General features: G+C 33.4%; 1 protein-coding gene and 1 long non-coding RNA gene across 9 annotated transcripts; one reads left to right on the top strand and one right to left on the bottom strand.

Annotated features, from left to right (window-relative positions):
• Positions 1-21984: 21984 nt before the first annotated feature.
• Positions 21985-31992, top strand: LOC147386463 (uncharacterized). Of its 2 annotated transcripts, none has more exons than XM_086422995.1 (3): positions 21985-22206; positions 23452-25218; positions 31723-31992. In XM_086422995.1, the coding sequence occupies exon 2, from the start codon at positions 23522-23524 to the stop codon at positions 25214-25216; it is 1695 nt and encodes a 564-aa protein (XP_086279121.1). In that variant the 5' UTR covers positions 21985-22206; positions 23452-23521; the 3' UTR covers positions 25217-25218; positions 31723-31992. The 2 variants fall into 2 exon arrangements, with proteins under 2 accessions (XP_086279121.1, XP_086279122.1); XM_086422996.1 differs by lacking the exon at positions 31723-31992 and adding an exon at positions 30797-31115.
• Positions 31993-48645: 16653 nt separating this feature from the next.
• LOC147386462 (uncharacterized) lies at positions 48646-56831 on the bottom strand. 7 transcript variants are annotated; one of them, XR_015172260.1, is made up of 11 exons: positions 56416-56831; positions 55451-55554; positions 53246-53661; positions 52995-53089; positions 52137-52899; positions 51735-51810; positions 50295-50355; positions 49955-50098; positions 49654-49700; positions 49082-49153; positions 48646-48860 (listed from the first exon to the last, which is right to left on the bottom strand). It is a non-coding gene; the product is annotated as an uncharacterized LOC147386462 (long non-coding RNA). The 7 variants fall into 7 exon arrangements; XR_015172257.1 differs by lacking the exons at positions 48646-48860; positions 49082-49153 and having other exon boundaries at positions 49194-49700; positions 56416-56504; positions 56598-56831; XR_015172254.1 differs by lacking the exons at positions 48646-48860; positions 49082-49153 and having other exon boundaries at positions 49195-49700.
• Between the last annotated feature and the right edge of the window lie 15258 nt (positions 56832-72089).

Genomic DNA, 72089 nt, shown 5'->3' with positions numbered 1-72089 from the left:
AGAACCAGTCGACGGTGGATTTTGATTGAACTCCGTAACAATCGTCTTCTCCTGTTGGCGAGCGTCAGGTACACATTTTCTTTCTCTCTTTCTCTCTCTCTTTCTTCAAAGTTCAAACCAGTCAAAGTGATTTTTTGAAAGAAATGTGGGTTTCGAGTTTTGACTGTGCGAACTCCGATACGTCTTCTCCGACCGACGAGCATCTAGGTACATATTCTCTCTCTCTCTCTCTCTTGCTCTCTCTTTCTCCGATCCAAACCAGTCGGAGGAAATTTGTGGGTTTCGACTAAGCGAACTCCGACTGTGTGATCTATAGGATTTTTTATCGGATCTGATATATTTTTCGGATTCGAATTCAAATGTTTATTGGGGATATCCAATCGGAATCGAATTTGAATTCGGATAATATTATTTTTTTCGGATTCAAATTCGGATATAGCACTATTCGATCGGATAGCTATCCATTGACAGCCTTAGGTATGTTGTATAAATGACAGAAGGCGTTGGAGCGATGACTCGATACGACTAAATAGTATGAGAGTTTGAGACAACCACTATTAGAGGCAGAGCTCATAGGAATTAGACATTTTATTAGGAGTTTATTTGTAGTATGCTATTAAGATTTGCTTGTTAAGTAGTTTTAATTATATTTGAATGTTGTACTATCCATCTTGTGTTTCAAAAACAGTTTTTTTTTGTAGTATTTTTTAGAAATCTTCTTCCTTTTTGTAGTTATTTCGTCTTGTGCTAGTTACACAGTATAGGTTGAAAATACTAGTGTGTGTTTTTCTGACATAGCTTAGGAACCAATTACCTAAACTATGAACACAGTATCTTTCATAGTGCTTCTGGCATCAAACAACTAGTATGTTGTCTCATTTCTGGGGATATTGTATTAATATCACAAGACTGTAAGATCATTTTTAGGTGCTGTCCAACTCACTTCATTTCTTTTTATTAATTTTAATTTTACATTTGCATGTGCATACTAAAATATTGAGGATAATATTATGTTTAAGTTTGGGGGTGTAGGGTCAGATTTACACCTATTTTCTTTTATTTTCAATTAAAAAATCATAAGATTTTGAAAAATATTTTGAAAAGTTTGTTGTATTTTGTACAAGATCTTAGCTTGTATCTTTAAGCACTTAGTTAAAACACTAAAACAGTTTTTGGTTGGAAGTTTTGATCTGGAGTTTCTTTGTAACTTTGCTCTTAGGTAAAAAGTAGAGCAAAGTTACCTTTTATTTATAGTTACTTCTAATAAGATTACCAAGAGTTTAAGTTCAAATGAGTAAGCTTGTTACCTTATTTCTATCTAGAGTATAAGGAAAAAAATTGGGGTTTAATGAACTTTGATTTCCTTATTCATTTGGTTGGCTTAATAGAAGAATAAGATAATTGGTTGAATATGTCTTGAACAACAACCATTGAATTAGATTGGGTACCTTGAAAAGAGTTGTCTGCTTTTCTTAGAAAAAAACGTGAAGAAGAAGTAGAAAAGAGAAAGAAAAAGAAAAAAGAAAAAGTAAAAGTAAAAGTAAAAGAGCAAGAAAAAAGAAAAAGTTCTCTCGAAGCAAAAAACAAAGGAAGATTCAAAATAATCAAAATTGAAAATTTTAGAATTTCAGTAGGATGAAAGTCATCAAGTGTAAAAATGTAAGTACGTTGGAATATCAAAGATAAAGCTCCTTAGAGGTATTAAAGTATACCTCCACACTTCTCATTACCCAAAATAAGATGCTAAGTTTAGAATTTAATCCAAAATTGATTCAATTATTCTAGATTAGTTAGAAGGTTAAAACTCACTCTAAGAAATCGAATATCTAATGTTTATAAGTTAGAATCACTATATCTTAAAAATCAATCTAAGTCTAAGTTTTATCATAAAAAAAACAAAACTTGAGACTCCATACTAAGTATTACTTCCAAATGACTCACAAATCTTAAAAGAACTTGTGCTTTTAGATATAAGTATTGATTTTGACAATTTCAAAAGTCGTTTAGAATGTTGTAAGTACATTTTCTACAAACCTTTACAAGTCAAACTAGTCTACTAAGATTAAACTAACAGTTTAAGGACTTGCTGCATTCGCTAAATACAATCAAGATGCCTGTGAAAGTGACATAGTTACTTTCTAAAGAACTAAAAAAATATAAGTTTGAGGGTGTGATCAGTGTCTCAAAGTACTATTTATCCACACTTTTCTTAGGCATTTATCTCTATTTATGTCCTTATTTCAATTGATTAGGTAAATAAGTATATCAAATCTCAATTTATCATATTTCATGTTATACTGTAAAACTCAGAATTTTCAATTCGTATCTCGATGAAAAATAAATAGTAGAATTTTGAGAAAATCTTGAAAGTGGGACTTAGGGGTAAAACTTTAGGATGTTTCTGATCATTTTTAATGGATTCTGATCTTATCATTGAATTCAAAATTATCAAAAAAATATACTTTAGCCGGTAAGCACGTTCAAGTGCTAGTCCGAATGTGAAAGTTACAAAATCTTCGATTATCGAGTTGGACCAGGCTAAAATAGTGACTTTTTGTTAGAGTAAGAATTATTAAGATTTGATTATACCATTGGGTTCATAACAAAAACTTATTGAATATGGACTATTTATTAGTCATTTTTGGAGTATAGGAAGTCAAATTATCGTCAGAAACGAAAATGACGTCAATTTTAAGGGTTACCTCAGGCCAAAAATGTAAATTTTTGTTAGAGAAAAAATTTGTAAAAATTGTTCATACCTTTAGATTCAGAATAAAAAATTAGATAAAATATAGTATTCATTTGTCAGTTTTGGAGTCCGTATGTTCAAATTATCGTCGATCGACTCATAATCGACGACTGACGTAGAAGGGAGAAAAGACGACGACGTCGAGATCTTCGAAATCACCAAGTTAGATTATCGCACGCACTTTGATCATTTGGAATAAAGATAGTAATGAACTCTCAATTTCTATTAGTAATCGTAGATTGTGAAAATTACATTTAGAATTTTATTAAAAATTTGTGATGAGTTTCCAAAAATATAAAATTCAATCAGTTATTTCAAATTCATGCAAGAACTTGCATATTTGATATTTTTAATTGTATTTTCCTACAAATTATACGTGGGTAGGACATTTCAACAGGCTATTTCTGTTAATTGGGTCTTATGCACCATTCGGACCCCGTTTTGATCTAAGTATTGTACTTTTAATATTATTGATGAAAATAAATTTTATAATTGAAAAAAAAATGATTTAATATTCAATGAACTCAAATTGAGTTGATGAATATCAGAAAATGGATATTTTGTTTGAAAGATTGAAAACTGTAAAAATTGAAAAAAGAAAAAAAATGGTATGAAACGGTAAAATGCAGAGTCACACCCGAGGGGTGATGTCTGCATTTTACATTGTTGTGTTGTGTGTAGGTTGGTGAACGGATATCTAAGAATAATATTATTGGTTGCATGTTTATTTACTTTCTGTTAGTGCGAGGCGCTGTTTACTTTTCCATTCTGTTATTTATTTTAGGCCGATTGGCCACACTTACATAGTAGGAAACTGGATATCCATTCTCAAACTTGTATTGTTAATTTCTCTTTTGTTTTCAAATGAAAATAATATATATATATATATATATATATATATATATATATATATATATATATATATATATGTAGCTATTTATTGAGCTCTTAAAGAGTCTGTGAATGCTTGAAGGGATAGTGCGTCATATCATCCGGAGTGGTGTCTTATCATGGGATGTACGGTAGAGACCACCAAGTTCATACGTAGTATGGGACGCATATGAGAGTGGAGTTACAACTGGAATCTGGGTTTATTCCTCTCTATCTTTACCAGTGAACTTGTACTGTAAAGGTGGTCGTATACGAATGGTTTGTATATTTGGGAATCAAATGCACGCCTGATAGGCATAAACGAACAGGATTAGTCAGTGATCACTAACAATCTATAGTAGTCGAACGTTCTTATACATCGAAAAAAGACTCATTGCTTAAGGTCATGTCAAACGGCCAGCCTGAGCCGGATAAATGGTCAACCAAACATGGTGAATGCAGCGACCGACCACAAAATCAAGAATTAAAAGCCAGTAAATAATTGTAACATCATGTCCCGACAGGAGCAATGTAGTCGTGAATCCCAACTCTCTAATTCCACTACTCCACTATGTGTATTATGTATATATTGCCTTATTTTAATATATAAAATGAAATGCAAGTTTAATGTTTCCATTTGATCAATTAGATTTGAATAAAAAAAAATACTATAGTGAGTACTGTTGGTTGATGTAATATCAGTTTTAAAATGTTTAGTTGCTCATCTTTGACTATATGTACCAGTTAATTGTAGTTTCTTTTGTAAAATTTTGTATATTTTAAAATGATTCAGTATGTTTATTCATTCATGCTAGGAGAGGTTATTTACAGAAATTGTTTGCTTTCCTATTGGGTAACCATTGTTACTCACCATTTCCTTCTCCATTTTTTTAGTTTCAGATCCGAAAGTTGACGAGGCAAGTGTAGAAAATGAGTGAGAATCATCTGGTAGGTCAGATAGACAGTCAAAGTCCGTCACTTGGTGAGTATTGGGGTTATAGCCCTTAGTGGTGTCGATTTGTCCAAAAGTATTATAGATTTTGTTATGAGCGTTAGGACTTTATTAGAATGAGGAATATTTGTATATTCGTGTATATAAATTTCTTCTTTCGCACTCTGATCTATCGTACGTTATTAGATGTATATAGGCTTCCACTAGCATTATATTTTGTACATATATATATATGTAGGATTGTATGTCATTTATTAGGTGTAGGTTAAACGCCTTGGAATGTTAATATAAATAGAGGAGACAATGCCGAAATTTTGAGGTGCCACCTATTACCTCAGGATCTAACGTGGGGATTTGTGTTAGCATTTGACGGGACGCCACAGATGGTATCAGAGCATAGCATTAGATCTATATGGGATACAAACCTGCTATGTTTATAAGAATTAGCTGATACCACAGATATTTTTGCGATAATCATAGAGTGTCAACAGGAATTCGATATCCGAACTCATTAGTAATTCCGTATTGGAATTACGAGTTCTTCCGTGTCTTGATGTCTATAGAGCCTAGTATGCGTAGCATAGTATTCTAGGTTCATTCAATTAGTAATGAAAATTGTGTTCATTAATAGATTTCTTATTGTACTAGTAGTTAATGCTTTCCTGAGAATGATGTTAGCGTAGTTATGAGTAGTACCTTGCTTATGATAAAATGAAGATTTCTAAACTTGCAGGTTAAGAAAGATGCGAGGAAATAGAGGTGCAGTTGGACCCGTGACAAAGAGTCAAACTAGTGGGGAAGATCTGCCTAGGTCTAGTAATCTCGCCAAGATAGAACGGTTGATAAAAGCAGTCTCTGAGTTATCCGAGAGTCAGGCTTGTATGGAAAGAAGACAATCGGAAATGTTTGAAATCCAAATGATCATGGTGGGCCAACTAACAAAAAGATTAGAGAGAATAGAAGAAAGGCTCGACCACTATTTTAAGAATAAATCCCAAATGGATCAAGGAGTAAATATCCCACCACAGGGAGGATTACAAGAAGAAATAGGGACAGTACAAGCATCGCCTCAAAGTCAAGTAAAAGAAAGGCAGTTAGGATCTAATAGGAGGCAAACAATTACGAAACTAGCAAAGTCACGAGGAAAATTATTATGCATAAGAAGTGAGACTATAGAAATATCTGCTCAAGAAATGGAAGAGTTTTACAAGAAACAACAACATATAATATTAAATTAGTCAAAAGAAAGTGTAGTGGCATATTACGAATATAGTAAGTTAGGACATAGAGGGGAGCAATATTCGGGTCTACATCAACCGATTAAAAATTTGTGGCTAAGTAAAATGTTAGATGGGCCAACTCAAGGAACAATAAAGCTACTGGATTTTAACAAGATTGATGAAAAACTTATGCCACCGTAATCAGAGAGAACTAACGGTAGAAAGCGAGAAGGAATCGAATTACAGATATCCCGAGGACATATTAGTCAATCCCAGATGTCTCTTCCTTCCAGATCAAATCCAGTTAAGAGACCGGTGTATTCAAGACCGAGTGCCTTTAGACCCGCATATCAGCAGTACCGAGCTCCTACTCCACTATCGAGTTACAGGATTTCTTCATCACCTAGTCATCGAACAATTGAGACTCCAATGATGCCAATAGAGCCAAAGGAACCAACAAGGCAGGTTCAGAGCCTACAAACCCCAGTCCACCAACTGCCCACTTCATAGAGATCTACGAAGACAGGATCGTTGACATGCTACGTATGTGGTCAGGTGGGACATATTAGGAGAGAGTGCCCTCTATCACAGTTGCGAACAGGGGTTGTGAAGCAGGAGAAAGTACCTGTCTCTGACGAAATTTTGGAAGGTACGATTTCTAATTATGATGTTAGAAAATTGGACTTCTATTCTATGCTGTTTTCTTTAGATCATATGTTTTTTATAAGATTATGCACACTTACTAAAGTTAGAAATTATCGAGAGAGGCCGAGTAATAAAACTGTCTACGCCACCAGAAGACTATGATTGACAAAAGGTTGTTGAGTACTAGGAGACAAAGAATACTGACGAGATATGCACAGTAGAGTAGGATAGAAAAGAACATTATACGGAGAAATATGTGTTGTGGGGATGAGTACATCTATAACATAGTAATAATATGGTGTTGGGTTTTTGTGCGTAAAGGCTAAAAATATTTGTTGGTAAGTGATGTTTAGGATGATACCTTGTGAAGAAAGAAGGAGATTTTTTAAAAAGATTAGGTAAGAACCTACAGAGTATAGGTGTGCAATCTAAAACTAAAATTTGGTAGGCGACCAAAATGAATGAGTATTTTGAGGTAAACTCGACATGTGAATGATGAATTTCATTAAGAGAGGTAAGGGGTAGATTTATGAATAGTGAAACATGTTGGATTTGGCAATTGGATAAGCTAAAAGTAGCGTTAAAAGGATTAAAATTATAATAGGGAAGAGTTAGATAGAAAAGGTAGTTTTGAAAGCAAGGTAGGTCAATGTAAAATGCCAAAAAGAATGATTTTGTGACAAGATTGCATTAATGATGACTTAATGGAATTGTGAGAAATAGATGAAGAAGTTAAGATAGCAATATTGCTTATGAATTGAAAGTCATGAGAGATAGTTGTGAGATTTGTAAAGGTTAATTGTGGTACTATCAATATTGGATGATAAGTGGAAATATGTAGGATTTAGACAAAATATAAAGTTACATGAATAAGGATTAATTGATATTACAATGATATTTAAACAGTAACTGGTCAATATTATAATTTTGGGAGTAGAGAACGAAAGCTTGTGACTTGCAGCTTATGGGACCGTTTGAAGTAGTTGAACAGATTTTGAGCAAGTTCACCGGATGATCCACGTGTCCATATTGAAAAAGTATTTGCCAGGCCCTTTACACGTGGTTAGTTGCGAAACAATTTATTTGTCATTGGGTTCGTGACGAAAAATTATTGAATAGTGAATTTTTGATAGAGCAAGAATTATTAAGATTTGATTATACCATTGTGTTCGTAACAAAATATTATTGAATATGGACTATTTATTTATCATTTTTGGAGCACAGAAAGTCGAATTATCGTAAGAAATGAAAATGACGTCAATTTTAGGGGTCACCTTAAGCCTAAAATGTAAATTTTTGTTAGAGAAAATTTTTGTAGAAATTGATTATACCATTAGATCCGGAACGAAAAATTAGATAAAATAGAGTATTCATTTGTCAGTTTTGGAGTCCGGATGGTCAAGTTATCGTTGATCTAAACAATAGGCAAAATACCGATTTCATCCCAAAATTTATATAAATAAAAAATTTTAATTTTTTTTCTCTCTTCTTCCCCAACTCATCTAAACAGCCACGACAAATAAAAATGAAAATTTTATTTTTTCTTCGATCTTCTATCTCAAATCCCTCGCAAACGACTCGTAGTCGACAACCAACGCAGAAGGGAGAAAAGACGATGGCGTCAAGATCTTCGAAACCATAGGGTTAGATTCGAAAATCAGCAATCTCGATTTTCGTGTTGTTCGTCTCAATTTCCACACATGCACTTCGATCATTTCGCATAGAGATAGTAAGGAATTCTCAATTTCTAATAGTAATCGTAGATTGTGAAAATTACATTTAGGATTTTATTAAAAAAATTTGGTGAGTGTCCAAAAATATAAAATTCAATCGGTTATTTCAAATTCACGTCAAAACTTGCATATTTGATATGTTTAATTGTATTTTTTTTAAATTATACGTGAGTAGGATATTTTAACGGGTTATTTCTGTTAGTTAAGTCCTGTGCACCGCTCGGACCCCGTTTTGATCTAAGTGTTGTACTTTTTAATATTATTGATGAAAATAAATTTTATAATTGAAAAAAAATGATTTAATATTCAATGAACTCAAATTGAGTTGATGAATATCAGAAAATGAATATTTTGTTTGGAAGATTGAAAACGGTAAAAATCGAAAAAAGAAAAAAAATGGTATGAAAAGGTAAAATATTAGAGTCACACCCAAGGGGTGATGTCTGGATTTTAGAATGTTGTGTTGTGTGTAGGTTGGTGAACGGATATCCAGAAATAATATTACTAGTTGCATGTTTATTTACTTTCTGTTAGCGTGAGGCGTTGTTTACTTTTCTGTTCTGTTATTTATTTTAGGCCGATTGGCCACACTTGCATAGTAGGAAACTGGATATCCATTTTCAAACTTATATTGTTAATTTCACTTTTATTTTTAAATGAAAACAATATATATATATACGTAATTATTTTTTGAGTTGTTAAAGAGTCTGTGAATGCCTGAAGGGATAGTACGTCATATCATCTGGAGTGATGTACTATTTTGGGATGTATGGTAAAGACCACCAAGCTCATACGTGGCATGGGACACGTATGAGAGTGGAGTTACAACTGGAATCCGGGTTTATTCCTCTCTATGTTTACCAGTGAACTTGTACTGTAAAGGTGGTCGTATACGAATGGTTTGTATATTTGGGAATCAAATGCACGCGTGATAGGTATAAACGAAGATTATTAGTTAGTGATCACTAACAATTTATAGTAGTCGAACGTTCTTATACATCGAAAAAAGACCCATTGCTTACGGTCATGTCAAACGGCCAGCCTGAGCCGGATAAATGATCAACCAAATGTGGTAAATGCAGCGACCGACCACAAAATCAAGAATTAAAAGCCAGTAAATAATTGTAACATCATGTCCCGACTGGGAGCAATGTAGTCGTGAATCCCAACTCTCTAATTCCACTACTCCATTATGTGTATTATGTATATGTTACCTTATTTTAATATATAAAATGAAATGCAAGTTTAATGTTTCCATTTGATCAAGTAGATTTGTATAAAAAGAAAATGCTATAGTGAGTATTGTTGGTTGATGTAATATCAGTTTTAAAATGTTTAGTTGCTTATCTTTGACTATATGTATCAGTTAATCGTATTTTTTTCTGTAAAATTTTGTATATTTTAAAATGATTCAATATGTTTATTCGTTCATGTTAGGAGAGGTTATTGACATAAATTGTTTGTTTCCCTACTAGGTAATCATTGTTACTCACCCTGTGCTTATCCATTTTTTTAATTTCAGATCTGAAGCTTGGCGAGGTAAGTGTAGAAAACGAGTGAGAATCATCTGGTAGGTCAGATAGACAGCCAGAGTCCGTCACTTGGTGAGTATTGGGGTTATAGCCCCTAATGGTGTCGATTTGTCCAAAAGTATTATAGATTTTGTTATGAGTGTTAGGACGTTTGTTAGAGTGAGGAATATTTGTATAATCCTGTATATAAATTTCTTCTTCTGCACTCTGATCTATCGTACGTTATTAGATGTATATAGGCTTCCGCTAGCATTATATTTTGTATATTATATTTTGTATATATATATGCAGGATTGTATGTCGTTTATCAGGTGCAGGTTGAATACCTTGGAATGCTAATATAAATAAAGGAGACCATGCCGAAATTTCGAAGTGTCACCTATTACCTCGGGATCTGGCATGGGGATTTCTGTTAGCATTTGGCGGGGCACCACATATACCATGCTAATTAGGCTTAATAGCACAAAATAAATGTAATTATCAAAAATTGATCATGTGTGTTCACTATACAGGTCAATTATCAACTCATCCAAATGAACACCAAATAAATTAATCAAGAGTGCACTGTAATAAGGAAGACCAATCAAGCAATCATGCAAAACTAGAGATTTAGATGTTTCCAGATCAATATGGCACAGTCTAAGAGCAATTTAAAACAATCCACCTCGAATAGATTGTCTTAAAAAGGTTCTAGTGTGCTCTGTGCATGAGATTATATGCAAGAGTGATGGCGACGACTATTTTTAGATCCTTCTAGAGCACCTCAAGTCTATAAATAGATTATTTTCTCAATTAGGAAAGAGTCATTGGGTCCTTGTCCCTTCTCTTTTCTCTCCCCAATGCCCTTGACGTTTTCTTTGTAATTTTCTATTTATTAGTTAGGTTTTATTTCAACAATTTATGTAATTTTTCAAGAAGGAGATAGTGTATATTGGTTACCACATGAATACAAATGTTTTTTCTATTACTTCTTCTTGTATCCTTGCAATGACCATAGGCTAGACCATCTATTAGTGAGAGGAGGAAGTCAAAGAGCAAGTTTTAATTTTGTATTTATTTCTTTATCTTTCCATGTTCTTTATGTTGTTTATAAGATTCTCTTCAAGATTTTATGCAACTCTAATGCATCAAAATTTTAGATGAATCTCTACACCTCATATGCTTAACTTAGATGTTTTATGCTTAGATAAGATCAAGATAGAACATGTTTTATTTAGTTATTTGGTAGTATGGACTTCACACATTAGTTAGTGAAGAAGTCTTAACTATAGTTTTATTCTAAGCTTTATACCACATCTTCCAACCCAAGTAGCTCACACGAAGCCCTTGAGGTTGAGTGCAAAGAAGGATAGACTTAAATATAATTTTATTTGCTAATCTTAGGTTACTCTTATCACTAATAACTTTGTTTATCTTGTTTTCTTAGTATAAAATTTCTTTCTATTATTTTAATTTCCAACAACATTTATTCTTTATTTTATTTCACAAAAATAGAAAAATAGATTTCAAATTTGTAACTTAGATTAACTTCATTTTTGCTAACTTGGTAACGTCTCCCATTTTTCTTGGGTTCGATCATTTACTTGTCTACAAGCTAAGGAGAATATAAAAATATTAATTTCTAAATAATAGCGATCAGACGGTGTTACCTCTAAAGGTCATGCAGCACACATCGTCTTGAAGGATGTAGATGGAGAAATAAAAGAGCCCATTTTCAAATAAAAGGGAACGAAGGAAAGGATGAAGAAAAGCTCAAGGGACACTATTAAGAATGTCTTTAGTAGCAATTCTAAGCTAAACATCCCCACTCTTTTAACAGTTTTGGAAAACTCTATTGCCTGAGGGGCATACTCCAAGAAGTGTTCCCATAACCACATTTGCAAAAAAGGAGACACTAACAAAACTCTGAATAATCCTACGCCCATCTGATTGCCTTACATCTTCAACGAACAAATCAAGATTCTTATATAAACTCCCCAAAAAAATGACCTCCACGGAGAAGGCAATTCCAAATGATATCTTGATAGCGAAAGGAAAGTTAAAGTCTTGAACCTTTTCAGAAAGATAACATTTGATCATATGACGAGATAGCCACAATGTAATTAATGCAACAACATTACATGGGTCACCCCATCTAGCTCCTCGTGTGAAGCCATCTTCAGTAGAGAATCTGTAAAAGGGACGCATCCACCCGGTAAAGTTAGCATGCCTCAAGTGGTCATTCTTGGTGTGTTTATTCAAAGGATTGATGCTTTGCTTCGACATTGCAATACCAACTACCAATCCATCGACTAGGAACTTTTCATCTATGGATAATGTGTCTAGCTCTGAATACTTGAAATAACCATGAATAAGTAGACCAAGAAGTACATGAACATCTTCTTAAAACACCCCCGCCTCTCCCTAAGCACAAATTAAAGTATGACTTCAACTACTCCAATGAGACATCAACATTAATAAATCTTCCATGTCTCACTCCACTTTCAATTTTTGCGAAGTGATTAAAGCATAGATGAGTCCAACGCGGTCAAGTAGCTCGAACTTGTGACTATTACTTAAGGTTTTGATCACCCACCCCCATTCCCCACAAATCAGAGGGGTGAGCATGAGAAACCAAAGTCGTTTGAGAGGTAGAAAACTCACTATATTCAAAGGAAAACAGACCATCAATGAAGCCGGAGGAACAACATCATGAACATCCCTATCATAAGAAAGGAACTCCCATGTTGGGTAGAAGCCGCGCACTCAAAGAAGTTTTCATTATAACTAAGAAGGTTCCTCGTGTTCTTTGAAAAGGAAGTAAAGGGGAGGTAGGTGAAAAAGGAGCTTGGCAAAAAAAATGAGATGAGTGAAGAAGGAGCTCACCTTCTATGTATAAATGGAGGTGTGAAAGAGGCTACTTATAGGAATTTTGTTAAGCACTTGGGGCGCAATAAAGGCTTAAGAGTACATAAAACCCCCCAAACTCGAGTCACCGTGTGCAACATTGGATTCCAAATGACAAGGCCACTAAAAGAATATACTTAAAACTCAAGGTGTCATGAACACTTAAGGCGCCATGTAAAATTGAGGTGCCATAAAGCTTAACAAATATCAAAGAGAAGCATGCATTTGACACGTTATGAAGCTTAGAAATATCAAAGTGAAAACTTGTGTTTGAGGCGTTATGGAGCTTGTATAATCAACGTTCAAGGAACCGTATGCAAATGAGAGATGCCTAACAAGACAAATGTGTGCGACCAAGGCTTAAGAGTACATAAACCCCCCCCCCCCAAACTCGAGACGCCATGTGCAACATTGGATTCCAAATAACGAGGCCTCTGAGTAAGTATATTTAAAACGTGAGATGTCATGTGCACTCAAGGCACTGTGTAAACATGAAGCGCCACGACGCTTAACAACTTTCAAATAAAATCATGTATTTGAGGCGCCATGAAGGGGAGCAATATCAAAGTGAAACTTGTGTTTGAGGCACCCTGGAGCTTGTATCATTAGTGCTCAAGGCACCATGTGCAAATGAGGGACGCCAAATGAGACAAAAGAGTGACAAGTAATTGTACTTAAAATAGGAGGTGCCATGTGAAATAAGAGCGTCGTGCGAACTTGAAATGCCATGGACCTCAGCAACAATGTAATAAAGCTTGAGTTTAAAACACCGACGATCTTGTATAACCTATACTCAGGGCGCCATGTGCAATGTGGGATGCCCAACATTAATGAGACCATAAAGTGAGAACCAACAACACTCGAGGCACACTGTACAATTACCTAAGGCACCATATAAAATGTGCTGTGTACACCAAGTTTAAAGAGCCATGTGTCGGGGCACACTTTTGCATAGACGTTGTGCGTCGATAAAATATCATCGAGTGATTTATTTCATTTATGACGTCAGGCATCTCCAATAATAGAACCAAAAGATGGATTTCAATGAAAGGCATCGTGTGTTGCAACATTGAAACATTGTTCCTCTTAAGAAAGTCGTTGCTTTGTGAGTCCCCTACCTAAAGCGTTGTGCACCATGTGTAGCCTTAGTTAGCGCTAAGCATCACATGCAATCTTGTTTTCGACTACTAGTTCGGTCCACTTGCGATGGTATAAGCTTGTCATCGACCTTGTTAAAATTCGATGACCTTATTGTTCCTTGAATTGGCCCATCTAACATCTTTCTAAGCCACATATCTTTAATCGGTTGACGTGGACTTGAGCATTGCACCCCTGTGTGTCCCAACTTACCACATTCATAACACGCTACCACTTTTTTTTTTGATCAATTTAGTATTATATGTTGTTGTTTCTTACAAAACTCCTCCATTTCTTGAATGGGTATTTCCATAGTCTCACTTCTTATATATGGTTGTTATCCCCGTGACTCTGTTAGTTTTGTAATTGTTTGCCTCTTATTGGTTCTTAATTGTCTTCTTCTACTAGGTCTTGAGGCGATGATCATACTATCCCTATTTTTTCTCGTGGTACTCCCTGTGTCAGGATATTTTCTCTTGGATTCTTTTGGGATTTATTCTTAAGATGGTAGTCGAGCTTTTCTTCTATCCTCTCTAATATTTTTGTCAATTGGCCCACCATAATCATTTGAGCCTCAAACATCTCTGATTGTCTCCTTTCCATACATTCTGACTCTAGGATAACCCTAAGACTACTTCTATCAATTGTTCTATCTTGGTAAGTTGACTCGACCCAGGTAGGCCTTCCCCACCAGTTTGACTCCTTGTCATGGGTCCCGTCGTAACTTTGTTTTCTTGCTTCTTTTCCTAGCCTGCAAGTCCAAACATTTTCTATTTATCAGAAACAAGACACTTCTTCGAACTATGCCAACATCATTCTTACGAAAGCATTAACTATTATTATAATAAGGAATCTAGTAATGAACACCATTTTCATCACTATAGAGTGAACCTAGAATCTTATCTTAGGCTTACTAGACTCTACAGACCTCTAGACACAAAAGAGTTCGCAATCCCAATACGAAACTGCTGATGAGCTCAGATATAGAATTGCTAGTGACGTTCTATGATTATCTCTAATGATGTGGTATAAACCTATTCTTCAAAACATAATAGATCTGTATCCCATACGGATCTCATGTTATGCTCTGATAACATCTGTGAAGCCCCGTCAAACGCTAACACTAATCCCAAAGTCACCTCGAAATTCAGACATTGCTCCCCCCTATTTATGTTAGCGTTCCACGGAACTCGAAAGCATCGTAATCTAATATACCAAAAAATTCTGACTATATAGAAAGACAACAACGAAATAACAGTAGAAAACTAAAAATATCTAACACATGAGTATATCAGAGTGCGGAAGTTTACAATATACAGGATTATAAAAAGAAACTTTCACTCTAACGTGAATCTAATTACTTAACCCCAAAACTATATACATCTCCTGGGATGAACAGACTCATAGTGGATGTCGTCTCAATGCTCACTGGATAATGGATCTTGGTCATCGGTATGACCTACTAGATGATCCTCACTCGACGACTCTACGACTATTTCTCTGACTGCAAGCTTTGAAACTAAAAAAATGGAAGTAATGGGTGAGTAATGATAGTTACCCAGTAAGTCCACAATCAATTTTTACTAATAACCTCCCCTAAACATGATCAAGTAAGCATACTGAATAGTTTAACATATGCAAAGTTTTACAAGAGAAAATACGATTAACTGGTACATATAGCCAGGGATGAGAACCTAAGCATTTTAAAAGTTTACATTACATCAATCATCAGTACTCATTATACATTTTCATTTTTTTACACAAATCTAATAACAACATTGGAACAGTAGACATGCTTTTTAGTTTATAACTCAAAATAAAGCAACAGGTACATAATATATAATGGTGGAGCAATAGAATTAGAGAGTTGGGATTCACGACTGGATCGCTTCCAGTCGGGACATGATATTCCTCAATAAAATCGTAGTTCCTAATTTTATGGCTAGTCGCTGTTTACCACGCTTGCGGGACCATTTATCCGGCTTAGGCTGGCCGTTTGACGTGACCGTAAGCAATGGGTCTCTTTTCGATGTATCAGAACGTTTGACTACTATAGATTGTTAGTGATCAATAACTAATCATCTTCGTCTATGCCTATTAGGCGTACATGTGATTCCCAAAATAAACACTTCATTCGTATACGACCACCTTTACAATACACGTTCACTGGTAAAGATAGAAAGGAATGGACCCGGATTCCAGTTGTGACGCCACTCTCATATGCGTCCCATATCACTTATGAGCTTGGTGGTCCCTACCGTACATCCCAAGATAGTACACCACTCCGGATGATATGATGCACTATCTCTTCAGGCATTCACAGACTCTTTAACAGTTCACAAAATAGCTACGTATATATATCATTTTTATTTCAAAATAAAAGAGAAATTAACAAAACAGGGTTGAGAATGAATATCCAGTTCCTACCATACAACTGTGGCCACCCGGTCTAAAATAAACAACAGTACTCGGAGGCTCTGCGCCAATATAAATTTAACTAAACATGCAATCATTTCATTAATAACCTGAATATCCTTTCACCAACCTACATACAACATACAATTTAAAATGCAGACATCACCCCTCACGTGTGACTCTGACATTTTACCGATTCATCATTTTTTCCATTCTCTCGACATTCTCACTTTTTGTCTTTTCAAATCAAACCATCAATTTTCAATCTTTAAAATTCATTTTTTGATCTTTCCATTGAAAACCATCAAGGTTTATTCAAAACGAGGTCCCAACAGGTATGCGAAGGCAAATTGCCAAATTAGAAAAATCAATGAAAATTTAGCTAAGTGTCAGAAACTCGATTTTTCAAAGTTGTCGAAATTGAAAATAGATTTTCATAAATGAAGGCCATTGAAAACATAAGAAAGGCCATGTAATCTTGTAACTTAATTCAAAGTAATGCAAAAGATATCACTCGAATACTTAAAATATTACAATCATGATAAAAATTTATTTATTTTTTCTCTTCGTTTGAAGGAGTTACGAGGGCCATAGGTAGTCGTTTTGGCATGTTAAAAGCATGAAGAATCCAAAAAAAAATATCAGAAAAAAATTTCAAGTAACTTTTGATTTTCACGATGGCATCGTCAGAACGTTGGAAATTCGTGAATTTTTCCAATTTTTTCTACGTTTTTTACTCGTTTTCTATTCCAATAACCTACCACGAATCAAATATTCAAACTACGATAAAACACATCAAACATAATGATTTCTAACATGAATTTGAAATAATTTAAGCAACATTCTATAAATTTAAAACATACACAAGTTTCTAAAGATCCCTAAATGTAATTTTTTGAAATCTACGTTTATTAATAAAAATCGAGAGTCCTTTACACTTGTGGTTGTTGGACACGATAAGCTAGCTTAGAAATAAAGGAATGGTGGTCCGGAACATTGAATTTGGTGGAACTTGAATGCTAAACGAATTGGTTTGGTTGCGAAACCCTCGATGGAGGTGTCCCTCCTCCCTCGACAATGATGGATCACTCTTCTTCAAACTAGGTGGAACTCGAAGTGGTTAAAATCAAAACCCCTATTGCTGGTTTTTAGTGGGAACCTAAGAGAAAGGAAAATAAATGGAGGTTGGATAGGGTGAGAACGTGGAGCTCGACAACGCCAACGATTTTTCCTTCTTCATCGAGGTTCTACTCGGACTCGTTTGCTATAGATCTTGAGGGGAAGGGTTGAAATCATAGGTTTGGAGAATGGACTGACCTTTTGTGAGTTGGAGAGTAGAAAGTGAATAAAAGAAATGAGATGTTTCTATTTATAACAAAAGTTGGAGGGCATGTTTGTATTTTTCTACTTATTTCTATTTTCGACGAAATCCTGACCATTCGAACTCGAAAAATAACATGTGAGTATTCCATTTCGAATAATTTTTTATTGCGGACCTAACGGTGAAGTCAATTTTTCCTGATTCTCCCTCTAGCAAAATTTCACTATTTTGGATCCTACTTAACGCAAAATTTAAGGATTTTATAACTTTTTCCCCCGAACTCGAATTCGAACTTGCTTACAGGCTAAAGTATATATTTCAACCTTTTCAAATCCAATGGTGAAGTCGATTTTCATTAAAAATGATCATAACAATATCTGAGTGTTTTACTCTAATTTCCTTTTTTGGCATTTTCCTTAAAATATCATCATTTGATTTCTTCGAGATACGAGTTAAAATTCCGGGGTATTACACACACGTAGAAAAAATTGAAGAAATTGATGATAAAAACTTATGTGCCTTTAGCGTTACAGAAACCTTCCAGCAGGTGTAGTTGATTGAATTCTAATTATCCAAGAATGTCACTCCTTGGACTTCCTCTTATTCCAAATCCCAAGGTCACACCACTTTTATCCCTTCACCAAAGATTGCTACTTTAGGGACTAACAAAAGGAGAAGAGTATTCTTTTTAGTAGGAAGTGCAACATATGTCAGGAGATTGGACAAAAGACTATAAATTTTCCAAATAAAAAGAAGATTATTGATGCCTTACTGAGTTCTAATGATGATATTGATGATCCTCCAATAGAAGACCGTGAGGAAGTATAGGAAATTGAGGTTATAGACCAAGAATATTATCATGACGAAGATGGACAACCACTTTTAGTTGTTAAAAATACATATTTCACACCCTAAGGGCCTAATGATGAGAAGTGGTTAAGACACAACATCTTTCAAACTACTACTAATATTGGAAGAAAAGTATGTCATGTCTTGATTGACTCTAGAAGCTGTGATAATGTCTTAAATCAATAAATGGTCGATAAATTGAAACTTCTTACAAAACCACATCCTTATCCATATATGCTTCATTGGCCTCAAATGGATAATGAAGCTCAAGTGGACAAGTAATGTTTAGTACATGTCAGCATTGGCACCTACAAAGACAAGGTTTGGTGTGATCCCTACGGATACATGCCACTTATTTTTGGGTAAGTCATGGTAGAATGACAAAAATGTACATCATGATGGAAAGAAAGGTACCTATTATTTCATGTGGGATGGCAAGAAGATGGTTTTCTACCTAAAGAAATAGGTTGCACCCATCCCTCCTCTAGATAGCGAGAACTTGCTTGCAAAACGGAGTTATATACACACTTCACAAGAAAACACTTTATACTCATCTGAAAAAAAAAAAGTGCTTTTGCTACCGACAAAGTACTCATTTGGGATATGTGGTCTTTAAAGATAGAATTTCAATAGATCCTCCCAAGGTTGAAGTTGTAGAGACTTGGCTTACTCCACGTTCTATCTTTGACATTCGAAGTTTTCAGGATTTTTCATCATTCTATAGGAGATTTATATAACACTTTAGCTCCATCTCCACTCCCATTACCGAGTGTTCGAAGAGTAATAAGTTCACTTGGACTGACAAAGATCACATTGCATTTTAGACCCTTAAATTGAAGTTGATTTTGGCCCAAATTTTAGTGCTCCCGAATTTTTCAAAGCCTTTTGAGCTCCATTGTGATGAATCCAAATATGGTATTGGTGTTGTCTTAAGTCAAAAATCACATCTAGTTGCCTATATTAGCGAGAAATGAGTAGTTCTCATCTCAAATACTTCACCTATGGTATTGAATTTTATACCATCATTCAGGCTTTGAAGCATTGGCATATCTACCTTTTAAATAGAGAGTTTGTGTTATTTTTTAATCATGAAGCACTCAAATATATCAATGGGCAACACAATTTCTCCCATCGCTATGCCAAATGGGTTGAATTTCTACAAGACTACACCTTTGTCATCAAGCATATTTTGGGTGCTCATAATAGAGTTACAGATGCTCTAAGTCGGTGTTCTATGATTTTTTTATACCATGCACACAAAGGTATTATGATTTGATATCTTTTAAGATTTATATGCTACTAATCCCTTTTTCTCTAATGTCTTATACGATGTTTCTATAGGACTCCATAGAGATTACATGTTGCATGATGGTTTTCTCTTCCAAAATAATTGCTTATGTGTTCTGGATTGTTCTTTACGTTTACGCATCATTTGTGAGCTTTATCAGGAGGACCATCCAGGACATAATTGTATTTATGAGTTGATTGTACACTCTTACTTTTGGCCTATTCTCAGGCATGAAGTGTAGGAATTTATACAGAGATATCATGACTGTCAAGTTGCTAAGGGCAAGGTAACCAATACCAGCCTCTATACTTATTTGCCCGTTCCATATCAACCTTGGACAGACATTATCATGAATTTTGTTCTTGGTTTATCTCATACTCGAAGGGGTACTGATTGTACCTTTATTATCATGGATCATTTCTCGAAAATGTCCCACTTTATTTTTTGTAAGAAGGCTTTCGATAATTCTCATGTTGTTGAATTATTTTTTAAATAAGTATATCATCTACATAGATTTCCATAGAGCATTGCATCTGATAGAAACACGTTTCCTTGGGCATTTCAAGAGATCTTTTATGAAAAATGATTGGAACCTAGCTAAAATTTTCTAGTACATACCACCCGCAATCCGACAACTAAACAGAAGTAGTAAATCGTACATTGGGAAACATACTTCATTGTCAGATTGGTGGTCATCCCAAGTCTTGGGATTCTTTACTTTTTAAAATCGAGTTTGCCTTCAACGGCCTCGTTAATCTTAACACAAGTTACTGTCCTTTTTATGTGGTTTATGGTTATGTTCCCAAGGGTCCCCTTGACTTAGTTCTTGTGCTAGATATTCAAGACACATGCTACAACTGAAGATTTTTAATTTCTCTCAAAAAAATTCATGCTTGCACTTAGGAAAAGCTTTTCGAAAGTACTCAGAAATACAAATCTGATCAAATACTTCAAGGCGTTTGGTCGACTTTAATGTTGATGATTTTGTTTGGGTTGTCCTAACTAAAGACAAGATGCTTTCGGGAGGAAGCTTGCTTTCAAGAAGCTTGGGTATTCATAAATGCTAAATAAGATTAATTCTAATGTCTATCAGCTTAAACTATATGGCAGTCTATGCATTTTCGATGTTTTTAATGTCAAGTACTTATCTCCATACTTTGGTGATAATATTTCCGATGATGCTATTGCAAATAAGATGGCAAATTCTCTCCAACCCGAGGAGGATGATGTAGATAGGCTCACCAAAATTTATCTTAATGCCTATGATCGAGTTAAGATGTTTTGAATAAAGAAATCAACAATATTGACTGAGTCAAATAAGTGAAAATCGAGTCAACTTGATCCAACCTTTGACTAGTCCTCAAAACCTAGTCTAACTTCTCTTAGGATTTTTTCTTTTATTGAGTTTCTATTTTTTTTAAGTTGTTTAAGTAATCCTAGTTAGTTTCTATTTCAATTTTAGATAATTTCTTTTCCTAGTTAGTTTCTAAATTATTTATATTCTTTTCTAAAATTCATTTTTATTCTTTATATTATAATTAGAAATCCTTTTAGATGTCCAAATTCAGTTCTAATAAAATTAGAAGGTTAGTAATATGTTATATATAGATTAGAAAATTACTTTTAGTATTATAGAAGGTTTCTAAATTGTTATGAAGGAGTTATCTAAATAAAGAGTTCGAATAAACAAATTCAAAAAATTAATTTTATTGAAGATTGATTAATAAAAGAAAAAAAAAATATTTTTTTCTTCCCTTTCTTAGAGCATAAGAGTTTGATATTAGTTATCAATTTTAATATTTATCAATCTCAAATTTAAATTAATGTTTTTAATCTATTTTACTCGATATTGAGAATTTTCATTATTTTTAATTCTTGATATTTAACACTATAACCAAATTTTTAACATAAATTCTTAATTTGTATATTCTACTCTGCATCATCTCCGCTTCCTAAGTCGTAGTTTTGGACATCTCAACAAACCTTCGGGGGATGAGATAGATAAAAAATTTATCTTTAATTCGTTTTGGAGTGTTTTCATCCTTTAATATCGGCCAGTGTGTCAAAGGGGTTATTTGTTGACTTCCTCATAATAGAATGGTGAGTCAAAAAAAGAGGCCTGTTATTAATTTCTTGACTTACTCTAAATAGAAAGCTGTCAGATTATCTCTAGATGCTTGCTTCTTCCCTGAGCATTATTGGCTGGAGTGGGACCCAATAACATTCTCAAATAAAGACACGTGGTGTATCTTCCTCCACTAAGGCATTTTCGTAATTATTCTAATAAAATTTCCTGTTTCAGACTTTTTACAAGTCCTGCCGTTTGCTTTGGTCTATCGAACCGTTAACTTTTCAAAGATAACTCTCTTTATTCTCTCTAAAATCAACTGTAAAATCCTTCATTTATGTTTTTAATTTTTAATTATTATTTCTCTTTGACAGATCTTCGTTAAGTCTGAGATCAAAGTCACAAAAGTCGAAAAAAAACCCCCTAGAAATCAACGTTTTTTTGCTACAGTAAACACGGCAAAAGCTCTAGTTCTTGGACATGAAGGGATTCATGTTTTCTGAGATTCTCACGTCTGCTTTGTCCCTCTGTTAAGCCAGAGGTACCATATTAGCTTGAATTCTTTTGATTTGTATTTGGGTTTTTGGATTTTTCGTTTCTAGATTGATCAGAAAGCTTCGAGTTCTGTAGTCTCTAAATTAGATTCTTGCTTTTCTTGATGGATTCCAATTAGAATTTGAGATGAAACAAGGTTTAGGTTGGTTTTTCGAATCTAATTATGGGTTTATAAGAAAATAAATTTAATGGTTTTTTTTAAGTAGATTCCTTGCTTTTGTTGGTGAGTTTTGATCAATAACTCAGTTGAAAACAAACAATTGCAATATTTGGGGTTTCTGAATTTGATTTTTTATTGGTTCTTTTGCTTCAAGATTATAGGGTTTTTGGACTAGATCTTTGCTTTTGCTGGAGTATATAAAATTGGGTTTTTTTTTTCTTTTTTTTTTTCTGAATTTCATTTTCTGGGTTTGTCATAAAACTTGAGTATACTGCTTTTGTATGAGATTCTTTGCTATATTGTTGGTTTCTTTTTCAAACTTGAATTGAAACAAGGTACAATTGTGTTTCGATCCCAATCTGCACCAAACCCCCCCCCCCCAACTTACTCATACCCCCATGTATTCACCAAAATGATATTGTACGAGCTTTTCTGGGGAAAAAATTAAATTTTTATGCAAACATGGTGACCCAAAATGAACCCTGAGTCTGGGTTTTTTTTATATTAATTTATGTGTATGGAGGGAAACCTTAATCCATTTTGTGTTTTCTATCTTAAAGACTTTGATCTGTATGTCTGCTGGTATAATTGAGATTCTTATGTCTTTTTTGTTCTTTTGTTTTTTAGTGTGTGCTTTATTTATCTAGATGTATTGATATATTATTTGTTTTTTTGGTAGGTTCAGTTCAAAGTTTCAGTTTAAATTTGTTTAACAATAGTTTCTTCCTTTTTTATTTGACTACAATTTATCTATTTATTTTTTAAATACTGGTTTCTTGCTTGTCTTTTTTGACTTTCGATAAAAATCTGCAGTTCAAATGACAAAAACGATTGATTCAAATGTGTTATGTGGTTTCGATAAGATCTGGTCCGGCAATGATCACGAAACTAGGATTTGAGAATTTATGCCAATCTTGCTAAATGGTGAAACATAGTCGAGTTTGAAATTCATCTATTTCCATTGATAGATGTTGAACTTGAAACTGTACAATAACAATGATTTGTACAATTCAGTCTTAGGTTTTTGATATTTAATACTGAAATCTTGAGTCATGTTTGCTACTTGTACAGGCGACAGACTATGATTGCCAATTCAATTACACCTTCAGACTTCTCCGAATCTTGAGAAAGCTTAAGGAGAATGGTTTCAACCAGTAATGGGGAAAGCACAAGGGAAGGTTTTGAGGAATCAGAATCAAGTGTGAACCACAGCAGTTCTAAACTCAAAGGGTTGATTCCTCTTCAGATTTCAGCATCGGAAAAGGAACTATTACCCCATGAAAACCCTCAAAAAGGTTTTCTGGATTCCATAAAAGCTCTTCCTCGAAGAATGCAGATCCTAAAATTTGATCCGTCTCGTCACAGCTTAGCTTCCCCATCAGCAAAGTTCCGGCAGATTGCTGAGGGGAAAGACGAGATTTCCCGTTCGGTTCCTTCTTCTACGAGCCAAGGTTTGCGACATTTTAATATGTCATTTCCAGATATTAATTGGGATTCTCTTTGGAAAATGTCCAAAGACTGGATTAAAAGTCCGATAAACATGGCCCTTCTTGTTTGGATTATCTGCGTTGCTGTTTCGGGTGCCATACTATTCATGGTTATGATTGGAATGTTAAACCATGCCCTACCGAAGAAATCCCAAAGAAATGCTTGGTTTGAAGTCAATAATCAAATCCTCAATGGCCTCTTTACTCTTATGTGTCTATACCAACATCCAAAGCGAATTCATCACCTCGTGCTTTTATGTCGATGGAGGCCAGAAGATGTTTCTAGACTCAGAAAGATTTACTGCAAGAATGGTACTTATAAACCCCATGAATGGGCTCACATGATGGTTGTCGTGGTTCTACTCAATTTGAACTGTTTTGGTCAGTATGCATTATGTATTCTTAATGTGGCATACAATAGATCCAATCGTCCTGCCATTGGAGTTGCTATCTGCATCTCCGTGGCAATTGGAGGGGCAGCGATTGCAGGTTTGTACACTATCATTAGTCCTCTTGGGAAGGACTATGAGCCCGAAATGGACCATGAAGCACAGAATCAGGTTTCTAGTGTCGACGTTAACAGTCCGATTAATCTAAGGTTAAAATCTCTTGAGAAGAGATTCTCGTTTGCATTACGAGATGGCCAAAGTATTCTTGAGAGTAGACCCAAATGGAAAGGAGGATTATTTGATTTTTGGGATGATATTTCCGTGGCATATCTCTCACTTTTCTGTAGTTTCTGTGTCTTTGGGTGGAATATGGAGAGACTTGGATTTGGAAACATGTATGTGCACATTGCAACTTTTATTCTATTTTGTATGGCTCCTTTCTGGATCTTCAACTTGGCTGCGATCAACATCGACAATGAGGCTGTTCGGGAAGCATTGGGAGTCACGGGAATAGTTCTCTGTGTTTTTGGTTTACTATATGGGGGCTTCTGGAGGATCCAAATGAGGAAGAGATTCAACTTACCGGCAAATACCTTTTGTTGTGGTAGCCCAGCGGTAACGGATTGTGCACAATGGTTATGCTGTTGTTGGTGTTCTCTTTCTCAAGAGGTCAGGACTGGAGATTTCTATGATATTGTGGAAAATAAGTTCTATAGAAAACAAACAAATGGGAGTGACCAAACAGTGTTGTCTCCTTTGCCTCGGGAAGATGGCCTGGTTCCGTTGAGATTCAGCGAAAGTTCTTCAGTTCCTAGAAGATTTTCGAGAGGATCCGATGGTCCAGATGGGCATTTACCCATAGTGGTGGAAGAGTCTTCTATTGGAGGACCTAATGACGGCATTATGACTCCACCCGTTCCATCATTGATACAAAGAGAAGATAGTCAGATTTCTGTATGATAGTAAGTGTATTTTGAACGAATCCTATTATTGTCATTTTATATTTCCACATTTTACTTCTTTGTTTCAGTTTTCTTTAAGCAGCTTTGTAATACTATTATTTCTCTCTATTTTATGGTTATGAGTTTGGTTCCTTACAAGTTTCCTTGAAGTATAGTTGAGAATCAAGAAATGATTATAGAATAACTTCTATGTTGAGACAATGTTTATGAGCATCAACCTTAGGTTTGTGCTGTTGATTGATCAAGGTTATTTTTAAATTAAGACCTTTATAGCGTTGATAATGTATATATGAAGAGGTTTATGCTTAGAATTGGGAAGTTTAGAGCACTGAGAATGTCTCTACTACATGCTGTTGCCTGATATTTTGATTCTGCCATGGATTTTTTTAAAGTGTGTTTTTCCATGTATTTCAGTTTATGATGTAGGACATCTACATGAGGAAGACCAGAATTTTCTGACCGAGTTGACTCAGTCAAACTTGGTCAACTCGGGTTTAACCAGCCTGGCTCGGGTTGACCCGGTTGAGTCCATACTCAATCCTATTCTGATTTTAGTCCTATGTGTTTAGTCCATTTTAGTTTTAGAAGTTGTTTAGTTAGTTTCTATTTCAATTTTAGGAAGTTTCTATTTTATCTAGTTTCTAATTTGTGTATAGGTTTCTATATTTTTTATAATTTCGTTTTTATTCTTTAGGCTATTATTAGAAGTGTTTAGAAGTGTCCAAATTGAGTTATAATAGGTTTAGAAAGTTTCTATCATATTATATATATAGGTTGTTATGATGAAGTTATCTATATAAGTAGCTTCAAAAACAAAATTCAATTAATTAGAAATATTTCAATTCAATTATCTTCTCTCTTTTAATTACTTTTTAGCTTCATGCTTTATTTTCTTTCAAGCTATTGCTTATTTACCTATTGTATCTATTGATTCACACCCTTCCGCTACGTCAAGTGGTATCAGAGATCTTGCTACGATCCACAAAAGATGGTTGGTGAATGTGATTGTTTCACAAAATCTTATTTAGAAGCTCAGTTTGAAGTCAAATTTGCCGCCCAAGAAGTCCAATTTGCAACCCAATTTGAGAGGCTTAAGGTGGCTAAGTTGGAGTCTATGTTGACATGGTTCTCAACATCATTGAGAAGGAGAAAGGTAAGAAAATCTCTAGAGATGAAGTTTCCAAGGATTCCCACCATCCCTCCCTCAATTCCCTTCAAAATTCAGCCTCTAAGGTAACAATTAGTGAGACCAAATCTACCAATTTTCAAAATTCTGCAAAGAATTTAATCAAACCAAAAACCTATCCTCTCAAATTGCATCCCATGTCCCCCTAGACCTTAATACCTATCTTCCACCAACATCCCGTCAAAATCTTTCCAATGATTCCCTTCCCCAATCTCTTCCACACTCCATCAACTTTCTAGCCTCACTGCATCACTCCTAGACCTTCAAAATCAAAACCCTCACCCTTCAACTCAAAACCCTTCTTAGACTCAACCAGCCTCTTATACTAATTCTCTTGATAAATTGGATGCCTACTGTAATCCACTATCCACCCGAATCCATCAGATCGAATACTGGTTTAATACAGACATTCCCCAATTCAATGACCTTCTCCACATCGAAGATTTTCTTGATTAGTTGTTTACTATGAAGCATTTTTTCGAGTACAAGCATAGGCGTTTCAATTTTATAAAGAAATAGATTTGGTAATGGTCTACCTTAACAATAATTGTTTTTCAACGGCCACCTACAACAAAACTACGTTTAAGAAGATACATTCACCCCACATCCTCAAGAAAATTAGCAATAATGGTCGTGTTGTGGACTTACCAGAAGACATACACATCTTTCCTTACAATTCCAGTGATGAAGTTTCTTTATCAGTGCCGAACTCGAGGATGAGTTCTTTTCAAGAACGGCGGCCTGACGTAAGACATCTACATGAGGAAGACCAGAATTTTCTGACCGAGTTGACTCAATCAAATATGGTCAACTCAGGTTTGACCAGCCTGGCTCGGGTTGACCTGGTTGAGTCCATACTCAATCCTATTATGATTTTATTCCTATGTGTTTAGTCCATTTTAGTTTTAGAAGTTGTATAGTTAGTTTCTATTTCAATTTTTAGAAGTTTCTATTTTATCTAGTTTTTAATTTGTTTTTAGGTATCTATTTTTTTTTTAATTTCATTTTTATTCTTTAGGCTATTATTAGAAGTGCTTAGAAGTGTCCAAATTGAGTTATAATAGGTTTAGAAAGTTTCTATTATATTATATATATATATATAGGAAAGTTACATTTTGATATTTTAGAATGTTTCTAAGTTGTTATGATGAAGTTATTTATATAAGTAGTTTCAAAAGCGAAATTCAATTAATTAGAAATATTTCAATTCAATTATCTTTTCTCTTTTAATTATTTTTTAGCTTTATGTTTTATTTTCTTTCAAGCTATTGCTTTGTATCTATTGATTCACACACTTCCGCTACGTCAAGTGGCATCAAAGATCTTGCTACGATCCACAAAAGATGGTTGGTGAATGTGATTTTGTCACAAAATCTTATCTAGAAGCTCAATTTGAAGTCAAATTTACAGCCCAAGAAGTCCAATTTGCAACCCAATTTGAGAAGTTTAAGGTGGTTAAGTTGGAGTCTATGTTGGAATCTCATGTTCAAGGCATGATTCTCAACATCATTGAGGAGGAGAAAGGTAAGAAAATCCTTGGAGATGAAGACTCCTAGGATTCCCACCATCACTCCCTCAATTCCCTTCAAAATTCAGCCTCTAAGGTAACAATTAGTGAGAAAAAATCTACCAATTTGCAAAATTCTGCAAAGAATTTTAATCATACCAAAAACCTATCCTCCCAAATTGCATCCCATATCGCCCTAGACCTTAATACCTATCTTCTACTAACATGCCGTCAAAATCTTTCCAATAATTCCCTTCCCCAATCTCTTCCCACACCTCATACCACACTCCATCAACTTTCTAGTCACACCACATCACTCCTAGACCTTCAAAATCAAAACCCTCACCCTTCAACTCAAAACCCTTCTCAGACTTAACCAGCCCTTTATACTAATTCTCTTGATAAATTGGATACCTACTCTAATCCACTATCCACCCAAATCCATCAAATTGAATACTGGCTTAAGGCAGACATTCCCCAATTCAATGACCTTCTCCACATCAAAGATTTTCTTGATTAGTGTTTACTATGAAGCATTTCTTCCAATACAAGCATAGGCATTTCAAATCTTATAAAGAAATAGATTTGGTAATGGTCTACCTTAACAATGATTGTTTTTAACTAGCACCTACAACAAAACTAAGTTCAAGAAGATACGTTCACTCCACATCCTCAAGAAAATTAACAATAATGGTCATGTTGTGGACTTACTAGAAGACATACACATCTTTCCTTACAATCCCAGTGATGAAGTTTTTATATCAGTGCCGAACTCAAGGATGAGTTCTTTTCAAGAACGGGGTCCTGATGTAGGATATCTGCATGAGGAAGATTGGAATTTTCTGACTGAGTAGACTCAATCAAACCTGGTCAACTCAGATTTGACCAGTTTGGTTCAGGTTGACCCGGTTGAGTCCATATTCAACCCAATTCTGATTTTAGTCCTATGCTTTTAGTCTATTTTAGTTTTAAAAGTTGTTTGGTTAGTTTCTATTTCAATTTTAAGAAGCTTCTAATTTGCTTTATAATTTCGTTTTTATTCTTTACATTATTATTAGAAGTGCTTAAAAGTGTCCAAATTGAGTTATAATAGGTTTAGAAAGTTTCTATCATATTTTATATAAGTTAGAAAAGTTAGGGCCCGTGTGGATACAAGAGCCAGAAGTACTTAGAATATAAGTATTTTCATAAGTACTTTTTGAAGTATTATCTGGAGTAGGTGGATAACTGTTGTGTGTTTGGATACAGGTTCTGAAAAGTACTGTTAGAAGTACTTTTGATAGAGTTTTATGTTTGGAAACTATTTTGGATTCTGTTAAAATGATCAAAATGCCCTTATAAGTATCAGTTACTATTTTTAACATTATAACTCAACAAATTTTTCTTCAAAAGAAATAAAAGTTATTGATTTTACTCATAAAAGCTAATATAAACACCCAACAATTATAAACAAATAGAAGATATTGTGAGCAAATATATACAACCACTAAAAATATGAAGAAGCTTTTACCACATCAATGGATAGTAAATTTGTGTGTGATTGTTCATATCAATCTTGCAATAAGAAAATTTCAACCATGGTTGGAATGCTCATGGATAAATCATTGAGTGAGCAATTGGGGGAGGTAGAAATCCAAATTCAAATGCTACACTAAAAGACTACCACCACATCAATGGATAATAATAAAATATTATTTAATTGTATTTTTGAGAATATGCTTGTAATTTTCAAAATTTATGAGGGGCATACTTATTCCAAATGCTACACCAAAAAGCTATCACCACATCAATTGATAGTAATATAGTATTACTGCAAATGCATTTTTGAGGGTAAGCTTGTAATTTTCAAAATTTATGAGGGGTATACTTGTCCCAAATGTTACACCAAAAGGCTATCACCATATCAATGGATAGTAATATAATATTATTCCAATTACCTTTTTGAGGGTAGGTTTGTAATTTTCAAAATTTATGAGGGGCATACTTGTCCCAATCCCGTCATTTTGACAATATTTTGTGGCTCCTTGCAAGAGTAGTTTAGAGAAGTAGCACCATTGGTACTCCATGAAAAAGCACTATAATGACTCCACAGTAAAGTAGTTTTTTTCAGGAGTTATTTATCCAAACATCTTTAAAGTGCTTCTGACTCCTCGCAAAAGTCAGAAGTACTTAGAAAAGTCAATCCACACGGGCCCTTACTTTTTGATATTTTAAAATGTTTCTAAGTTGTTATGATGAAGTTATCTTCATAAGAAGCTTCAAAAACGAAATTCAATTTCAATTCAATTATCTTTTCTTTCTTTATTACTTTTTAGCTTCATGCTTTATTTTCTTTCAAGCTATTCCTTGTTTACTTATTGAATCAATTGATTCACACACTTCCGCTACTTTAGTTTAATGGGAAAAAACAATGAGATATGAGACTGTTATAGGCATTGCTAGGGATTGAAAATTAATTTTCTAACAACGGTAGCTGAATAAGCATTATGAGGAAATGTCATGCTCATGTAGATTGATTCCAACTCGACGTTTGTACACTGATAAGCACTATTCATGCTCATGTAGATTGATTCCGACTAGATGTTTGTACGATATGGGGTCTCCAACTGGGCTGTTATCATCATTAGGGGATCTTATATTTAGGTATATTGATGCTTCCATAACCTTGTTATCCCTAAGATTTGCAAATTTATTCTCATGGGAAGTCCAAGAATTTAGGTCAGGATTTCAGATCTTTTGCTTATTCTGTTCCTATAATGCCTCTTTTAGTTGAAGGCATTATTTCTCCTTTCTTGCATGAATTTTAGTCTTCTACTTAAACAATGAGAATAGCAAATACACTTGAAGTTTGCGAATGAATAATGAGTAAGCCTTCTTTGCTTTAGGTAAATCTGCTTCTGCTTGGTGGAATTTGTTGAATTGAAGTGTAATGACTTGCTTCAATCTGTATAAGGCCATCTTACATTTGCTTCAAAACACTTCTCATGAGGTTATTTTGTCCATAATTGGATTTACTATTTTCTTGAAGCAAGATGTTTAAAGAATTTGAAAGCTTGTATTTTTTTTGCATTGTTTTTGCTTTGCTTGTTGTAAAGTGGCCACCTTGGCCGCTGTAAAAAATAATGTCAGACACCTGTCCCATAGGAAAATGTACTGTAGTGAATCTTCTTTCTAAGAAAATTTAGATAAGTTTCGTTCTACTAATTTTATTTAGTCTTTCTGAGAAGGGTTGGTCTGACCTTAAATTAGAGGAAAAAAAAAAAAGGAAAGAAAAAGAAACTACTTTTTATTTAGTCTTCCACGTCAAAATCATTCCAATCTAACAATTCGACCAACGGTTCATTCTGAATTTTATTTTTAAAATATAGCTATTAATAATATTTGTTTGATTCAATGTGTGTTACAAATACAACAAAAGGTTATTCAAGATAAATATTTGATAAATTATAGTCTTACAAAATGATTTGGACTTAGAACCATATCACTTTTGCGTCTAAAACATAACTAACATGTATGATACCTGCTTGGTTCAACATGTGTTACAAAAAATCACACTGGTCAAGTAGCGATCGAATTTTCAAGATTCAGCGATGAGTCTAGAGGGAGATTCTGGGAGATCGTTGGTGTGAAGTTCTTTTCTGTAGATCCAAGTTCCATCCTCTGTTTTCTTCATTGCATAAGAAAGAATCTCTTGTTAAAAACTTCATGATCGGGATCAAATTTCTTAGGATTTTTGTTTTTAAAGAAGCTAGAATGATTGGGAGGTTCAAGAGATCTCTATAGTCTTATTGATAGCATTTCTCAATTACAGATCAACCCTTTGGTGGAGGACAATCATATCTGGAAGACTGGCAAGGATAGAAAGTTCAGTCGAATCTTTTTATAAATCATTGATTCTAGATTGTTTGAATCCCTTTCCTGATACAATCTGTTGGGGTCCAAAAGTTCTAGCCAAGACATTGTTCTTCATTTATTCGGTCATCATTGCAAAAATTCTTACAACAGACAACATTATGAAATCGTGTATTTATTCGGCTAACTTCAGCTGCTTTTATAATTTGAATGGTGAATCGATCAACCACATCTTCATTCATTGTTTTTTCTTTAATGAAATGTGGGATCATTTCATATCTCTATTCAAAGTCCCTTTGATGTTTCCCTTTTTCTCTATTACGTTTATTGCATAGTTGGATTCTCAAAGCTTACCTCTTAATAGAAGGATTCTCTGACCTTTAACTTTGTTTGCCATGTGTTGGAGTATTTTGTTTGAAGAAACAACACAATCTTTGAAGGGAAAGATCACACTTTTCATTAGGTTATTTTGTCCATCTCAGGATTACTATATTCTTGAAGCAAGTTGTTTAAGGAATTTAAAGGGTTGTTCTTCGAAGATTTCATTTTCAAGTGAGATCTAGTTTGTGATGCTTGACCATCTTGTATATATATATATATATATATATTTTGTTTCCTTTCTTGGTACATTTCACTTTTAACTTTTTTAACGAGATATTTCTTACTAGAAACTGGTGAGATCGTTCCTAGTATTTTTCTTTTTTGAGTCTTACAAGGGTCCGATAAGTCCTTCCACAATCGGACTTGGTAATAATTTTGCATATTGTTCCTTTTAGTAGTTCTTACAAATGTGCATTGAAAAGACATTAACGCTCATTTATCTTCCATGACGGTTAATATCTGATCATTATTTAACAAATATAATTTTTTAGGCAAAATATATTGTTAAAATTCCATTTTACAATCTCGATGTTCTCTCATTCTGTTTTCGTTCTCAATGCTCTATGGGTTTGGATTTAGGGTCTTGAAGATTCACATTTTGTTTATTGCTCAAATTTTAACTCATGTTGAATTTGATTGATAATTCAATTGATCCTTGTAAGAATACCTTTCTACACTTGATCCAATTTTATGGATTGGGTTAGATATCTCTTATAGTTGAAATTTTGATGTATGTAGAGAAAGTATTCCAATTAAGCAGTTATGTTAATTCATTTTTATTCACTTTTGACACATTTTACAATGGTTATATCAGATACTCTTTGTGTTCTAAATCTTTTTGCAGTAATTAAATCAAGAGAGATTCTATTGATACACCAACTTTTTCTAACGCCACACCAGTTCATATGTAAATCACCAAAGAATGAGCACACACTTTAGGGGGTGGCGTTAGGAATAGTTGGTGTGGCAATAGAATCTCTTAATTTAATTTTCAGTCTTAGAATGGGAAAATAAGAAGTGGGTTTACTTTGTTAGAGTAAAATCAAAATAATAAGACAGCAATGGGAAGATTGTAAACTAAAAATGAGGGGAGAGTTGTCGGTGAGGATACGTCGCGATAATTAGGCGGAAAGCTAAATCAAACAGTTACGATCAAAATACATTTTGAACAAAAAAATAATTGTATCATCTTGAAATCATGGTTTTGTTGAATTGGGTTGACAATTATAAGTAGTACGTTACTACACTTGATCCTGTTTTTTCATGGATTGTTTAATTTGTGTAGTTGTATTATGTAATCTATGTTCTAAAACCAAACCATTTTTTTTTCTTCGTATTATTTAATTTAATCTTCAGTTAATATGGAAAAAATAAAAATATAATGGCTTTTCTTGTTATATATCTACAAGACCATAAGACTAAAGTCAAAACCAGTGATGAAAAGATGGTAACAGTAGCAAGCAAGCAAGAGAACAATAAGGAGTGTATTAGGATGGAACGATCGATTGTTCACTTAAACAAACCATCTATTATAGATTAAGATGTCATATTCAAGTCTTTAATTATTTTATTTCATCTTAACCAGACAATCCTTACCTTATGGTCCTCAGATATTACTAGTATTCCATTAAAATCAAAGTAATTTGCCACAAATTTCAGGAATTTCTGCACCTACCTTGTTGTCATGTCCTCCTGATGATCATCGTGATTGCAGTTTGACCACATCAAGTATCGACTAGTTCACTTTCTTTGCGAGTGAAAAAAATGAATAACTTTAAATCAGGCTGGATGTACAAGGGGTGCCTTGGCTCAGCTGTAAGACTAGGACAAGAGTTTGTCGCTTTTGGCTGTGTATTCAAATTTGTACTTACTCTATTGTATATTGGGAAACTTTCGTTAAGAACTACTCCATCCCAACTCCCAACATGCATATAATACAAAATAAAAATAATGACGAAACTTGGAGTCATAGATAGGCTTTTCTTATCTGTGGGTCTTGTCATTGCCATAGGCTTTTGTTTTTATTTTGATTATTTTTATAATTGGGTATCCCTGTAGACAGCAGACCGGATCGTATTTGGGCTTTCCCCAGTCCATAGACCATGATACATGTCCCAGGGAACGTGCAACACTTACATATCACAAGCACCAGGTAAGTGAGGATACACACTCATGGGTGGCCTATGAGTAATTAATGCTCATACTGGATATCGAACTCATGACCTACAGGCATTAACTGCTTATCGGTCCGAAATTACCATTGAGCCAACCCCCCAACGTTAGGCTTCTGTTTTTAAACATCAAATCACTAAGAAAAAAAAAAAAAATCAAATCCTAAATGAATTGATCTGTCGAAAGATTTATTTTAGTTTTTACAACATATCAAATCTTCAATCTTAAGAACGTTCATGATTTTTATAGCATGAATCGAAGTTAGTAGGAATTATTAATAAGTTTCCGTTTATTTATTTTTTCATATTTTTCTTTCATCTATATATGGTAGGCACTCAAGCTACAATAGTGAGGATTTTTATAATTGAATATTAATTACTTGGCATTGCAATGAATCATTTGGATATGCAAATGGTGTACGACATATATTTTGCAATGCAAATATTTTTCAGAGTGGGAAACTTATTACTACTTGATGCTCACCCGGATATCTGTTGTAGAATCAACTTCTGCTTTATTAATTTCAGGGATGAAAAAAATTGGCGGTGATTTCTTGTAAAAATAAAATATGAGACCTTTTTTTTTTTTTTTTTTTTTTTAATTTATTTGAGCTCATCTTCAATCTCTTGCCAAAAGAACCATCCTTTTCAACTTAACCTACCTTGCTATTAAGGTTGACTATGAGAATAAAAATATTTACCCCTAAAATTTTAAGGCTATTCATGCTCCCATAAAAAAGGAAAAAGAAAATAAGACTCTTTTCCTAATTGAATTAGGAAAGCTGTCACTTTAAATAAAGCCTCTAATTCTGCTTTCCTAATACTATTTGAATACAAAAATATTATTAGAAATATTAATTGGCAAAATCAAATCAATGGGGGCTTCGCATTAGGCCCATAAGAGAGGTGTGGTGGACTGGAATTTGGCTCATGTTATGACTAGAACTCAGTCTTAGATGATCGAGTTAACTCAATTCTACATGAAGGGATGTTCTTCTTCTTTTTATTTTCATTTTCATTTTCATGAAGGAATTCATATACAAGATGTTCAACATTATTAGTCCCCTCATCTTGAAATAAACACGCCTTCAAGTTGTTCTTTAAAGGATTTTTATTTTATTTTAATCTCTTTCTTGTTCTTATCTACTTCCAATGATATCCATTCTTCAAATTCAGTTTAAAGAGTATAATTGACCATTCTAATATAGTTAGTTATAGAATATAGGGTCAGGTTCAAGGGCCATGTGAGAAAACACGTAAGAAAACTTTCGTTTTTCAAAATAAGGGTTAGAGGTTTTGGATTGAGCTGATTTTTTGCAAGGATGGTCACTATGATGAGAAGATCATCCTCACAAAAAATCAGCTCAATCAGAAACCTCTAAATCCATCAAAAGTGATTTACAAATTAGTGATAAAAATTGAAAAAAAATCGACGGTCCACATTCTAAATCACTTTTAATGGGGTTAGAAGTTTCAGATTGGGCTGATATTTTTTTTGGATGATCTTCCCATCATAGAGATCATCCTCACAAAAAATCAGCTCAATCTAAAATTTCTAACCCATATTTTAAAATTTTATTTACCGCCGAAAGTTTTCTTACATATTTTCTCACATGGCCCTTGAACCTGACCCTAGAATATATGGTATAAAAAAAATATATATGTAATTAATTATACATTCCTTAACAATTTTTTTTAAGGTACAACTCTTCGACGGCCTCATTATGGGTCATCTGATGAGGTAGATGATTAGACAAAATTAGCATGGTGCCGAATTTCTGTCAAAATTTGAAAAATCATTTAGTATAATTTTGTAGATTTCTTCACAGATTGTAGCATTTTTGAAGTAATAGTTAAATTTTCACCATCCCTTTTAATAACTTAGGCGTTTAGTTCATGTAGATTCAACTTTACTATTTGCATCATCATGATTGTGATTATGCAGTCGAGGGATTGGAGGGTTATATAGGGGAAGTATATAGTTTTTGAAGGTGTGTGATGGTTTATGGAGGGTGATAATTAAGGGACCAACTAATTGCACACTACTAATCACTGGTTGCACACCAACCTTAAAAAATTCTTTATTATTATTATTATTTTTTATTACCTTTATTCTAATCTACTGAGTGCACTTCAAAACGTAACCTTTGAGGGTTTAAAGTTTATTCATCTCGTTGTAGTTTTGTATTCTCGATCTACTTGTGCTCTACTTTTTTCGTGTTTCATGATTGATTTTGTTAGTTTTCTCTTTGGCTCTAATTTGAGGTATTGATTCTCTAATCTCCATTTTGATTTTGTTTAGAAATTAATATGAACATGTGTTTGGATCTCATTTCTTGGATTTCAATTATCTATGTTGGCTTGAAGTGTTGATATGGATTTCAATGAGTTATTAAGTCTTACGATAGCTTTAAACACAATTCTTTCTTAATGATTGTTCGGTGAGCCACGACTAGGCCCTAGGGATAACACTTTGGGGTCAGACCATTTTACCCTTCAATTCATGAAAGGTTTTTAAAATGTAATCATCCAACTGGAGTGTAAAGAAGAACTTTTAAGTGATGGAGTGCAATTGGTAATGGATGGTGTGCAACTAGTTTATCTCATAATTAATTGTTGAGTGATTGTAGGATTGAGAGCACAAGTTTGAGGGATTGCTTTATTGTTGGGGATAGTTGTTAGAAGATTTTGAACTATTGTAAAATTCTTTCGGGGGTTTTCTTATGTACACCTTATGGACTTAAGAGATTATAATGTACACCTTATTGATTGATACAATCATCCTGGATTTTTCATTTTTAGGATATATTATACACAATTTTAATGTTCAAATTAATCAATGTCTGTAAACTGAACATGGACAATCCAAGAAATATGATTCAGTCCATTTTCCTTAACCAGTTCCACTTTCCTTGACCACCTAATTAAAGAAAAATCACATCTGTTTGTTAAAGTTCTACTAATAATAAATAAAATTTTAAAAATTATTGAATCTCACTTAAAATTAATAAGCATATTGTTATCCTAAAAGTCAAAAACAAATTAAAGAAAAAAAGACCTTAGGAAAATGTGTAGAACATAAAAGTAGACGGTGGTTGATTCAAAACATGTAAAGACGATTCAGTGACAAATAATAGTAGGAAAAGGAACCCACCCATGAGTTGCCTAAGTGGTAAGGGCGAGCACGTGAAGTGTGGGTTAGGCGCACGTCACGGGTTCGATTCCCCTCTTGGGTTTTTTCTCATGATTTAACTGGGGGACCATGGCGGTGGGTTGCTGTGGTAGTCCTCCCCGAGATTAGTTGTGGTGCGCGCAAGCTGGCCCGGACACTCGGTTAGCAAAAAAATAGTAGGAAAAGGATGCAATCCTCAATTTCCCAAAAAGAAGTGGTGGGTATTAATGGAGACTAATATATTTAGAATATATCAATTAAGATTAGTCAATATTACATAAACCCCAATAGGGTATTTATAAATATTACATCAACCAAAGATATGAAAATTATCGTAATGCAAATATTCTAATTTATCAATACTTCCTAATGTAGAGTATCTTAATTGATTTATTCTAATTAAATCTATCATTCTTCATCACAACCTTCCATATGTGATGAGATATACTGGCAATGATACAATGTTTCTCATGCACCTTAATACAATGTACCTTATTATCTAACACCCTTCAACAATCGCATGATCCTTTAAAGAAAGACTATGCAATTGCGTTATTTAAATAATTTATTGATCTCATTAATCGTCAAATTACTAATGATAGTTGTTGGTGGTCACCAATTGTTTGTGAAATCCATCAATGTTGCATCCAACTCTTTTTTGAGTATGTCGGAGTCAGTGGCTCATTAGACTTGACTTGTCATGATTTGTCTTATATATATAAGTATACAAAGTAAGATCATGTGATTTAAATGAATAAACTCTTGATGGAGAGGTTTTAAAGAAGAAAAAAAAAAAAGTAGATAGTGAGACATGAATATATAAATTTGGGAGATTTGTAGATATATAGAGAGAACTGTGATTTTTATTGTAGGAAACTAGAACAATAGTAATTAAAAGGGGGGGGGGGGGGGGGGGGGGGGGAGGGGAGATTTAGGTCTAGCGATGACATGACAATTGTAAGGGCGTCATTGTCGAAGAACGACACACCAAGATCGTGTTTTCAACAGAGTTTAGGTAAGATTATATGTAAATACAAAGAACAAAAATAAAGATAGTTGTGCTCTTCTTCTCTCATCTTGAGAGAGAGAGAAATTTTTGTATTTATGGACTTAAGAGATTATATTGTACACCTTATTGATTGATACGACCATCCTGGATTTTTCATTTTTAGGATATTTTATACATAGATTTGATGTTGAAATTAATCAATGTTTGTGAACTAAACTTGGATAATCCAAAAAATATGATTCAGTCCATTTTCCTTTACCAATTCCACTTTTCTTGACCACCTAAATAAATAAAAATCAAGTGTTTAAGTTCTACTAATAATAAATAAAATTTTAAAAATGACTGAATCTCACTTAAAATAAACATATTGTTACCCTAAAAGTCAAAAATAAATTAAAGAAAAAAAGACCCTAGGAAAATGTGTAGAACATAAAAGTAGACGGTGGTCGATTTCAAAACATGTAAAGTCGGTTCAATGACAAATGACAAATGTAGTAGGCAAAGGATGCAATCCTTAATTTCCCAAAAAGAAGTGGTGGGCATTAATGGAGAATGATATATTTCGAATATATCAATTAAGATAAGTCAATATTACATAAACCCCAATAGTGTATTTATAAATATTACATCAATCAAAGATATGAAAATTATCATAATGCAAATATTCTAATTTATCAATACTTTCTAATGTAGAGTATCTTAATTGATTTATTCTATTTAAATCTATCATTCTTCATCACAACCTTCCATCTGTAATGAGATATATTAGCAAATCATATAGTATTTCTCATGCACCTTAATACAAAATACCTTATTATCTAATACCCTCCATAATCACATGATCCTTTGAAGAAAGAGTATACAATTGATTTATTTGAATAATTTCTTGATCTTATTAATCGTTTAACTATTAATCATATTTGTTGGTGGCCACCAATTGTTTGTGAAATCCATCAATATTGCATCTAGCTCGTTTTTGAGTATGTCGGAGTCACTGGCTCAATAGACCTGACCTATCATAATTGGTCTCATATATAAGCATACAAAGTAAGATCATATGATTTAAATGAATGAACTCTCGATGGAGAGATTTTAAATAAGAAAAAAAAAAGAGAGATTGTGAGTCATGAATATATGAATTTGAGAGATTTGTAGAGATATAGAAAGAAATAATTTTTATTGTAGAAAACTAGAAAAAAAAAACTTTAGAGAAATGTGTAGAACATAAAAGTAGACGGTGATTAATTTCAAAATATGTAAAGTCGGTTCAGTGACAAATGACATATACAATGGGAAAAGGATGCAAGTGACCAAAATTGTAGGTGGAAATTCTAAAATATAAAGTCGTCAATTTCCCAAAAAAGTGGTGGGGTTGGGGGAGTGGTTGCCCCCCCAGTGCTGTACAATTAGGTCTGTCGGTGTTGGACGGTGAAAAGAGTTAACCCTATAATGTTGCTGTGGATTGGATTCTAGGCTCTAAGTCTAGACAACCTATAATAACATCGTTTGCTTTAGTTGTGATGAAATTTTCCTCAAGTGTGGGAGCCACGTTGGAGGTGGGATCTTGGGTGGCCAACACGTTAGGTCTCTAGGGTTGTCAATGGGCAAGGTCATAAATGGGTCAATATTATTCGGGTCACAAAATCCTAATCCGAGCCTGATTCATGTCAAATCATTTGGAAAAAAAAAAACCAATAAAATCTCCTATTGGGTGACGCTGTTAGAAGGATAGTTCCGAAGTCCGAACCTGACCCTGAAGATAACGGACCTTGTCCTGTTTATATCTAAACAGGTCTAATAATACTACCCAAACCCAATTCAGGACGGGTCGGGCAAAGACTAATCCATTGACAACGTTACATATCATGTAGGATGCATGGTGTGTCTCTTTGACTTGTACTTGGTGACACAAATGTCTTAACCGATTTCCATAGCCAATTTTTATAAGTGATCTCTCTCTCTCTCTCTCTCTATATATATATATATATAGGGTCAGGTTCAAAGGACAACCATTTCTACACACATATAGACAACGTGTTTTGTCTTATATGGGCAAAAATATTTGGAATGGACTGATTTTTTGTGAGGATGATCTCTGTGATGAGGGGATCATCCTGGCAAAAAATCATCCCATTCCAAAACTTGTAACCCCATCAAAATTGATTTACAAAAATTGGACGGTCTATAATTTTTCAACAAAAATTGGACGGTCTAGAAGTTTCATAATGAGCTGATTTTTGGCAAGGATGATCTCCTCACCACAGAGATCATCCTCACAAAAAATCAGTCCATTCCAAACATTTTTACCCATATAAGACAAAACACGTTGTCTATATGTGTGTAGAAATGGTTGTCCTTTGAACCTGACCCATATATATATATGGGGACGGTTCAGCAATCCTGTCAAATATTTTTCAAAATATGGGTTGGAAGCTTTGGAATGAGCTGATTTTTTGTGAGGATGATCTCTATGATGAGGAGATCATCCTCACAAAAAATCAGTTTATTCCAAAACTTCTAATCCCATCAAAAGTGATTTACAAAAATTGGACGGTTCACGATTCTTCAACTTGTAAACTAGGGTTAGAAATTTCAAAATGAGTTGATTTTTTGTGAGGATGATCTCTTTACCGTAGAGATCATCCTCACTAAACATCAGCCTATTCCAACACTTCTAACCCCATCAAAAGTGATTTGCAAAAAATGTTTGGCACAAAACTTGACAAACTTTAGGATTGCCGAACCACTCCCTATATATATATATATTATATATATATATATATATATATATATATATATATATATTGTTTATTACAAATTTATTGTTTATTGTCAATTCAACATTGTAGTTTGACAATGCAGTCCGGTTCAATTAAATTACAAACAATATTTATTATTGAAAATGAGAAAAACAAAAAGAGGGAATGAATTTAATAGATTCAAAAGTGAGAGAAAGGAGAGAAGAAATAGAGGATTTACACAACTTCATGAGAGAGATGAAGGAGAAAGACCAAGGGAGAGAAAAGTAAATTGAATTATATTTGGTTAGATGTGTGAAGTTTATTTCGATTTTGTACATCAAATCAGATATGACCTAATTTCGATTTGATCTAGTTATTATTAGATTGGGTTTGGATCCTAATATTAGAATCCGATAAGAACTTGATCTAATGCTTATCGGATCATTTCTAATTATGATGGAACCAAATGGACCTTATCCATTGACAGCCCAAGTCCAACTAAACTATCATTTCTTTTTAAATTGTCAATGCTATAATTTTTTTTTGCTTCTCAATATAGAAAAATAATATAATAATGTATTTGATTGGCCGAGAAGTAGAGGAGATCAATTTTGATTTTGTATTGTAAGAGGTTTATAAAGGGTGTTTTAGACTTTTCGTCATTAAATAATTCTGTCGTTTTAAGAGTTTCTATAACAGGATAATATTTGTGGCAAAATCAGTGTTGTTGTGTTGGTGTCGCATTTAATATTCAATTAATGGAAATCGATGAACCTCTAATACAACGTTAAAAACGAAGAATTCTACTCCCACACCAACTTTTTATAAGCTGCCACACAAGCAAATGATAAATCCCCTTACAAAACCCAACACTCATCAGGTCAAATCTTATTGCATTTCTTGCATGGAGAAAGAATCGAATTAATATTTCACTTTTTATAAACCATTTTTTTTCTTCAGATTTAACAGATATTGTAGTACCATATATTTTTGTTTCATTCAAAACTCTAAAACAAAGCTAAGGAAGATAGAAAATGAAATTTTTTGATTTCCTACTCCAAGAAGGGGTTTGATTCAAAATCCTTACGAAGAAGATCCATAAAAACCATTACTCAGAGTAAAGTGAGTAATACCACTGCTTATTTCAATATCACTTTTGTAGTTGATCGACTATATATGAATATGGTTAAGTTTGATTTTTTAACTCTATTTTGGTGAATCAGAGTTCGGTTCAAAAATGAAGATTATGAGGATGGAGATTGATCATTGAATATTTCTTTATGAATAATGCTAAAGTAACATTGTGGGGAACATCATGTGGGACATTTCTAACGTGGAAGTGAGTAGGAGCCACAGATACTTTTCATCAAGTTCTCACTCATATCTTGATGAAGAGTATCTATGGTTCCTACACACTTCCACGTCAAAAATGTCCCCCGCAATGTTACTCCAACGCGCCTCTTTCTTTATTAGCCATAACACAAAATTTTCATCTAGAAAGCCAAAAAGAATGATAAGGGACTATGGAAAATTTTAGAAAAATCTATTATTTATAGATTCTCTATGTGGTTTAAGTTCATACGCAAACCTCTTTTAAAGAAAAAAATGGTGACTTTTGGATAGCACTTGTGGGTGAATAATTTTATTGATAAGGATTTTTTTCTTCCCTTTGCTAATATGATGATTCTAAATTAGTTTATTGGGTGAATTACCATTTCGTGAGTTGAAAATGAGTAATTTACGATTTCGACTAACTGTTCCTTTTAATTACCAAAATGTGAATGATTACGTTTTCATTAAAAAAATTCAGAATGATAACGAATTCAATGATTTTAAAGTGAGGTTTGTAGTGACAATTTCGTAGGTTTAAAGTAACTATTTCCAATTAGTTACTTTAAACCGACAAAATAGTCACTTTAAAAACCTCCAAATTCATTATCGTTAATTCATGTTTTGGTAATTAAAATGAACAGTGAGCTGGAATCGTAAATTCATCAAAAGTTGATCACTTTGCATAAATATCCCTAATTTATTTCTTCACTTACGAAATCACTATGATTTTGAAAATTGATGTTCAAAATTTTTCCACATGTGTAGATATGAGATTTTCGTCTCCGAAGATCTCTTCTATTTTGGGTTTGAAGTTGCCACCATTATTTTTTTGTAAATGGTGTGAATGGTCACTCGAAAAATCATTTTTTTTGTTAGCGACTTGTATGAATAAGGTCCATTGGTCTACCCTAGATCTAGGTAAGGGATTCATATTAGGAAGTAGGGAAGGTGTTAGGCACCCTACTCCGTCCACCATTAGTGATAACCTTGAATTCGGTTAATCTTGGAAGTGAAAATAAAAAAGTTGAGAAATCGATTTGTGCCATTGAGTATGAGGGACTTTGATTTTGGTTCGAATTAAAAAGAACTACCTTATTGAAGAATGGATCCTCTATAGTCCATACCTTAGAGTTAGTTTGGAAAATATAGTATTTTTTTTTAATCAAGGGCTCATTTCCATAGGACAAGGGCCCAAGACCTTAGTTTCAAAATTTTGGTGGTGTGTGGATTCATGTAAGGTTTTTAGAAATGTTTTGAAAAGGTTTTCTTTTAACCTCTACTTTTTCGATAGAGCTAGGGCCCAATTTACCAGAGGTAAAGGAGGTTTTTCATCCAATCTTGAAGCTAAAAAAAGAAAAAAGGGGGGAAGGGGATGAGAGAGTCTTTAGAGTTCTAAGAGAGAGAGAGAGATGGGAGAGTTGAAGCTTTAAAAAGATTTTCAAGACCTAGGGAGTTTAAGTCTTTTTTTCTTGGGGGGATTATATTAAGAAAAAAAAATTTATAAGATTTTGAAGGTAACTTTTAGAGGTAAAGGGGGATGAGAGACTGAAAAAAGGTAGAATGATGTGAGGTTTATAAATATGATGTGTGTAATTTAAAAATGGTGGAAGAGTGTTTGTGGAAGGGGTATAAATGATTGTTTATGATCCAAATGTGTTAGATCTTTCAACCCATTTGAGTTGAGTATTAGATGAGTTGAAATAAGTGGGTTTTGATTAGAAAATTGGGGGTGTAAAAGAGTAACTATAAATTAAGTGTTAGATGAGTTCAAATAAGTGAATTTTGATTAGAATAATGAAAATGTAAGGAAGTGGTTGTAAATTGAGTGTTAGATGAATTGGATGGAGTGAATTTTGATTAGAAAAATGAGGGTGTAAGGAAGTGATTGTAAAATATTTTTGGAGGGTGGAAGATGTGGTAACATGTGTCCATTTGTGATGATTTTTGATGATTGGTTATGATTGTTGGATTTGGGTCGAGGCTTAGACTTGGGATAGTAGTTGGTCTTTAAATCTAATGGGCTTGATGGTGGATTGTGTATGTATATGATTGAATTTTAAGTCTAATGAGCTTAGGTGATGGGTTGAATATATATTTGGGTTAGAATTGAGTTGAGAGGTATGTGATGATGGTTTAAAAGAATGTGGATTTCTAACCCATGGACCAAGTAAGAGGAGATCGTAGACTATTTATTGAAAAAATAAGTGAATTTTTTGAAGGTTTGGACTTTAAGGCCTATTCTAATTTTTATGGACTTTTCACTTTGCATGAAGGACCTATCTAAATTTGGGTGTCTGCAACATATTAATTATATGTTGATGAGATGTCATGGTATATCGACTTGATTTATCCATAAACATACTTAATCCAGAAGATTTTTATCTACTCTCACAAAATTATTACTAAAACAATTTATTTGAGAATCATATTTTTAAATTGGAAGTGAATAGAAAATAAAAAAACACGAGGAGGAGGAGGAGGAGGAGGGGAAAGGAGGATCTTTTATACTAAGTGTGAGGCTTTATTTTATATGAAATTAGGGACTTATTTAGTTTGAAATTGGGAGTTATATCAGTAAAAGTTGATTTGTCAATACAAATTCGTTCTAACGAACCAATAACGCTGCTATAATCTAGATAAGTGGGACCAAGTGATGTGGGGTGAGAGAAAGGTTGCTTCATTAGCCGGATCCTGACTTGTCAAAGAAAGGTGGCTTCATTAGCTGGATCCGGACTGGTCAAAAAAAGGTCTCTCTCTCTCTCGTCTCTATATAAGCAGCCCCTAATAAACATCTCATACCATAACAGTTTTCCTCGTTACTTACCTTCCATCTTTGCTCCAACCCCAAATCTCTCTCTCTCTCTCTCTCTCTCTCTCTCTCTCTCTCTCTCAAGGAGTAGTCTCAATTATTTACAACTGGCTAACATACAGGCAGCGCTGGATGCAGAAGAGTCCAACAGAAGGGTTGTTTCTGCGCTGTACGAAGCGCTACACAGTGGAGACGTGAATACGGTTCACCGACTACTCGCACCTGACATAGAGTGGTGGTTTCATGGCCCACCATCACATCAACATATGATGCGATTGTTGACTGGGGCCACATCACACCAATCATTCATATTTGTGCCTACCTTCATCACTGTGATTGGGTCAATCGTCCTTGTCGAAGGTTGCGATCAGGACCATTTAATCTCATGGGTTCACGCGTGGACGGTCCGTGATGATGGAAAGATAATTACACAAGTAAGGGAGTACTTTAATACATCACTTACGGTGATAGAAAACTCTAATCCAACCTCATCACTTCGTTGTCTCTCTCTTTGGGAAAGTAAGCTTTCCAAGAGTATAGGAAAGTCGGTGCCAGGGTTACTATTGGCAATTTAAGTTAATTAATTGGTGGTATGGGCTGAACTACCGTACTACCGTGTGTCAAGTTCCTAAGTAGCTTCTGTCTTTAGTAATTTGATTTAAGTTTGGAGTGTTGGTTGTTCTATTTATGATGAGGAAACTGTGGTCCTCAGTTACTGTTATATGGTGTTTACATGCTACAATAATAAGCTGGTCCTGTGTCCTTTTAAAGTCTTTGAATGTCAATTTACTTTTTAATAATAATAAAAACCTAAGGGGTTGGTTGAACTGTAAAACTAGCAATAAGGATTTGCTCCTCAGTCAGGCTGGAGTGACTTCAAGCTGGATCCTCAAGTCACACATCTTGACGTGAAAGTGGATAAGAATCATAGATGTTTTTTCACGATTACTATTTGCTCCATCATAAAATTGAGGCTGACCTCCCAACTTATCTTATTACACGTTAAGAAACTTTAGAGATGTTTAGACGTGATGAACAACTATAAGAATTAGTCTCATCACAAAAGGGTGTGGGGGCAAAGCCTGTGACGTCAAAATAATGATGATATCATACTATGAAGGTTCATAAGTTTGTTAATTTAGCTCATTGGCCTAGTCGAAAAAGCTAGGATTAAAGTTGAACATGTAGAGTGTTAGTTCAAATTGGACTAGGGCTTAACAATGTCCAATTCGACTTGATCTGGTCCGCTAATATATTTTTTATACATACATATGTTATATGTGGTTAGTAAATAATCAAAAGGAATTGGGAAAAAAGCTTTGAAACAAGTTTCCTGTCAAAGTTTTTAAGAAACTATCATGTTTACATGACCCTAAACTAAAGCCCTAAGTAAAACCTATCTTTTGTATAAAAAATTATTAAATAAAATTAAGATTAAATAATAAATAAATGAATATATATATATATATATATATATATATATATATATATATATATATATATATATATATATATATATATATATATATATATATATATATATATATATATATATATATATATATATATATATATATATATATATATATATATATATATATATATATATATATATATATATATATATATATATATATATATATATATATATATATATATATATATATATATATATATATATATATATATATATATATATATATATATATATATATATATATATATATATATATATATATATATATATATATATATATATATATATATATATATATATATATATATATATATATATATATATATATATATATATATATATATATATATATATATATATATATATATATATATATATATATATATATATATATATATATATATATATATATATATATATATATATATATATATATATATATATATATATATATATATATATATATATATATATATATATATATATATATATATATATATATATATATATATATATATATATATATATATATATATATATATATATATATATATATATATATATATATATATATATATATATATATATATATATATATATATATATATATATATATATATATATATATATATATATATATATATATATATATATATATATATATATATATATATATATATATATATATATATATATATATATATATATATATATATATATATATATATATATATATATATATATATATATATATATATATATATATATATATATATATATATATATATATATATATATATATATATATATATATATATATATATATATATATATATATATATATATATATATATATATATATATATATATATATATATATATATATATATATATATATATATATATATATATATATATATATATATATATATATATATATATATATATATATATATATATATATATATATATATATATATATATATATATATATATATATATATATATATATATATATATATATATATATATATATATATATATATATATATATATATATATATATATATATATATATATATATATATATATATATATATATATATATATATATATATATATATATATATATATATATATATATATATATATATATATATATATATATATATATATATATATATATATATATATATATATATATATATATATATATATATATATATATATATATATATATATATATATATATATATATATATATATATATATATATATATATATATATATATATATATATATATATATATATATATATATATATATATATATATATATATATATATATATATATATATATATATATATATATATATATATATATATATATATATATATATATATATATATATATATATATATATATATATATATATATATATATATATATATATATATATATATATATATATATATATATATATATATATATATATATATATATATATATATATATATATATATATATATATATATATATATATATATATATATATATATATACATTTAACCTATGTCCTCCAACCTGTACAAATTGAAAACTTTAAAATAAATAATATAAGAGAGCTGCTATTGCCACACTAACTTTTATTAATCCTGCACTAATACATAAGTAAATCACCAAAGAACTGCACATGTTTATAGTTTAAACTAACATTTTTATTCAAGAGTCAAGACTATGTTGACAAAAAGGAATGGTAATTTCCATAGTAACAAGTTAATTAATTCTGCACAGAATGCTAAAACTAAAAAGTAATATATGTAAATTCAAAAATTTTAGTATGTTAGCATATAAAAAATCATACCTTGCATATTTATACTACCCATCTCTTGTGTTCACCCTTTCAATGATCCTACCCAGAAAATTTTCTGTTTATATCCGCTACCAATGCTAGGGTCTTATGCTGTCAAGGAGCTTTATCATCCTTATCTACAGCTCGTGGATCTGCTCCCTTGTCACCAAAGCCAGTTTTGAGTCATGAAATTGCAAATAATGCCACAAAAGGCTAAAGAACATTTTGGACACATTCTCTAATGACCATATGCCAAAATAAGATAATAATTTTTCTGTGACAATCATAAAAAGGGGGGGGGGGGGGAAGGGATATGCTAGCAAAATTACTAAATGTATAACCACCACGATGGGGCAAGGATAATAAAGGTCACCTTGAGAAACGTAGTTGGGCAAACAAATTTCTGCTTCTGATGAGAATACAATTGTGCAATGGTATTTGGCCTCTTGAATCAGGAGCATTAATGTTAGCAAAATTAATTAAAACAAGTAAATGATAACCAAATTAAGATTTTAAATTAGTAATGCTCAAATGGGTGCTCTATAAAGCAAGGTGTGATAGTTTATATTGGACAAAATAATTGAAATAATGGGAGGATACTTTAAGTTCAAGTTGATATCCCCTTTAGTGTATTAACGCTCAAACTCAAATGGCCCTTAATTAAACGATGATTTATTTAGGTTAAAATAAAACCTATCAGATTATAATATACAACAACAATACTAAAAATATTGTTCCTTGAGAAAAAAATCAAGGGCTCCCTCAGCATTCAAACAGTAGGACATCTAGACAGACATGGTAAACCCATCAACGCCACGAGCCATCTAATATGCATGTCTAAAAGGTTGGGTTCTGGGTTATGGATCATGGGTTCTCGCAAGCCGAAATAAACAAATGTTCAGGCATATTAACATACCAGCCATAGACATTTTTAACAAAACTTACCATTTCACGTACACAGCTGTCATAGGCACTGCACACAAGACTCCCATCTGAGCCATAATAAGAAGCCACAAATGTAAGGAAAATTCAACATCACCACAAATTAAACTAAAACACCATTGAGTTCAAATTATATTAGATCAAACCTGACTACTATACAGGACATGGCAAGTAACAACTACATTGCCCTACCTGAACTATGCCATGTGAGAAACAACAACAAATAAGGGAGGTATGCCTATGAGAGAAAAAGAAAAAAAAAAAAAAAAGGAGAGAGAAAGATATCAAATATGATTATATTTACCTGACAGAAAATGAGTCAATATGAGTAGCTTCTCTACTGGTAAGAAATGGAGTAGAGATAGATGGAACATCAGCCACTAACCTTCCTTAGTTGTTTCTTCTCATTGTGTTCTCAACACCTTTAGACTTCGCCGATTCCAACAATCTTGAACATCAATCCAAGATTAGAGATGAATGACAACCCCATAGGAAAGATACACAAACATGAGAAATGAAAAAAGTTTAATCACCATCGTCAAAGCATGCCAAGTGTAATAAGACACCTAAGACTTTCCATAAGAGGATCAAACAAAATATTCCTAAAAGAAGTAAAAAATGAAGACAAAAGTAGTCCATCTAACCTGGAAGACAAGTGGTTTATCCAAATCCATAGTAAAGCTGTGTGCAACCATCTTAGAGCTTCTTTTATGTTGGTGGAGGTAAATTTTAAATGATAAGTAGGTTAGACAAGAAGTAAAAATTATACTAAAAAAAGGGCTATGGAAAAAAAAAAAAAATTAAAACTAAAAGGCAAAATTAACTTCATTGGATTGACTCATAAATATGTAAAGAACTGGAAATGTAGTTTAATTATGATTCAGAGAGGGGACATGATACAATTGTTCATCTGTTCGAAATATCTAAATGTTGATTGTCAGGATCATTTGAAGATTCCAAAGAATGACATATTAAAGAGATGTGATTAGCAATTCAATAGGATGATTCCAGGGACTGCTATAGTAATTTATGTAGGTTCAAGTTCATCAAAAAACAATAGTGGAAACTCTAGTAAAGAAAGGAAACTCTAGTAATTTTTCTAGTTTTAGTTATAAAAAAAACTTGTTTTTAGATGTGTCCTATCTCGAGTGTTACTAGAAAGTTAGTGGCCCCAATAGATGACATTAATAGAGGGAAAGTCAATTGAGTTTTGATCATGTGTAATGAAGAACTGTAACATCCACAATTAGATTTAATGTACAAGCTGTAAGGTCTAATTGAAAATGACGTAAATATAAATTATTTTAAGATATGAATGACAAATGCATCAAGGACGATAACCCAATCATGGTTGGTGACCTGGGTGCCTTCATTAGAAGGGTACATCAAAATAAATGCTTATGTGTTGAGTGCTGAAAACATAAATGGTTTTGGCTTCATCACAAGGGATCCTAGAGGGAAGTTTTTGTTTGTAGGTGATGGTCCATCTGGTTCAATGATATAAGCTCCAATTGAGCTTGAAGCAATCTATGAAGGGCTATCATATAATATTCAAAAGGGTATGCTAATGTGATTGTCCTAGCTGATTCAAAGTATCCAGTCCAGTAGTGGACTGCATTACCTCTGTTTTCAAGGCCTTGTGGAAGCATATTAACATCATTTGGAAATTTGAGGAAGCTAGAAGCAAGTGTTCAACACCAACACTAATACAAAACTGAACCTTGCACCTAAGAGGATTTAAAATCAGGATTACTAGGGATTACCAACACAAATCCAAATATGCATGAAATCAAATTTCAAATAAAAAAATCAGAACGCATGTAATATATGTGTATTTGTACATCCTTAGAATGTAAATATGCACTAATGTAAACATAACATAGCAGTATCAAAATGAATAGCTCGAAGAACTCGTTGCGGATCATCCAAAAACTTCTCCATCGGAGGTAAAGGAGTAACTATCTTTCCAACTTTCAGATCATTTATACATGAATAAAGAATGATGTGTAAAGATACAATGGATAAGTAACTCTTGCAATGGAACTAAATAGATCATCAAAATAACAAGATTGTTAAAAGATTACCTTCAACTCTGGGATAAACTGCTATTTTTTAATCGACAACCTTATTCACCTCTCCCAGCAAAAATTTCAAATCCACCTGAAGAGTAGTTCAACAAGTACATCAAATCAAATTCAACTTATGATATGCATATTTGCACAATACAATCAGCAAACCAAAATTAAGAAAAATCAAATGGCATTGAGTACACACGACCACACTGACAGTGATGGCACAAACCTCAAAATGTGCTTCAATTGTGAATTTCTCTAAAATGAATGTTCTACTGTTTTAAGAATTTTTTCCCCATGAATTCAAACTATTAAAGTATAGAAATTAATATTTATATAGGCAATGACACTTCTAAAAGAAAGTAAGAAAGGAAAGCTTTATTTATATTAAATATTACAAATTGAGAAACTTACCAACAAATTTTGGATTTCTATTGATGTTTTTCTAGAGAGTCCAATACTTCAAGTTTCCCACCTTGAAGAGCTGTCACAGAAGGAATGTGTTGGATCATCCAATGGTCCACTCCTTCTCTTTCACGATGATGATGATAGTGGTGGCGGCGCAACCTCTTGATGAAGTCTTCCGGCATGTCATCTATCAGGAGTGTATGAAGGGATTTGAGATGTTGAAAGCCATGGGGAAGCTTCTTCAACTTTGGGCAATCTGTCATAAAAAGTTCTTTTAAGGATGGCATCATCTCCTCCTCTATCTCACTCAATTCCTCCAGCTCAGGCAAACCATATATCCCTAAGCATTTCAGTTTTGGAAAACTTAATTGTCGTCCCTCATTGCTGCTGCTGCTAGTGCTACCCCAACCAATCTGCCTTCCCAAGTAACTGTCCTGATATAGTATAAGTACCTCCAAATTGGGCAATTGTGCCAAGGTGCTGAGTGAGCCTTCCATTAAATTGTTATTATGTAATACTATTCTCTGTAGCCAATTTAGAGAGCGTGTCCAATGCGGTAAGTGCCCTTCCTTCATAACCCGCCATAAATACAATTGTATGGAGAACAGAACGTCCATCTAAATTGTGCTTCATGTGATGACTAAAGAGTGATCCTTGGATTTTACAAGAGACCCAATGTCTTCAATTGCTGAATATGCTCAAGTGGGAGGGGAGGAGGTGACCAACTGGAGTTTGCCATCTCACCGTCAACGTCCTCCACGACATAATCCTAATTATGCAGTCAAAAAGCAACTTCAGTGATGAATGATCATAAATTCGATCTCTAATGAATTTTTAATAGAAACAAAAGCTGCAAAGATTCACCAAGGTAACGATGATGCCACTGGCTGTGTCACAACAGTGACTCACTTTTGTAAGCATCCTTTTTGCAAGGATGTGATAATGTCATTGCCAAATACCTTGCCCAAACAAAATAGAGAGATAGAGAGAGAGAGAGAAGTTAACAACTTGCTCCAACTGACATCTACTCGTACTATCTTGAACAACGCGAGAGAAAGAAAGGTTGTCCATAGTGTCACGTAAATAGCAGAGAAGCACGGGCAGAGAAGCATTACCTTGCCAATGGCAGCGGTGGTGTTTCCGGCAGTCATAGGTGGATTGGTTTCCTGTCTTGAACCCTTCAATTTCCCCTTCTATGGCCATTTGATCAAGATAGTAGATACTTGGGAAGACTTCTGAGTGGCCATCCTTGGTAGCTCTCCGGGACAAGCTCACCAAAGGTACTTCATGTGCTATAAGTGGCCCCCATAGGAAAGACAAGCCTGTTTTAGTAGCTCCAAGCCCTTGTCTAGTCCCTTGAGAAGGTCCCAACTGATATGCTTGTTGATATTAAGACCTTGAAAGCCCAAACCCTGATCTGCTTGCACAATGAGAATCTTAGATTTATCAAATGGGGGTACATTGAGAAGCTTGTCATTGGCAATTAGGATGGAGCCAACCACCACACGAGATGCTGCTTCATGCAATTCATCTGATATGCAGAAATCTATTTTAAACATAAAATCAGACACACACACACACACACACACACACACACACACACACACACACACACACACACACACACACACACACATATATATATATATATATATATATATATATATATATATATATATATATATAATAAGAAAAGGGGAAAAAAGCCCACTTATCCCTTACAGATACATAAGCATTGAAATTGATCCAGCACCCATTAGCTTAGAAAGGTTGGGTTTTAGTCCAATTGTAATAGCAAGGAAAGAAACATGCAAACTCATGGCTGTGGAGCAGAATGCCAGCTGATTGAGCTAAGTGAAGCTTACTTCACAGTTCAACCAATGCTTCTCATAAGCAATACTATGCTGCTAGTATAAGAGAGAGAAATTGAAAATGACCATACTAACCATCAGAAGACCGTGATTATCTTGCACTCCATGTTAACCATTATGAAAATGAACACTGGTATTGTTTTAAATTTGAAGTGCTCAAGTGATTTCTCTAAAGAAAACAGGAAGCAAAAACAACAAATACTTGGCATCTAAATAACGATGATACCTGCGTGTGGCTACCACGACAAAGGTTCAAAACCCACCTTTCACCCACTACTTACTAACTTGTATCTCACTTGCCAAGCAAAGGAAAGAAAAACTTCATAATTCAACTTGAGATGATTTAAAAACTATTCCTACTTGTGATATTTCCATATTTATTTATATAGACAGCAAAAGTAACTCTTTTTAGAAAAATAGAATGAACTCCAACAATGCATAGCATGATGCCAGCGTAGATACATACATATATCCAAGTACATGAAAATGCATGTATTTTTATAACTTCATTAAACAACGATGAATTTAAACAAAATTGGACAATTAGAGACCCAGACAGAAGAAGCAACACAAATTACTTTAAATAGCAAACAAACAGATTAATCCTTGAAACAAATGCATTTCCTGATTTTGCTCAATCTCTTCTGGCAGCAACAATTCCAAATCATATTAGACAATTTCACTCTAGATTGAAGTAATTTGTTGAAAGCATAAATATCTAATACGTCTGTTCAGACCACAGTTTTAAAACTCATCCAACAACAAGATTACTATTAGTCCATTTAGATTACCAATGTGAAACACATGTTAGAACATGACTTGGGAGAGTCATCTATCTGAGTCTTGGAGGCATTCAGGGCAGATATCTACAATGAATCACCCGTCTCAGCTTTGAAAACTCGGTCAAGTCGATCAGTTCTTGCATTTTTCATCATTTTTGAGAATTTAAAGGGTTATATTGTATATAAATTATATTTTATGATTGGGCATATATTAATACAGCTTATAATATAAAAATAAACATTATTTAATTATAAAAATACATTCATAAAAACAATTTTAAATCAACACGATAAACAATGCATGGAAACTACAAAAAGTTTGTTAATCTAAAATACATGGCAAGAGATAACAAAACCAAGTTCGTGAATAAATATTTTAAAAATGATGCATGGTTTAGTAAACAATAACTCCAATAGTCTCAGGGATTGAGAGAAAGTATGTCATTCACAGATTCACTGTCAAATGTGATGCCTTGGAACAAAGCAATTCAATATAAACAAAGAGAACACATTCTCATTGAAATAGCCAAACAAATCACGAACATCCTGTGAACATACGGTTTGAGTGAAAGGTATTGTCCGTTAATACTTGAGGCAAAAGGAAAACAAAATGATATCTCTAGCATTAATTCCATAAAATTATGGACAACGGAGAAATAAATGGTACCTTTAAAGCTGCACGTTTGAATGGTCGAAGATATGATTTGACTAACTTATAGATCAATATATCTAAAGGCACAACGCAGCTTCCATCTCGCAACCATGGGTGAGCTGACAACATAGAAGTGTTTGTTAGTTTCCAACATGCCAAAAATAGGCCACACCCAAATGCTGTCACTAACAATAGATATCCCAAATGTTCAACATTTAACTGAAAGCAATAGCAAAAGAAGAACATGAAGCACAAGTAAAATCCAATGACTACTATAATCAACTAAAAAGATGGACATACAAGAAAAATAAAGAATAATAGGCTTTTAACATAATTTTTTTGGATTTTAAAGCAAATTAATGACAGAAACTACAGGAATCAAAAAAGAATAATTCACTTCACTTTTAGTCATCCAACCCAATATAAAACATTATCTAAAATAGAAATCAGTTTATAATCTATCAGAAATTAGGAAAAAAAAAAAACCTTTTTCATCGCCATATCAGGTATCTAGATAATCACACTTGAGGTTGTTCCCTATATTTGGTTAGATTTTCTGTTTCAGACTTTTTAAGATTTCTAAACTAAATAACATAAACAAGCATAAAAAGCTTTCAATCGCATAAAGAAACCATAATAGTCATCAAATTATTATAACTCTACAATGTCAATGTCAAATAAATTTCCATAGTAGATGGATTCGGGCTTCCTTGCCTTATTAATATCTCCACCTCTTAAAAATGAGTTTCCCATGGATACATACAAGAGTGTTAGGCTTTTTTCTTCAAATAAGTTGGAACTAATATGAAAAACAACAATTCTGAATCCAAAATTAATTAAAAAATAATTCTGGACTATAAACTATTTTAATAAAAATACAAGAAAATCCCTTTATCCCCAATCACCAACAATAGATTCCTCCAAAACTAAAAAGACCCAATCTTACCCAAATAGGAAATTAAAAATGGGAGAAAGCTAACCTTTATAAGCAATTCGATGGAGAAAGGAGAGAAATCCTAGGGTTTACTTCTATGGAGGAGCTTAATACCCTTTGAAATCGTAGAAATCCCTTCGATAGAATGATACCCTTAGAAATTGCAGAGTTTTCGATCGAAAATCTTGAAATCGCAGGGTTTCTACTTGAAGTTGCTGAGAAATATACCTTTTGGAGGAGATGATACCCTTTGTAAGAGCTCCAAGTGAAAAACCAGAGAGAGAGAACAAATTCTTCTCTTCATCAACCTTCGAATCAAATTTGTTTGAAGCGTTATAATAGGATCGAAGCATCAATCTCATCAAACCGAACTTTCAAAAATTTGATGGCTTATAGCACACAATCCATGCCATCGAGCTTGCAATTTTTCACGTAGTGAGAGAGAGAGCAAAGAGCAGAGAGTGAGAGGGCGGAGAGAGAGAGAGAGAGAAAGCAAAGAAAGAGAGTAGAAAAAAATTTAATTTTTTTAGTGGCTGCTTCGTGCACACAAATAAGCGGGAACTCTTAGCGCCAATTTTTTATATAGGAAAGTTATACTCTATCGCAGCGGAATATATTATCCGCCGTTATATCTAATTTTAAAAAAAATTATAGCGAAAAACTGGCGATAAATTTTTACTCTACCGCGGCAGAAAATGTAATCCGCTGTTATATTTAATTTTTTTAAAATATTTAATAAAAAGAACTCTCTAAATCGAATTTTTTATATAAAAAATTATACTCTATAGCGGCGGAAAATATAATCCGCTGTTATGTTCAATTCAAAGACTCAAGTTTTTTATATAAAAAAAATTATACTCTATAGCGGCGGAAAATATAATCCGCTGCTATATTCAATTTAAAAAAAATTGATACAGAAAACTCATTAAACCAAGTTTTTTATATAAAAAAATTATACTCTATAGCGGCGGAAAATATAATCCGCTGCTATATTTAATTTTAAAAAAATTGATAAAGAGAACTTACTAAATCGAATTTTTTATATATAAAAAATATACTCTATAGCGGCGGAAAATATAATCCGCTGCTATATTCAATTAAAAAAAATTAATAAGAGAGAACTCATTGAACCATGTTTTTTTTATATAAAAAATTATACTCTATAGCGGCGGAAAATATAATCCGCTGCTATATTCAATTGAAAATAGAGAGAACTCACTAGTTTTAGTGGCGGATATATTGTTCCGCTGCTATATGCACTTGAATAAGCATGGTGTGAATTTTTTACGTATGCACGGGTCTCTATAACGGCGGATACAATTATCCGCGGCAATAAATACATCTATAGAGGCGGATAAAATTATCCGCTGCAATAAATATATATATAGCGTCGGATAAAATGATCCGCTGTTATAAACCGCCGCTGTAGATCAAAAATGTTGTAGTGGGAGCTCTTTAATCTTTATGATGTATTGTTGAAATCTACTCAATCTTATCTTCAAGACATCATTTTCGACATAGGATTAACCCTATGTCGAAAACCTTAGACTTTTTAAGCAAAAGATTTAATTGTTTTCTTCTTTCCAAAAATCCAATTTTATTTTTGAAATCTTCAAGCTCTTGAACCTTTTTCTTAAAATAATTTTAATCCCCTCCCATCTATCATTTTTTACCTTGCCTAAACCCATGGTTGAAATGTCATCGTTTCTTCTTCCCAAAATCAGAAATCTTCAAGCCCTTCAACATTACTCTTAATGTAACTTTTAACCCTTCCAACCTTATCTCCTATTCATCAGTATCTACCTTGGCTTAACCTATGGTTGAAAATCTAGGTTTTTTCGTCCCAAATTCTTTTATTTTATACTTAAAAAAAATTCATCTTGCCTATGGGTTTGAAGGCTGAATTTATAGAATCTAGAGGTTGAAGTGGTGCTTATATTTTAACCAAAGAGGTTGCAAGTGACTGATTTGAGAAGAAAATTCAAGTATTTGGGGCTACACGTAACTGGTTAAAGACATTGGGCATTTGGGTCTTTTTCTGTTAATCTATTGAGAAGACTGTGGTCAAGGAAGTCATATCATTGATTTCAAAACATAGGGGGTATCTCTAATATTCACCAAAGAGTGGGGGCCATGTCTAAATCACCTTAAAATAAAATGAAGACCCAAGAAACTGCTTTTTAAAGCACAGTACTTGTACAAACCCTATTGGGTTTTAACTCGAGTTGAATTTATTAATTATTTAATCTTTTGAACTGCCATGTTTTTACATGAACCCCTGACCCAAAAAACCTAATTAATGTATAATTTTTGGTAATTTTTAAAGAGCAACACCTGTTTGTACAATTGTGTTAACCCAATTGCTTTTTAATTCGAGTTGAATCTATATATGAAGGTTACAATAATACCATACCACTATATTATGAATATACACCATCAACAACAAATTTCATGATCTACCTTAAGATGCGTGAAACAAGATCACAAATTATATTTTATTATTTTTTTTTATGAAAAAGATACAAATCTCAATACATTCGATCAATAGAAGGTTTCCCTCTAATTAATAGTCAAGAACAAAATGGATGATGATGTGTAAATTTCGTCTCTTAGGATTTCATGTTTGATCAAATGGGAAGAGTGCTTTGATTCGCATATAGTGACTTGTTGTAATTGATAGTCTATAGTGGATTTGTGTAGATTTCTTCTCCCATGACTTCACGCTTGATTGACCGAAAATGATTTTTTGACTTCCAAAGAAAGACTTTAGGTTTGATCTTATTTTCATGCCTTGTAAAGATTTGTTATAGATTTTCTTCTTTTCAATTTTTGTGTTTGATTGGAAGAAAAAAATTTATATGCTTGTAGATAGGGCATTTAGGCTTAATCTTTTCGAAAGGCTTGTTGTAGATTTTTTTATTTCTAGGTTTCACGTTTAATCGGTTGAGAAAAATTTATTAGCCTCTGGAGAAGGGATTTTAAGTTTCAATCTTCTTCTGAATCGGAATCTAAAGGCCTGTGTGGATTGACTTTTCTAAGTACTTCTGACTTTTGTGGGGAGTCAGAAGCACTTTAAAGGTGTTTGGATAAATTACTCCTGGAAAGAACTACTTTACAGTAGAGTCATTTTAGTGCTTTATCACGGAGTACCGATAGTGCTACTTCTCTAAACTACTCTTGCGCGGAGCCACAAAACATTGTTAAAATGACGAGATTGGGACAAGTATGCCCCTTATAAATTTTAAAAATTACAAACCTATCTTCAAAAAGGCAATTGAAATAATATTATATTACTATCCATTGATATGGTGGTAGCCTTTTGGTGTAACATTTGGGACAAGCATACCCCTCATAAATTTTAAAAATTACAAGCATACCCTCAAAAATGTAATTGTAGTAATACTATATTACTATCCATTGATGTGGTGGTAGCTTTTTGGTGTAGTATTTGGGACCAATATCCCCCTCATAAATTTTGAAAATTACAAGCATACCCTAAAAAATGCAATTAAATAATATTTTATTATTATCCATTGATGTGGTAGTAGCTTTTTAGTGTAGCATTTGAATTTGGATTTCTAGCTCCCCTAATTGCTCACTCAATGATTTATCCATGAGCATTCCAACCATGGTTGAAATTTTCTTATTGGAAGATTGATGTGAATTACACACAAATTTACTATCCATTGATGTGGTGAAAGCTTCTTCATATTTTTAGTGGTTGTATATATTTGCTCACAATATTTTTTATTTATTTATAATTGTTGGGTGTTTATATTAGTTTTTATTGATAAAAACAATAACTTTTATTTCTTTTGAAGAATAATTTGTTGAGTTATAATGTTAAAAATAGTAACTGATACTTATTAGGGCATTTTGATTATTTAAACAGAATTCAAAATAGTTTCCAAACACAAAACTCTATCAAAAGTACTTCTAACAGTACTTTTCAGAACCTGCATCCAAACACACAATAAATTTCTCTTGAAGAACTTTACTTCCTTTCTAGTGAAATTTATAGACAATGAATCTTAAAATCTACATCGAGATGCATGAAATAAGATCATAAATTATTTTATTATTTTTTTTATGAAAATGGTGAACAAATCTCAATACACTCGATCAACGGAGTGATTTCTTTTAATTAACAGTAAAATAATCTAAAAAATGACAAGAAAAATTAAACCAAGAAATCCTATTCATTGGGCTTTGTGCTTGATCGATTGAGAATAATAATTGAATTTGTGGATAATTGCTTGTAATGCTTGATTTTCTATAATGATTTTGTTTGGATTTTCTTCTCTTCGAGAAAGATTTCTTGATTTCTAGAGATTGAATTTTAAGCGTTATCTTCTCTTGAATCAATCTAAGTCTCTCTTGAAGAAATTTTCTTATTCTTTAGAAGAGAGTTTAACGGATTCTTCTTCTTTAGAAGGATAGGTTCAGTCTTTTGAGAAAAAGTAATGTAAGGATCTCCCAAATGAGGGAGGCTTTGGTACTTATAGATTTAGCGTAAGTTAACCCTTTTAACTATGCTCCTGACTTGATAAGCTTTGACTAGTTGATGTAAAGGTTAATTCCATCCAATTTCAATTTTAAGCACTCTAGGAATTTTTGGTCAGGCAAACTCATATATTTGAGGGTAAGGCCCAATATTTAATATGGATCAATTGGGCTTTCTTGAATCATCACCTTATATGCAAAAGCTCAAAACCCAAGTTATAGAAGGCCCATCTCTAATTAATGGGCCAAAATTGGATATACTGGCCTATTTATAATGTATAGGGACTTTATTTTAATTTATCAAATTTGTAAGGATCTTCTTACAATTTTGATGCCCACATACACCATAATGATTTTATAATAAAATCACCTATGGTGTACAATTTTTTTGTTTGGAAAATCTATTTTTAATGAGTTCAGTAATTCAGTATTGGCAAGATATGAACCCCAAGTCTCTAGTATCATCACTCAAAGACTTAACCAACTAAAACTAGCTGACACATGCACTTATGGTTACATTCAAAACAAAATAGTGCTCCCATTATCATTACCCTTTATTAGTTATTTAATGTTTATTATGTTATATTTGGTTGAATATTTTTATTTTTATTAGAGAAGTACTAAAAATGAGGTAGAATTAGTTTAAAGGAGATGGTTGAAGTCCAACTCAATAAAGTAAATCGGAGAAGTACTTTATCATAATTTTAATTTGAAGATGCCTAATTCTAAGCATGTGTTTTGGAAAAAAGCTTGTTTGCGGGAACGTCTACTCTTGGGGATACAAATGTGGCGATATGTGTTCGTTAGAGATGTCTTCATCAGCTACCCCACTAGATAGATTGAAAGAGCCCTTGTTCCGCGGGGTGCGTGGATCCGCTTTTGACCTTTGAGGTTTGGGAGTCGCCACTTAGTTATTACAGTCTAGGAACCGAATTTTGACTCTAAAAGATAAATAAACTAATCTACGAAAGAAAATACGGGTCTGGGGATCACGTTATGGGGTTGGAAGGTGTTAGGCACCAACCCCGCTCGGCCAATGCCGGTATCTACTTATCCCAAATAAGACTACATTGCTAACAAATAACCTAGATAAAAAAATAAAAAAAATAAAAGAAAGTTTACCTTCGAAACGCAATGATTCTATTCCCTCAAATCCGATAAAACCACTTATTGTATCGTACTCCTTGCTTCGTTCTATCTCCGGATCTGATTTCTAATCTCCGAGGTAAGGTATCTCTTTTTTATATTTGGATTTTTCGAATTTTGTTATGAATTTTGGGGTGTTTTTGAAGGACTTCTAGGTGTTTTTCAAGTTAAAATCGAAGTATGGGTGTTAGGTAAGGAGTTGGGGCTTTAAAATTAGGATTTATGGGAGGCTAGGGAAGCTTTTTGACCTACTTCTCGTAGGGTTTATGATTTTATACGAAAATAGGGTGTGAGGACCCCTATTTATATATTTTTTTTAAAGGTTGATTTAGATAGAATTAGTGTTTAATTAGAATTCTTTTAGTTAGAATTGTATTTTAGTTAGAATTATTTTAGGTAGAGTTGTATTTTAATTAGAATTGTTTTAGGTAGAGTTGTATTTTAGTTAGAACTCTATTAAATAGAGTTATTATTTAATTGGAACTCTATTAGGATTTTGACTTTTGGTCTTATTTGATTGACTTTAAGATTTTGACTTTAGTCTTAATTGATTGACTTTAGTCTTACTTAATTGACTTTAATTTTGACTTTAGTCTTATTTGATTGACTTTAATATCTTGACTTTAGTCTTGCTTGATTTAATTTTTTGGAGAACCTCCCTCTGTTATATCTTTAATTCTTTGGACCCCCAAATGGAGGGGTCCTTAAAGAAATATCTTGCAAACCCTCAACAATTTTGCCTGAGAACCTGATTGATCGATGTTTTTAGTTCAAAATTTTAAATTAATTTCATTAATGTTCACTTTAATTATTTAATGTTTTATTTATTAATTTCAAAATTTTTAATTATAAAAATTGTGAGATTACCGTTTGACCCTCGGAGAGGACTTTTCGCATTTTAAGTCGGTTTTTGATGTTCTAGGATGTTTTAGAAATAATTTTTCATAAGGAATTCAATGGGAATATTGGTTTTTATCATTTATGAAATTTTTTGTGTGAAATGATCGTGAACTTTATGAAGGGCATTTTCGTAATTTTGTCAAATTCTGTTAAAATTGGCGAAATGATTTATTTGATTTCGATTTGTTGTTTTATGTGTTTGAAGGGATTTTCCTAAGTGTAATGTAGGCTTTAAGGATATTTTGATGTTAGGGGTATTTTGGTAATTTGATCATTTTTTAGTGATTTTTATCGTGAAACTTTTTTTTGTCTGTAAAATGATGATTTCTATGTTTATGGTGTTGTATTTTCCTAGTGTAGCGTGGTTTCTACAGTTTTATCAGTTCGAGATACCTCATCCGGATTTCTGAAACATTTCTGGTAACAAAATAAAGCAAAGAAAATAACATCCATCATTGGGAATCATTACGATCGGGTTGACGAGTTGATTAATCAGGCGGATGTAAAAATGGGGTGTCTACAGATGCCCCTCTTTGGCAGAGGGTTGAAGCAAAGTAGATAGCAAATCTATTTTGGTAGATAGTGCGTTATCCGAATGTCAAAGCTAGTGACAGTTCATTTTGCAACCTGATTTAGCAATTCGTCAAGATGTTCGGATCCTTGAGCGTAAAACTCTCACCGAACTAAAAAGTTGTCAGGTCCTTGAGCGAGAGCTCTCACTGACAGTGTCTGATCCTTGAATTTTAAAGAATTCTCCCTGACTAAAAAGTGCAAATGTGCAAGTGTGTGCACTGTGTGAAACTGAGTAAAATCTGAGTAAAATAAAACTCGAGACAAATCTGAGCAAAAATTGGGAGAAAGTTGAATATCCTACTCTACCTATTCTAGGTGAAAGAGTAATGAATTTATATATATTTTTTTAGAGTCTTACTCTACCTACTCGGAGTGAAAGAGTAATGCACTAATTTTTTTTGGGAAGTTCTACTCTACCTACCCGGAGTGAAAGAGTAATGAACTATTTTTTTTTTTTTTGAAAAGTTCTACTTTACTTACTCGGAGTGAAAGAGTAATGAACTAAACTTTTTGAAAGTCCTACTCTATCTGCCCAGGGTGAAAGAGTAATTCACTAATTTGTTTTGGGAAGTTCTACTCTACCTACTCAGAGTGAAAGAGTAATGAACTAATTTTTTGGGAGTTCTACTCTACCTACTCGGAGTGAAAGAGTAATGAACTAATCTTTTTGAGAGTCCTACTCTACCTGCCCAGGGTGAAAGGGTAATGAACTAATTTTTTGGGAAGTTCTACTCTACCTACTCGGAGTGAAAGAGTAATGAACTAATTATTTTGGGAGTCCTACTCTACCTACTCAGAGTGAAAGAGTAATGAACTAATTGTTTTGGGAGTTCTACTCTACCTGCCCAGGATGAAAGGGTAATGAACTAATTTTTTTGGAAGTTCTACTCTACCTACTCGGAGTGAAAGAGTAATGAACTAATTGTTTTGGGAGTCCTACTCTACCTACTCGGAGTGAAAAAGTAATGAACTAATTGTTTTGGGAGTTCTACTCTACCTGCCCAGGGTGAAAGAGTAATGAACTAATTATTTTGGGAAGTTCTACTCTACCTACTCGGAGTGAAAGAGTAATGAACTAATTGTTTTGGGAGTCCTACTCTACCTACTCGGAGTGAAAGAGTAATGAACTAATTGTTTTGGGAGTCCTACTCTACCTGCCCAGGGTGAAAGAGTAATGAACTAATTATTTTGGGAAGTTCTACTCTACCTACTCGGAGTGAAAGAGTAATGAACTAATTATTTTGGGAAGTTCTACTCTACCCACTCGGAGTGAAAGAGTAATGAACTAATTTTCTTGGGAGTCCTACTCTACCTGCCCAGGGTGAAAGAGTAATGAACTAATTATTTTGGGAAGTTCTACTCTACCTACTCGGAGTGAAAGAGTAATGAATTAATTATTTTGGGAAGTTCTACTCTACCTACTCAGAGTGAAAGAGTAATGAACTAATTTTCTTTTTTAGAAGTTTTACTCTACCTACTCAGAGTAAAAGAGTAAAGAACTAAGCTTTGAGGGAACAAACAGGGGATTAACCTCGCATTTGAATATATATATTTTTTTAAATAAAAAGTTAGATTTTATGAAGGTCTGGTAAACATTTTAACTCTTTTTGAATCTGAGGAGTTTTCAAAATTGCTATCAAGAGAGTAACCTTTAATTCACAGTTAACCTTATCTTTTGGGGTTGGAATTGACCAGGTTTTAGAACCAAAATGCCCCTAGTTTGACAGGGAATATTGCACTGGGGATAGTTGAACATAATTTGAAAACGAATGCCCCTAGTATAAGGGGGGAAACCGTACTCTTTAGAAAAGGAAGTGCCCTTGTTATGAAAATTTTAAATCTTTGATTACCGCAAGCGCAATAAAGATTTAACTTTCAATTTTAACTTTTTATATTGAAGATTTTGAGTCAGGCTCAAAGAAATTGGAACAAAATATTTATTTCTGAAATTCATCATAGAATTTGTTCTTTCTCCCCGTCGGTTTGCCTAGGGACATGAAACTTTCCAGATCAATCAAAGACGAGATACTTATGGCTTCTGAGTCTGTGCCTGGTTTAAGCTAAGTATTGAACTTGATTATTTAGACTTCTGATATTTTAGCTCAGACCGCTCTTAGCTTTTCTTCTGTTTTGCTTTGTTGCTCTAATTTTTGCCTAGATTGCCTTTTCAGATTTTTAATCTAGCGAGCTTGCTTTAAATTTTGTCTAGATCGTCTTTTTTGGTTTTCAATTTAGCGAGCTTGCTCTAAATTTTGCCTACATCGCCTTTTTAGGTTTTCAATCTAGCGAGCTTTCTTTGCTTTGATTATTGTCAAAGTTGTCCTTTCGGGTTTTCAACCTTACGAGCTTGCCCTAATTTTTGCCTAAGTCGCCTTTTTGGAGTTTTCAACCTAGCAGGCTTTTTTTTTTTTCATCGTTTTCTTTTCTTCCTGTCTGAACTTCTGGAGTTGCTATCTGATCATGCTTTGCTATCTTCCTTGACTTTTCGTACGGTACTTAGGAGGACTTTCATGGGTAAGCTTAGGATGGGTATAAAAAAAAAGGGATTTTGAGGCTCAAAAACCCGAATGCCCCTTGTGTGGCATTTATTTTATTTTGCTTTGAATTTTCTTCCCCATTTTGAAAATATTTCTTTTTCTTTTGAATTTTTTTCTTTTTAGATTTTTTCTTTGTCGAGGAATCTATTTTTTATTTTAATGTGGTCGGGCCTGAAGTAACTTCTCAGGTTGCCTACGTACCCCAAATTTTTGGGTTCAGACCAAAACGTTGTTCGGATCTTCCCTCCTCTAGGTTTGGTGATCGGGCTGAGAAAGAAAAAGGCATAATTTTTTTTTGAAAAGGTTGCAAAGGGGTTGAGAAATGATATATTGAACTGGGTAACAAGATAATTGATTCGACCAAAGATGACCTCCTTAAATATAGTACTGTTTGATTTGGTCAAGGTTGGTTGGTTCTAGAAATTATATTCCATCATGATCTTGAAGTCTAACAGATTTTCCTGGTAATATTTCCTTGATGATGAACGAACCTCCTTGATTTGGTTTGAACTTCCCTCTAAGGTCAAAGATAGGTACTCGACTCTCTTTGAAATCTGATGGTTTTCCAAAATAGTGTTTCCTTGCTAATGGATGAATCTCTCCAATTAAGTTCAGACTTCCTCCTATGGTCGATGAGAGGTGGTCAATTTTCTTCGAAGTCTGATGGTTAAATCCTTGGCTTGCAAGTGGTGAACTTTGACCTTCGTGCAGGTGACTCTTCTCTGATAAGTTTGCACGTGGTACAAAACTCTAAGTTATTTTTCTTCAATCAAGTTTAATTCTACGTTGGCGAACCCAATCTGTTTCTAACAATTGATTTTCTTTGAAGACCTTGAGATACGGGATTTCCATTTTAACCGGTAAGATTGCTTCCATATCATATACTAGAGTGACTTTAGTGGAAGACTGTATTGAAGTGCAATATGTCCATAGCACAAATGGTAACTTCTCTGGCCAATGATGTGTGATTGACACATTTTCACGATGATTGTCTTGAGATTTTTACTGGCTACTTCAACTATTCCATTAGGCTGAGAACATAGCGGGATGATTTGTGATGCCGGATCCTGAACTTTGAACATAGAGTAATAACCTAAGCTTTGATGTACGACCCATTATCAGAGATCAATACCGCTTCAACTATTTCATTAGTCTGAGAATGGTAACCTATTCTGGGAGCACTACCATTTTGAGAACATCTTCCTTGATCTCATTTTATCAAGCCAGTATCTAATTCTATCAGAAAACACCCAAGCTTGCACCTAACATATCCTCATAGGCCCAGGCGAACAAGTCTTTTGAAATTTTCGAGAAAACTCATTATCCCCTTGTGTTCCTCTAGGGATAAGTTAGTTCTAATCTGAATTTCTTGGGAATTATTTTTGTTCCGAGGTCAATGACCTTTGCTTCTTCGAGCAAGACATTTATCTTCTCATTCAAGAGGAGGTTCCTTATTAGAGGAACTTCTCCTTAAAGCCAGTTATTAGTTAATTCGTTAGTGCGCTCAAGGTATTCAAAAATTTTCTTTATTCAATTAAATTTAGATAGGGCGACTGACACCATTGCAGACTTGACAAACTAACTTGACTAGAACAAAATAAGAAATAAAAAGACAGACTTGATTACTGAATTGATAGAAAGAACTGGACTCAATACTCATAAACAACTAAAGACAATTACCCACAACGGGCTTGATTACAAACTGAGAACTCGAGAAACTATTTCCAAGCGGTTGGACTGAGTCTTCTTCTTCAGATTCTTTGCATTCTTCAGACTTATTTCTTCTCTCTTGGCCAAGATTGCATTTGGTGGTGAAAACCTCATTAGGGACCGTCACTCTGGTAAGAGGGGGGCTATGAGGTATATAATTGACTGATCGGATGAGAAGGATTGGGTCAAACGAGAGTTGAGTATTGGATACCATGTTCAAAATCTGAGGAGGTTGGTAAATGGGTAGAGGGTTGGTAGTAACATTTGGCTGCTCAAGGGTAGGGACAGTAACTCTTTTGGAGTCAATGAGGTCTTGAACTGTATGACGAAGAGCGACGCAATGATCAGTAAGATGATCGGGATTTTGGTGAAAATCACAAAATAGGTTGGGATTGTGAGAAGTGGGGAGTGGATTTGGTAAAGGTCGAGGTTGGAGAGGTGCAATCAGCCCTTTACTTAATAGTTTTTGGAAGACAATGCTCAAAGGCATGCCAAGATTGGTGAATTTCCTATGCGGTCGAGGTTGATTAGGGTTAACTTGGTTACTAGGCAGGATAGTAGATTTGACGGGTGTAGTAGACGTATTGGCCACATAGGCGTGATCAGTACTAGACTTGGAATTGGTAAAAGGCTTTTTGAACTTGTTGTCAGAAGGATTGGAAAGGATTCCGGAAGTGAAAGCATCTTCCAATTGGCTACTAGCTTGCAATAGAGACTCGAATGTAGGAAGATATTGGGAAACTAGATGTCGGGCATACCCTTGCGAGAGGTTTTTTTAAGATAATAGCCACTTGTTCTTTCTCTGAAGGTCTATCCCACATTTGTGCAGCCTTGGCCCTCCAACGACCGATGAAGTCAGTAAATATTTCCCCATTCTTTTATTTAGTTGACTCTAAGTCCCTTCTTGAAATTTCAATTTCGGTACTGTATTTGTACTGATGCTAGAAAGTCTTTGACATATTTTCCCATGTACGTACCATAGTTGGGTCTTGAGACATCAACCATCGTAGAGCTGACCTAAATAGAGTTCGCTGAAATAGCAATATCATATGTTCATCGTTGAGCCCCATAGTGCGCATGTTAGTAACATACACCTTAAGATGCATTTTTGCACAACCTACCTCGCTGAACTTGTCCATTTCGGGCATTACAAACTTCTCTAGCAAACGAATTCTAGGGATGCGGTTTAGAGCTTCAATGCCTGCTGCGATTTCATCGATACCCTTTATATTCTTCAGAGCTGACTCTAGTTGAGACATTATGTTGGCTAACACTGGATTCTCATCAACATACTCTTCGTCTCCGTCGAGTTCGAAGACTTCACGTGGACGTTTTTCTTCTACCTTCTTTACTTTTGGGTCATCTAGGGGATTGTCCGTTGATTCCGAGGTCTGTTCTAACACTTCTACTTTGCTTCTTATACTGTTGATATCATTGGCAAAGGCTGCCAAGATCTTACGGATCTCTGTGAGCTCAGATTCTAAAGCCATTTCTGCCTGTTGACTTAGTACTGACGTTCGTTCTAACCAACTGGACTTACGACTCCAACTAGGAGGTGGACGCTTGAGTTTGGGTGCAATGATAACCCTGAAAATCCCATCAAAGGTGGATTACTAGTTACGAACCCTAAAGTAGACTTTTAACAAATAAAGGTTTCTCTTGATAGCATGGGTTAAGTTAACCCCTAGATTTAAAATCTCTAACCAATGAAATATTTCCATCAAGAAATATTACATGAAAATGATTTACTGATCTTGCAAAGTATGAAATATTCAGTCCATTGAATTAAACTGGGCTGATGCAAGGTGATTGAGATTATGTTCCCATTTGAGTTTGGGCCGATTTGACCCAATGGATCTGAATATTTCACTTGCATCATTTCAACCAATATTTTTAAGCCAATTAGTTCAACCGGTCCATATGTTGATCCATAAGATCCATTTGCCAATGGGGCTAACTGGTTTAACTTGATATTGACCAGTATGTCTCATCAATTAAATTTATTGGGTTGAACCGATATTGCGGGTTTGATTGGAGTGGTGTAGACCAGTCCACCCACTTACTTTTTGGATGGATTAAATTTTAGCAACCCGGGAACACCTATAGTCAGTTCGGGTCGTGACCTATAGGGAGGTTTCTAGACTCTAAGCTTACTATGTGCAATGCATTTTATCTGGCCACCATTGCCCAAATACACCTATATACCTCTCGATACGTGGTGACTTGGTTTGATATACCATATAGGTGATAATCTAAAATCTCAATTCACTTCTCTGAAGCCAAAAACAGCCAGTTTGATCTCCAGTTGAGAGGTGGCGCACGATGCTGAGCAAGGGCCCACTTAAATACCTCTCGTCTATAATAGACGTAGTCTATCCCCCTCGTACAGTAGGGTACAGCGGAGCAAGATCTCACTTAGGCACCGATTTTGACCAAGAAGTGCAATTAATATACTTAGATTATCTTTTATATACCTATAGGTACGAGTCAAGAGTTGTAGCTTTCATAAATGGTTTAGCATCTCACGGGGAGACCGACCACGTACTAGTACTACATTGGCAATCGGGACATGTGACTGTGTAGTTCACAATAGATAAAAGGCTCAGGTCGCTCCAGCCTGGGTGCATCAATATACTTCTCAGAATCACCTGATCAAACGGTATCGATGCCCCAGTTTGATATACCCTAAGGTACGTGACTGGAGTTGTGATTTTCATGAATGACGTCGCATCTTCGAAGAGACCGGGCCACGCACTAGTGTCACGTTGGCTATATAGGACGTGCAACGTGCAATACAATAATATAAACGTGCTAGTAGTGTGTGCAAAACAGGGTAGGGTGTGCCCGGGACCTTTTCCAAACAAATGGGCTCATGGGCCAGATCAAACCAATCATTATAACATGAATATTTAATCAAAACAAATACCATTCCAATCACATAATTACAGATAAGCACATCAAACATATATCAATGTTAGAAGCAAGCATTTAATCCTTAGTCCGAACCCAACAAATTTTTTTTTAAAATATATATATGGTCCAATCAAAGGTTACTTTGGGTGACTCTAAACAAATCAAGATTTCTCTCGAATATTGAATTGAGGACATAAAGATATTGGTGGAGATAGGGAGTCATGATTTTTTTATTTTTAAATTGAAGAAAAAAAAATTAAAAAGAAAAAAATTATTTTGACCAACACAAAGAGAGTTCAAAATTTGCTAAGGATCACTAAGCCAACGTGGTCATCTCATCGGTAATTCGGTTCCATAGCTTTCTAGATTTAATGGAAAAAACTTAGATCCAAAAGTGAAATTTAACTTTGATCCAACATTTTTGAAAATGAGTGGCTATAATTTTAAATCGAGATTCAAAATGAAAATCAATTTTTAAGGATTTTCTTGAATAAAAAAAAAAATCTTAGAATACATTGGATCACTCTTGGATGCCACGTGGTGAGATCAATGAACTTTAGCAGGATTTGAAATCTTACTAACTAATGAGGAGAGCAAAAAATAAAAAGATAAAAAAAATTTAAAGATAAAATAAAATAAAATAATAAAATGTGTTGTAGCCAACACAGTACTCACAACTCAAAAAATGTTGTTGCCAACCAACAACACTCATAACAAATCATATTTTTATGTTGCTGCCAGCAACACTCAATCATAATCTCTCCTATTTTTCATTTCTCTTTTTTTATTTAAACAAACTTTCTCCAATTGTTGTCTGCACACATGCATACACCCTATTCTATTTTAGATTGTCATATTGCTGCCACACACATGTTGCCAACACAGCAAACACTTAAGAAACAATTTTCTTTTTAATATGAATGTTGCTGACATCAACACTCATTTCACACATTCAAAATAAAAGTAAAAAACTAAATAGATTTTCACAACTCCAAAAAAAAATTTCATGTATGCTGCTGCCAGCACTTCACTAACACGTCAACACATCACTCCTCTCTCTATTCGAAAAACAACACCTATCACTGCAAGGGCCCTACAAGGACTGCTTCTTGTTACTTAAAAACAAGAAGATGGATCTCGTACTCTTGTGGTCGGTTTGCTAACTAACTTTAGGACTCTTTAAGTACCACATGGCTCACTTTTAATCTGGTTTCGCAGAGTAGGTCCACCTATTACTGGGTTAGAAAAGAAAACCAGTATGATACATCGTATAAATGATAGGTGTCGAATCATGCTAACTAGCATTCAGCAGTACATCATATTCATTTGTTTGGATGGAAGACTGGCAGTTCTGTAGTTATTATTACAGTTGGCGGACAGAAAACTGCACCCAAGTTTTGCGCCACTGAAATTTAGCATTTTTTATAGTCACCCTAAG

The sequence above is a fragment of the Akebia trifoliata genome, chromosome 14, assembly GCF_017979445.1.
Source record: "Akebia trifoliata isolate Shusen 1 chromosome 14, ASM1797944v1, whole genome shotgun sequence".
Taxonomy (NCBI): domain Eukaryota; kingdom Viridiplantae; phylum Streptophyta; class Magnoliopsida; order Ranunculales; family Lardizabalaceae; genus Akebia; species Akebia trifoliata.
Note: the sequence above shows the minus strand (reverse complement) of the source record. Positions and strands in the feature narration are given on the sequence as shown.

What these genes read in the sequence shown, in the direction of transcription:
- LOC147386463 (XM_086422995.1), top strand. Translation starts at nt 23,522, where the DNA reads ATGGTTTCAACCAGTAATGGGGAAAGCACAAGGGAAGGTTTTGAGGAA.